Source organism: Peromyscus eremicus, chromosome 9 (genome assembly GCF_949786415.1).
Source record: "Peromyscus eremicus chromosome 9, PerEre_H2_v1, whole genome shotgun sequence".
NCBI classification, from domain to species: Eukaryota; Metazoa; Chordata; class Mammalia; order Rodentia; family Cricetidae; genus Peromyscus; species Peromyscus eremicus.
The window spans coordinates 12,032,837-12,104,925 of record NC_081425.1 but is presented as its reverse complement, the minus strand read 5'-3'; positions in this window follow the sequence as shown (position 1 = coordinate 12,104,925).

Here is a 72,089-nt window from a genome sequence, read left to right as displayed (position 1 = left end):
TCTACTTCTCCTGTTTCTTCTGCATGTTCTTTATCACTGAGCCATCTTCCCAGGCTGAGATCTACATACACAATAGAATTCCCTTTCTGAGTAAATGTTCTCTTTTCATTTTTTTCCACATTATGAAGGATCAGACAGAAACAAACAAACAAAAAAGATTATTTCTGCCTTTGATTTCTTCCTTATATTATAAAGAACTACTTAAATAGGTTATACTTGATACTTAAATACACAACCCTAGCAGCTACAGCTTTAGTAAATAATAAACCTTACTTGATAGATTTGGTTCTTAAACTTATCTTTCCACACACTGTAGGACACGCTATTGAATTGTATACTATGTACTCATATTCAAACAACAATTATCAAATTTTAATTATAATCACATTAAGTCTAATCACCAATTAAAAAGTGCTGGCATCTTTGAAGTATTGTTTTTTTTTTCCCTAGCATATGTATAGAATGTCTATTTGTCTAGACTTTTGTTCCTTTTTTCACTTAAGTGCTTAAAATCATTGATACACATTATAATTAAAAATTTAGTTTAATCAGAGAAAGGCATTTATGTGTATGAGTGTTTGTGTCTGTATGTCTGTGTGTGTATACCCACATGTAATTTGGTATGTGCCCAAGTGTGTGATTGTATGTGTATGATTGTATGTGTGTGTGTGTGTGTGTGTGTGTGTGTGTATGTGTGTGTGTGTGCAGATGAAAGAAAGAATACAGTAAATAAAAAATATCTGTAAGAAGAAAGAGCAATTAACTCATAATTGAAAGAACCTATGAAAGTCATGCATGTTTTAATAAAAATTGGTTGTAAAATGCACAGTCTTTCTTTTAATTGTGTCTTACTTTTTCTGCTTGTACTTGTGGATTAAAAAGTAGCACATAACTGTCAATAGAAAGCTGAGAGTGTTTTGAAGACAAAACTTACATATTTCCAAAGGATGTGATCAAATTCTCAAAAGAGATTTCCAGAAACTTGACAAGCTCAGACAAATGCAGTGAAGACCAAAAAGCAAGACTTAAAAAGGAGACAAATAAAAAACTGGGGGATAATTGCCTTAGTTTGTCCAGATATCTTGATATATGACACTATTAGTATGACATTATTAATTAATATTATATTTCCCTTGTTCAAGGATTAAAACAATGACAAGGAAAATAACTCCCAAGTGGTGTTCTACTTCCAAATCTTTAACATATTGCAGATAGAGCTAGCATTGAAAGTACCTGAGAAAATAATGGGCTATTTAAGAAAGAGTCTCACAATAATAAGTTTTCAGCAAGATACAAACAGAATGAATTTTGGTATTTTGGGTACAGCATTCACAAAAGATTACTTCAATGAGCTTTTGAAAATGTCAAGGTAAAATGATTTTAAAAAAATATGAAGATGAATATTAGGGATTCTGTAATACATGTCACAAAAATTTCCGTCATATAAAAATGAATATTTTTGATTTTATCTAAGACATTCAACATCAAAATTAAAGATGAAATTAAAATTAAAAGTGAAAGACAAACAACTAAATGCTGGGGTAAATTTCTTGGATGGATAATAGAACGTAACCCAAACCATGATAAGACTCCATTACTGTGACTGGGAAGTTCAGCAAGATCATGACCTAATGGCAATACCTGATCTTGTTTCTGCAATGTGTGCCTAAGTCAATCAACTCCAAGAACTAATGGATGATACATATACCCCCAAGCAACAGAAATGCAGTTTGCCCCTCCCTGGACCACCTGATTCTATTTTAATCTTCAACCTACCTCCTACATGCCTGGCTTTGTCACTCTTTTACCATGTGTACTACCATATGGTCTCTAATCCCCAAGGGTTGTGAAATACATGATAAACAAGTTTGATTTCCTCTGTCTAAAATATTCATGTAAATGTAGCGCTAACTGGTATCTGTGCTCCAAGAGATGAGGACATATTGCTTTAGCATAAGGTATAATACATATAGTAAAAGAAGAACATAAGAAATATTGTATAAAGCAACCATTTTATCAATCTGTGAAAAACTGAATGATAAAAAGTGTGAGGTAGTTGAGCAATGGAAGATCAAATTACACATGTATGTGGGTAACATGTATATGCATGTAGACAATAGAGAGGGAGGTGGAATCATAGACAGTAATAGACACACAGAAAGGGACAGAATGAAACACACACATACATACAAACACACACACTGACTACTTTAATATATAACAGAAGACAACTCTGGATTTATATACTTTAGTAGCAAAAATTTTATAATTAGTCCGTCTCATTGCAAATTGGTATTTACCCTTCCAGTTACTTTTATTTTCTAGCATTATGGCTTTTAGTACCTTTACATTAAATAATTACAACATAAGAATTATAGAAGATAGACGATGGATATTTAGTCATTGAGAAGAATCACATATGCAAAATGTCATAATATATGAATATAATTTTTCATATCACTGTAGCTGTGTTTTAGTTTTGATTGACTCATTAATATTTATTTGATTTTGGTTGTTTTGTGTTCTGATTTATTTATTTATTTTAATTTTTTTAATTTTTATTTTTATTTTGCAATATAATTCATTTCTACATATCAGCCATGGATTCTCTTGTTCTCCCCACTCCGGCCCTCCTCACCTTCCCCCCAGCCCACCCCCCATTCCCACCTCCTCCAGAGCAAAGCCTCCCCCAGGGACTGAGATCAACCTGGTAGACTCAGTCCAGGTAGGTCCAGTCTCCTCTTCCCAGGCCGAGCCAAGCGATCCTGCATAGGCCCCAGGTTTCAAAAAGATAACTCATGCAATAAGCACAGGACCCGGTCCCACTGCCTGGATGCCTCCCAAACAGATCAAGCCAATCAACTGTCTCACCCATTCAGAGGGCCTGATCCAGTTGGGGACCCCTCAGCCATTGGTTCATATTTCATGTGTTTCCATTCGTTTGGCTATTTGTCCCTGTGCTTTATCCGACCTTGGTCTCAACAATTCTTGCTCATATAAACCCTCCTCATTCTCGCTAATTGGACTCCCAGAGATCCACCAGGGGCCTAGCCATGGATCTCTGCATCCAGATCCCTCAGTAGTTGGATGGGGTTTCTAGCATGACAATTAGGGTGTTTGGCCATCCCATCACCAGTTCGGGCTGTCTCTCGACCATTGCCAGTGGTCTGTTGTGGGGGTATCTTTGTGGACTTCTGTGGGCCTCTCTAGCACTTTGCTTCTTCCTATTCTCATGTGGTCTTCATTTACCATGGTCTCCTATTCCTTGTTCTCCCTCTCTGTTGTTGATCCAGCTGGGATCTCCCGCTCCCCCAAGCTCTCTTTCCCTTGACCCTCGCCCTTCATTACCCCCACTCATGTCCAGGCTGTTCATGTAGATCTCTTCCATTTCTCCGTCATTGGGCGATCCATGTGTCTTTCTTGGGGTCCTGTTTTCCAGGTAGCCTCCCTGGTGATGTGACTAGCTTTTGTAGAGCAAAGGATACGGTCAACAAGGCAAAGCGACAGCCTACAGAGTGGGAAAAGGTCTTCACCAACCCCACATCTGACAGAGGACTGATATCCAGAATATATAAGTAACTCAAGAAATTAGACATCAAAATGTCCAACAGTCCAATTAAGAAATGGGCTATAGAACTAAACAGAGAATTCTCAACAGAGGAAACTCAAATGGCTGAAAGACATTTAAGGAATTGCTCAACATCCCTAATCATCAGGGAAGTGCAAATCAAAACAACTCTGAGATACCACCTTACACCTGGGTTCTGATTTATTAATTGAGAATTTCATACCATACTTTTTTGAACAGTAACATTTTATTATTCTCAGCAATAAAAGCAGAATAAAAATCTCCAAATGAAAACATCTTGATATTTTTCAGTTTTTATTTTATTTATTTATTTTACATCCTAACCACAATTTTCCCTTCCTCTCTTCTCATTCTCTATGCTCACCTTCCCTTTTCCCTCCCCTCCATCCATTCCTCCTCTGTTTCTGTTCAAAAAGGTGCATACTTCCCATGGGTATAAACAAAGCATGGCATATCAAGTTGTAGTAGTGCCTCCCATTGTATTAAGCCTGGACAAGGCAGTCCAGCATGAGGAATAGGTTCCCAAGGGCCAGCCAAAGCTTTAGAAACAGACCCTGTTCCCATTGTTAGGAGTCCCATAAGTAGACAAAGCTACACAACTGTCACATATATGTAGAGGGCTTGGTCAGTCCCATGCAGGCTCCCTGGTTGTTGGTTCAGACTCTGTGAGTTTCCATGAGACAAGTTAGTTATTTCTGTGGGTATTCTTGTAATATCTTTGACCCCTCTGCCTCCTACAATCCTTCCTTCCTCTCGTCAGCAGGATTCCCCAAAGCCTAATGTTTGACTGTGGATCTCTGTATCTGTATCCATCAGTCACTGAATGACAACTAGGGTAGTCAATAATCTGATCACAGGAGATTGTCAGCTCAGGCTATGCATGAACTGCTGCCAGGAATCTTAGCTGGGGCCATCCTTGTAGACTCTTGGAAATTTCCCTTATTTCATGTTTCTACACTACTCTGTAAAGGGCCCATTTCCAGTCATCTTTCTCAGCACTCTCCCCTCCAGACATTCCTCAACTGAATCCTTCAAGTTCCTACGCCCACCCACTCCCAGTCCACCCAGGAGATCCCCTCTGTTTCTCCTTCCAAGGGAGATCCATGTGACCCCTTCAGCCCTCCTTGTTACCTCACATCACTGGGTCTGTGGATTGTAACATGGTTATTCTTTAGAGTTAGTATCCGCTTATAAGCGAGTTTGATTTTCTGGGTTTGGGTTCCCTCACTCAGGATGATGTTATTCTTGTTCCATCTATTTGCCTTCACATTTCCCGATGTCTTTGTTTTTAACAGCTGAATAATATTTCACTGTGTAAATGAACCACATTTTCTTTATCCATTCTTCAGTTGAGGTGTATCTATTTTGTTTCCAGGTTTTAGCTATTATGAATACAGCTGCTATGAATACAGTTGAGGAACAACATTGTGGCATAATGAGCAGCCTTTGGATGTATACCCAAGAGTGCATACAGAACCTGGAAACAACCTAGATGCCCTTCAACTGAAGAACGGATAAATAAAATGTGGTACATATACACAATGGAATACTACTCAGCAGAGAAAAACAATGATATCATGAGGTTTGCATGCAAATGAATGGATCTAGAAAAAATCATCCTGAGTGAGGTAACCCAGACTCAGAAAGACAAACATGGTATGTACTCACTCATAGGAGGATACTAGATGTAAAACAAAGATGACTAGACTGCTACTCACAACTCCAGGGAGGCTACCTAGAAAACAGGACCCCAAGAAAGACACAGGGATCACCCAATAACAGAGAAATGGATGAGATCTACATGAACAACATGGACATGAGTGGGAGTAATGAAGGGCAAGGGTCGAAGGGAAAGAGAGCTTAGGGGAGCGGGAGATCCCAGCTGGATCAAGAACAGAGTGGGAGAACAAGGAATAAAAGACCATGAAAGATGCTTTATAGGCTACTAGAGGAAAAAAGATGGTTGTCAGTTTCACCCAGATACTAACTCTATGGGCTACAATAATACATGTATGCAAGATAAGCAAGTTTGTTTTATTTTGAAACAGGATCTTTTTGTGTAGCCCCAGGTAGTCCAGAATTCATGATCCCTCTGCTTCTACTTCTCTGATGCTGAGATTATGGCTGTAGATCACCATACTTGACTGTAATTACATTCTAGAAAGAGAAAATAATCTTTACACTATACAGGTTTAAAGTTGGATTTCATGAGTTCAAACTTCTTTATGGTTATGTGAAATATTTGAATAAGAATACTTTTTAATGATATGTGAACTTGTCTAGACATTTCTAAAATAAAGACATCCTTTTATATGTTTGTGACACTCTACATTCCCAAATGAAAACTGAAAACCAACATAAAGTCCTTCATTTAGGAAATAAGGTATGAGTTGTATCTAAGCTGTGTTCAGAAGCTGCAGAGATTTTTCAGAGATATATGTATTAATGAGAAAGCTCTGGTATATGAAGACATTAGAAATGCCACTGTCATTTTATTTAAAAAAAACATTCTTTAGTCCTTTTCATAAAGAAACTTGTATAGTTACTTTCTTTAAGATGCATTTCAAGTATTTTTGAGGGACTTTTTATGAGAATTTAAATTAAATTATTTTCATTTGAACCCCCTGATTGCAATATGCTTCCTTGAGAATCTACAGTCTATATAGCCCCAAGGCAGCTAATAGACTTCAAAGAAAGGCATTTATCCCACCAGCTAGTCAATGAAGACAGATCTGATTTATCTTTATGCAGATCCAAATGACTAACTGGCATTGGATGAAATGGTGCCATTGAGTTTTCCAGAATTACGCGTGTCTATTGAGAAGAGCATGGAGACACCTTTACAATTCTCCACCTTCAATGGATATATCTACAGAAATGTGTCTTAAAAGGGCAAAGCAGCTTAAACTGTTTTATTAACAGTGGCTTGAATTTTAATAGCATCATTAGGATATGGTGTGTAACTTAGTGTCACTCTAAAATGAGCATTATAAAAAAATCAGAAGCTAATAAACGTGTTCCTTGGGTGATAACTTCATCCACAGAAGGTCATATGTATGAGCATAGCAAATTGACTGGTTAATTGTTTTCATTAAGCATGCAGGTTACCTTAAAATTCTATTATTAGTATGACCTTCAAAGGAAGACTTCCCTGACCATCTGAACAGCAACACCCCCATTTCTTTCTATTGTCTCAGTCAAATATTCTTAGAATTAGAAAAATACAAATGGTCTGTTACAACAGGTGCAAAGTAATGTTCACCTAACCAAGAAATTTGTAAAACACATTAACAATGGCTTAAGTGGTGTATAACTGAAGGTACTAGAATAAACAATAATACCAAAGTTTATATATCAATAAAAACAAATGTCAAAGTGTTCACTTTTTATTGTTATAAAAACAGCAGCCTAAGAGTGCACCCAAAACCTGCTGCATGTGTTTAGTGGGATCAAAGTGCTGTACCGAAGTTGGATGTACATTACAAATGAAGTGTGTTATGTTCTACTACAGCGAACAGGAACTTTTGAAAGTGTAATGGCAGCCATAAAGACATATTTAAAAGTGTTTGAATGATGACCACTGGTTCTAAATTAGCTCCTACTTTCTCAAACAATTAATGTACAGTTTTCTCTTGAACTATTTCTGCTCTCTGTGTGCAGTTATCCTTGACACATGTATCACAGTCTGCCGTAATCAACTTTGTGGGATCTTAACTATGGGGATGCAGTATTACAAATGTATCTCTTAAAATCTAAGTGACCATAACTTTAGATGGTCCTCACAACCAGACCTAATGATTCATTATGAAGTCACTTTGAACTTAAGACTGCTCTCCTACAGTGTTCTCAGCCTGTTTGTTTAACCTACCGTAAGAGAACAATGTAAAGCCAACCTTACTAGCCTTAGAAATCCATGTAGTCAAATTTTACAAACAGAGTTAATGTATAGTCTTAAGTTATATACTCTTTCATGCCTCTGATCTAGAGTAATGCAACTCTATCATTCACTGAAAACAGGAAAAATAGAGGCTGAAAGCAAACCTACCAAATTAACACTCACCATAAATTCTGAATACAATAAACGGATATTGTTTGATAAACAATGATGTATATAATACTGTTTGCTATATGTGTCAGTGGGTATCAGTGCCTTAATCTTTTTTAAAGTTCTAATAAAGATTCTGTAAACTATCTCTTGTTCCTTCTTCATGTGGTGATTTCTGTGTTGTTCAATCAATATGGGGGAAAGACTTTTATTAGGAACAGACACCCACAGTTCCACAACAGCCAGATACAGACACAGTGGCAGATTCACAAAACAGCCTCCAAGTAGACACAGATCCTGACTCATACAAAAGGCAGACAGAGGAGAGAAAACAGAGGATGTCTGAAGCAGAGAGTTCAAAACTGGGTTCACTCTTGTTTAAATAGCAGAAAGTGGATGTGATTTCTCTTCCTCCTGTAAAAACACTGACACATTATTGGTGACTCAGAGGAAACTACTAATGTGTCTAATTCAGGAACTTCAGGAGAAGCCAGTCTTTGCCATCACTGTTTCTTGGGGCCTTCTCACAGAAAAGCTGAATCTGCTACATGAGGGAACAAAGAATGAATCTTTCATTTTTGCGTTTTTCATGCCTCCATTCATACGGATGGCATGGCCAAACTTGACTTCCTCCTTTAGATAGCCCATGTTATCCATGAACTACATTAGCAATCTCTTGGACATGCTTTCTCAGAGCAGAAACAAGCCCTTTTGGCTCTTTCCTATCACAAAATAGTGCTTTTAGCTGGTATGGTGGTTTAAAAATATATGGCCCTGACCAACTCATGTGTTTGAATGTTTGGCCTGTAGAGAGTGGCACCATTAAGATTTACAGCCCTGTCGGAGGAGGCGTGGCCTTGTTGGAGGAAGTATGTCACTTTGGAGCAGGCTTTGAGGTCTCATCACTTCATCCTTTTCCCAGTGTGGGGCACAGTTCATTTTCTGTTGTCTGAATCAAGATGTAGAACTTTCAGCTCCTTCTCCAGCACCGTGTCTGCCTGCCTACAAGCTGCCATGTTTCCTGCCATGACAATAATGGACTAAATCTGAACTGTAAGCCAGCCCCAATCAAATAAATGTTTTCCTTTATAAAAGCTGCAGTGCTCATGGTATCTCTTCACAGCTATAGAGTTTTGACTTGATGGTACCTTTTTTACATTTCCAATGCAGAGCAGGAAGCTTTCTTTTAACTGTGTTAATCACATTAACAATTACTGTACCTTTAATACTTTTTAACCAAAATATAATTACATCACCGACATCTTCATTCCTTCTTTTAACCTGTCCTATGCCCCCTCCCTCAATCCTTCCTGTGATTTCACACTTCCTCTCAACCAATTGATGGCCTCTTTCTGGGTGTGGATATAATGTGTAAATATTTTACACAAATATTTAAATACAACCTGAGTCCATTTTTTGTTGTTTGTATGTATATAATTTCAACACTGACAACCTAGGGATAACCAATTATAGGATTCAGTCCTGGGAGCATATTGGTGTAAATATTAAGGCCACTCCACGTAGTTAAAAGGAGATTTATTTAATGGCATAACTTACAAATTAAGGGATAGGTAGGTGGCAGGGTCTGGGGAAGGTGTATCACAGTCCAGTGGTGTTCTCTGGAGCTCTGCTTGATCCACCTCCACCATCCAGGGTCCCGGAATGGAGAGAGTGCCTGCCGATCCAGATCTCGGGTCCCCAGGTGCCTCCCTTGGCCCCGCCTTGTAGATGTGACAGTTGCCGAAGTCTCAATGGGGGTTGGAACTTCCAGATCAAAGCTGGAATGGCTACCCACTACATCTCTCCCTTTTTGTCTAAATAAGAAAGTTCTAACCTAATACAAGACTATATACAAAGGAATGGTTATCAAATATTGTCCAGGAATAATGAGAGATAATGACCTAGATAAGATGGAACTACAACCAATGCAAACAATATCAAGCAAGAAACACATACTAAAATCCAGAGAAGTATAGAGAATAGGTAAATGACATGTTACAAAAATCATTCCAAAAGTTGTCCTATCCTAAAGAACCTGAATCTAATACTTAATATGTTCTATCTACTAAGTTGTAACTATAACTGCTAGTCTTCAATCTCATCAAAGACCTGAGAAGGAATATAATGGTACCTGAGAAATGGTAGATGGATGCAAGCAACTTTTGGGAATTTTGCGAGAGTAGACCGAGACAGCTGGAAGCCTGCACAGTCACCTAATGTTTCTCAGCATTGTTGGTGCATTCAAATTGGCTATAGGCCTAAAGTATCTGACAGACCATTTTCAGAAGCAGGAATTCTGAAAGACCATCTTACCCTGTCTTGGCAGAGTATAGTGGTCGCTTTCCTTGTGTCCTGCTTGTCCAGAAAGGATAGCATTGCATTTGTACTGTCAGCCATCGAGGCAAGGGCAGTTCTTTGCCCAGTAGGCCATTTTGTGCCAAGAAGACAAACTTCCAAAACGAAATGTCTTAGAAGCCCAACATTCTCTCAGGATCAAATTGGTGCAGCCAGGAGCAATTGTGTCTCACATCAACAGAATTCTATGCTGTGGGATGGTCTGTATGTCAAGTGTGTTGCTGATTGGTCAGTAAATAAATCACTGATTGGCCATTGGCTAGGCAGGAAGTATAGGCGGGAGAAGGAGAAGAATTCTGGGAAGTGGAAGGCTGAGAGAGAGAGAGACTGCCAGCTGCCACCATGACAAGCCACATGTGAAGATCCCGGTAAGCCACGAACCATGTGGCAAGGTATAGATTTATGGAAATGGATTAATTTAAGCTGTAAGAACAGTTAACAAGAAGCCTGCCACGGCCATACAGTTTGTAACCAATATAAGTCTCTGTGTTTACTTGGTTGGGTCTAAGAGGCTGTGGGACTGGTGGGTGAGAGATTTGCCCTGACCGTGGGCCAGGCAGGAAAACTCTAGCTACAAATGGTGCCCAACGTGGGGCGTTGGAAAGGGAGACCGGTTGGAGCCACTGCCGAGACAAGGAAGATGTAAAGTACCTGTAAGCCACGAGCCACGTGGCAAAGTAAAGATTAATAGAAATGGGCTGAATATAAGAGTGAGAGCTAGACAATGATAGGCCTGAGCTAATGGCCAAACAGTTTAAATAATGTAAGAGTCTGTGTGTTTATTTTATAAGTGGGCTCCAGGACTGGCGGGACTTGGCAGTGGGAGCTAGAGAAAAATTCTCCAGCTACAATTCTAAGTTATTTAAATGCCATATTCTCTAGGTCTATGAAGTGTTTGAAGATTACCTGTCCATCTGACCTATGTATCTGTAAATCTGGATAACCTAACTAACGTAACTGTAGAGATGACAAGCATAGGTGACTATAAATCTATAAGTCTTATCTACTGAAATAACCTAAGGACTAAGGCTTCACATAAACAAGGTAAACAGTCTATAAGCAAATATATGGTAAAGAACGATGACTTCAAAATTGTGACAATACACAAGATATTTATAACAGAGGTAAGAATATATAGTGCAATATGCAATATGACAATAACCTTAAATATATATCAATATACCAAATATCGTAAACAGAAGTAGAACATACATAAAGTATGACAGATATAAATTTACATTTGTATCAATATACAAATATTTCAAATAAGAGTAGAAATATATGCATATTATTAACAAATATAGTTCTGTATTTGTATCAATATACAAATTATGTTAAACAGGAATATAAAAATAGTTTACATTTGTATCAACATATAAGAATCCATAACAGTGCAAATTACAGTACAAATTATCTAAGGCTGCTATTTTACTAAATTTGTATACTAGTATATACAATAATCTACCATGATATCTTATACCTATCCATTCCATTTCTTCTTTTCCCTTTTTTTTTTAGAATACTGAGTCTAATATTTTCTTCCACCCCCAACTTTATAACCATCATCCATAACCCTGAGAAGTATGAACCCTAAGGGAGAAGGGGCGTTGTTTTCTTAGAATTGCTTCCTGCTGTTTAGGGGGTGATGTTATCTCTGTTGGGTACTGTGAGAAAGCTCAGATAGTTAAATCTCAGTTAGACTAACTGTAGGTTCTGCAGCAAGTCTTAGAGTAATGGGTAAGATTGTCTGAAATTCTGGCAAGAAGTGTAGTAGGATGATGGTTACCATGGCATCATTCTGGATTGGGTAGAGTTGCTGTTGTTGGGGCCCCATCTTCCTTCTGGAGACTTCCAAGATTGCTATTGGAAAAAACTTATTTGTTATCAAAATGGAAGGTTTGGATTTAAAGAGGACATAGCATGTAAGAAAGGATTCTGAGAAATCAAGAGTAAGCATGGAGAGAATTAGAATCTAGAAGACAATGGTCCCTTTTTATTGGTTTCCTTCTGTCCCACACCAGAGGGCTCTTCTAATATGGGACTGAAGAATCTCTCAAACCTTTCTTTTAGCAATATGCTTGGGTTTAGAGAAGGAGTGAGCCAATTCCATCTCCAAAGCCAGCTTGGCTTATAATTGAATTGGAACCACCACTTTTCTAGATTGATAGAGAGATAGATGTTAGACAGAGAGATTTTACCGTGTGTAGATTGGTACCAATAGATTCTTTCTTTCTGCTGTAAACATACGGATATCTAAGGCCTTATGATTTTTGGAAGATGGGTATTTCCATTATCCTGGAAAGACAAAAACAGAACCCTACCCCAACCTTTGATTGTTAAATTTTTCTTACAACTTGTAGAGATGTCACATTGGTGGATGATCTTTTACTTCTCCTCATCAATGGGTTTTTCCTGTTCAAATCGAATTTTTATTAATTTTGTTGGTATCCATAGCTTTTCTTCTCCTGCAGAAACAAAGGCAAAACCCCTTCCCCAACGTAGAATATATCCAGGTTTCCATTCTGAGGTCAGCACATCCTTGAAATAAACCGGTTGGTTTAGCTCAGGAGTTTTGTCTGTCATCCAATGTCTCTCCGCAGCTGTTGTTCCTTTCTCATCAGCATTGAGAAAATTCAAGGTTAATAGAGCACTATGCAATCTATTTCTAGGAGTCATTGTTACCTGTTGCTGTTTATCTAGCATGTCCTTTAAAGTTCAATTGGACCTTTCTATGACTGCTTGGCCTGTGGGATTGTGTGGTATACCTGTAACATGCTTTATATTGTAATAAGCAAAGAATTGTCTCATTTTATTGGAGACATATGCTGGGGCATTGTCTGTCTTAATTTGTACAGGTATTCTCATGATGGCCATAACTTCTAATAGGTGTGTAATCACAGAATCAGCCTTTTCAGAACTCATAGGAGTTGCCCATTGAAATCCTGAAGAGGTGTCAATGGTATGATGTACATACTTTAATCTTCCAAATTCTGCAAAATGAAACACATCCATCTGCCAAATTTCATTTCTTTGTATACCTTTTGGATTGCTCCCTGCAGGTAATGGAAGTTGGTTATAGATGGAACAAGTAGGACATTTTTTCACAATATTCTTAGCCTGTTGCCAAGTGATGGAGAAATCCTTCTTCAAACCTTTGCTATTTACATGGTATTTCTTATGAAATTCTGAGGCTTCTAGCATATTACCTATTAGTAACTGATCAATCTCATCATTACCTTGTGCTAGAGGTCCTGGCAAACCTATATGGGATCTGATATGTGTTATATATATATAGGATGTTCCATTTTTCTGATGATTTCCTGCAATTGATGAATAATGATGTTAATTCTGTATTATCAGGAATAAATTCAGCAGTTTCAATATGTAAAACAACTCTCTCTGCATATTGAGAGTCAGTGACTATATTGAGGGGTTCTGTGAAGTCCATCAGTACCATAAGAATGGCATACAGTTCTGCCTTTTGTACAGAGCTGTATGGACTTTGTACCACTTTACTTAAGTCTCCTGATTTATATCCTGCTTTCCCTGATTTATTTGCATCAGTATAGAATGTGAGGACTCCAGAAATTGGCTTTTGTCGTACAATGTGAAGAAGGACCCATTCAGTCTTCTTTATGAATTCTATTCTCTTGCTTTTGGGGTAGTGGTTGTTAATCTCTCCCAAAAAGTTACTGCAGGCTCTCTGCCAGTATTCATTATCTTTCCATAGTGATGAAATTTCCTCATTAGTTAAAGGTACGACAATTTCTGCTGGGTCCATTCCTGTCAACTGGCGAAGTCTTAGTTTACCTTTTTGAATCAAATCAGAGATCTTTTCTATATAAGTCTTTAATTTCTTATTTGGTTTACGTGGTAGGAATATCCATTCCAATATAATATCTTCCCTCTGCATCAAAATACCTGTTGGGGAATGTCTGGAGGGGAATATGACAAAAATGCATTTAAGTTCTGAATCCACATGAACCACATGTGCTTCTCGAATTGTCTTTTCTACTAGAGCCAATTCCTTCTCAGCTTCGGCTGATAATTCTCTTGGACTATTTAATTCTTTGTCCCCTTCTAGAGTATTAGCCAAATTTTGTAGTCCATCTTTGGGTATTCCCATGATACCCAGTAAGTTGGAAATGCTTCCCAATAACTTTTGAAAATCATTAAGAGTCTTCAATCGATCTCTCCTTAGCTGTACCTTTTGGGGTCTAATTTTTTGTAGCTCTATCTTATATCCTAAGTAGTTAATAGAATCTCCTCTTGCTGTGGGATGTTCTGTATGGCAAATGTGTTGCTGATTAGTCAATAAATAAAGCACTGATTGGCCATTGGCTAGGCAGGAAGTGTAGGCGGGACAAGGAGAAGAATAAAGCTGGGAAGTGGAAGGCTGAATCAGAGAGACACTGCCAGGTTCCATCATGACAAACAGCATGGGAAGATGCCGGTAAGCCACGAGCCATGTGGCAATGTATAGATTAATGGAAATGGATTAATTTAAGCTGTAAGAACAGTTAGCAAGAAGCCTGCCATGGACATACAGTTTGTAACCAATATAAGTCTCTGTGTTTACTTGGTTGGGTCTGAGTGGCTGTGGGACTGGCAGGTGAAAGAGATTTGCCCTGACTGTGGGCCAGTCAGGAAAACTCTAGCTACATCCTCTTTGTATTTTTTCAGGAGCAATTTGCAGTCCCCAGTGAGGCAAAACTTTTTTTACTTCTTCAAACATGCTTTCTAATGTATCTAACTTTGGATCAGCTAATAGGATATCATCCATATAGTGATAAATTATGGATTGTGGAAACTTTACAAGAATTATCTCCAATGGTTTCTGCACAAAGTATTGGCACAAAGTAGGGCTGTTTAACATTCCCTGTGGGAGGACCTTCCATTGATATCTCTTGACTGGCTGAGAATTGTTATAATTAGGTACTGTGAAGGCAAATTTTTCTCTATCATTTTCTTGTAAGGGTATGGTAAAGAAACAGTCTTTTAAGTCAATAACTATTATAGGCCATTCTTTAAGTAGCAGAGAGGGCAAGGGCATCCCAGTCTGTAGGGAGCCCATTGGCTGAATTACTTTATTAATAGCTCTCAGATCTGTCAGCATTCTCCAATTACCAGACTTTTTTTTTTTAATAACAAATACAGGAGAATTCCAAGGGCTGGTAGATTCTTCAATGTGTTGAGCATTTAACTGCTCTTGAACCAGCTCTTCTAAAGCTTGTAGCTTGTCTTTTGTCAAAGGCCATTGTCCAACCCAGACAGGTTTATTAGTTAGCCATTTTAAAGGTAAGGCAGTTGGTACTTTTGAGAGTTCAACAGCAGTTGTGCTCTGTTTGTGAACAGCCTGAATGGTTGGTGCCCGATTTTTATAGCATGTGATGATATTATTCCTAGAAGCATGCATTGGTCTGTACTCTTTTTCTGAAAGTGTAGAAATTTTAATCTGGGTATTCCACTGTTGTAACAGATCTCAGCCCCAAAGATTTACTGCTTCAGGCTTCCTCTCTGTCCTTCTGGCCCTATGCATTCAACCCATCTCAAACTCTGTTTTATCTGAGATAGGGTGCCAATCCCTAAAAGTTGGACATCTACCTCTTGAAGAGGCCAATTTGGATGCCATGATTTTGGTGTAATTACAGTCACATCTGCACCTGTGTCTACCAGGCTCTCCATAACCAGGCCATTAATTCGAATTCTAAGCTTTGGTCTTTGATCATTTATGGAAGTCTGCCAAAATATTTGTTTTATAGTGTTCTTTGTAAACTGTGATCCACCCATCAGAGCTGTTTTATCATCCATTGCAGTATCGGTTTTTACATTAGGCATTGGTTTATTCAGTTGTCTTGGAGAGGAATTTCTTTCACAGTGGCTGGGAATGTTCGTACTACATTTGATTTGGGGGCCTGCAAGAGGCCCCCTGAGGCGTTTCCCGCCAGTAAAGGGTTACCTCGTATATCTATTTTTGATCTGCACTCAGTGATCCAATGTCGGCCTTTGCCACACCTTCTACATAATCCAGGAGGTGGTTGGGGTCTCCTGTTTAGGCTATTCCTAAAAGGAGTATTACTTCTAGGAGTACCCCATGTACAGTTTTACTTATATGACCTGGTGTACCACATTTAAAACATTTGGTAACACGGAGCCTTCTTTCACCTCTGGGATTTGTCTCTCCTATCCAAGCCTCATTACTGTAGTTACGAGACTCAACACCATTAGTATACTGAATCCATTCTTCCAAAGGAGCTGATCTGATCTTTAATGGTGTAAGTATTCTTCTGCATTCTGCATTAGCATTGTCGAACGCCAAGGACTCAGTTAATATTTTTCTTAATTCTTTATCTGATACAGCTCTTGTTATAGCTGTATTCAGTCTTTGTAAAAAATCAGTGAAGGGTTCGTGCAGTCCCTGAAATATCTTTGTGTATACTTCAGTTGGTTTTCCAGGTTCTGGAATTTTTTCCCAAGCATTTAGAGCTGCTGTACAGCATAGGGATATTGTATGCTCATCATAAATGGCTTGTACATTCCTGTCAGCGAAACATCCCTCACCAAGTATTTGATCTTGGAAGATCACAAAACCTCTGAGTTTACCTTCTTGTTCTATATTTTTTGCCTCTTCTCTCAACCAGCTTTTCCACTGTATCTGCTGACTATATTCTAGAACAGCTGAAATTAACTGATGCCAGTCGTCTGGGATGATTCTATGTGAGGTAGACCATGAATTTAACAATTGTTTTATGTATGTGGAGTGTATCCCGTACGTAACTACTGCTTCCTTTATATTTTTAAAGTCCCTTGTTGAAATTGGTTGTAATGTATATGTATTATATGGCTCGGGATGTGTGTCATCCGCTGGCTTCTCCTGGATGATAACAGGATAAGCCATTGTGTGAGAGCCATATGGAGATGTTACAACCTCTATGGTCTTGCCCTTCTGCTTATTAGATCCCTTGTCATGTTTACTGAGAGTTTCTTCTAAGGCCTGCAAATGAGCACCTAGGGTCTGTTCTATAGAGTGAACCTCCTCTCTGGCAAGGGACTCCAGATTTCTCATGGAATCATAGAAGTTTTTATGTTCCTCAGAAACACATGATTCCATAGACCTTATCTTATCAATTAATGATAATCTTTCTTCCTTATATAGTGTCTGGAGAGTTAGTGTTCCGTCCATTAAATATTCACATTTATTATCAATATGATCAATTTTTGGTACAAGCCTGTTTTGTAAATCATGATCAGCAGATTCCAGAGAAAGAATCTTTTTCTCTAAGGTCTCATTGCTATTCTTTAAAGCAGAGTCTAGAGATAGAATCTTTTTCTGTAAGCCTTCATTGCTCCTGCTTAAAGCCTGTATCAGTCCCAATAATGACTCATCTTTGTTCTTGTTATTAAACCTGTGTTTGAACACTGTGTGGATTATTACAATGAATGCCAAAATGGTACAGGCCAGATATGCCTTAGGAAGGTCGTATATTTCCAAGAAGATGTCATTCATCATAGAGTCAAAAAGGTTTTCAAATTCTTGTGAGGTAATGTTGTCAGCCATATTACAAGAATTACTCAAAATTTGTTAGTCAATTTTAAGGTGTAAAAATTATCAGGTACTTTTACTTACTTTTCGTGGTTTTGGGGGGTGTAGTAGCACTTTTCAGCCAGCAGGTGGCGTTGGTACAGCTCCAAAGCAGGGCCTGCTGGTGATCTTGGCTGACTGCAGCTTGCTGGAGTCAAGATGGTGGGAGCCTGAGCCAGCGCCAGCACTCAGGAAGCCAGGGAGTGCCTCTTTCGCCTGTCTGGGACTAAGCTAGGGAACTAAGACTGGACTAGCTGCTCCCTTTTTCAGGAACGGAACCGTGTAGGCGTTCCCTGGTTATATGGAACTTTGCAGGCGGGTTTAGGTACCCGCCAGCCGGGGAGGAGGCTGAGGGCAGCAGCCACCCAGACCTTTGGAATTTGCCCCACTTGAGCGCCAGATATTGGTGTAAATATTAAGGCCACTCCACGTAGTTAATAGGAGATTTATTTAATGGCATAACTTACAAATTAAGGGATAGGTAGGTGGCAGGGTCTGGGGAAGGTGTATCACAGTCCAGTGGTGTTCTCTGGAGCTCTGCTTGATCCACCTCCACCATCCAGGGTCCCGGAATAGAGAGAGTGCCCGCTGATCCAGATCTCGGGTCCCCAGTTGCCTCCCTTGGCCCCGCCTTGTAGGCGTGACAGTTGCCAAAGTCTCAATGGGGGTTGGAACTTCCAGATCAAAGCTGGAATGGCTACCCACTACAGGAGCAGCTCACTTTTCCTCTCTTAGCATTCATTATATCTGCAATTATTGCCTAGGCATGAGATAGCTTTAGAATTTTTCCCTTTTGCATTAGCACATCTATTGGTATTATCATTGTTCAGATCTTGTTACGGCAGCTATTCTAAAAGACATAGCCTCACAGAAAAACTCATGGTATTATGCTCTTAAAATATTTCTGCCCCTGATTCTGATGATGTTGCTGAATTTTTGATGCATATGCATTCATTGGGAAGAGGCCACTCAGGATTCATTGATCTCTGCTTCGTACCCAGTTTTGGTGTCCATTAGTTTTAGAGATATGATTCCTTGATGAGAGTTGACAGCTACAATTATCAGCAGGTATAGAATAGGTACTAGTGGGGAATTATGCTAGCTTAGTAAAATGTTGTTAGTAGGCTCTTCTCCAAGATACTTGACCTCACTGGGGTCCATGAATATTGGCTAGACTTCCAGTAGACAGCCAGCTACATACCATCAATATATGAGTACTATAGCAACCTTGAAAGCTATCTTGATTTTCTGGTCATTGTTGTGATACACAGCTGTCACAGCTGGATAAGGAGTGAATTTCTTTCCATTCTTGGGAGTTTTTGTAGTATCTTCTAGTGCTGTGGTAACAGAGCTGTGGGGATGTAGCTTTCTACTTCTTTTTTTCAGCATACACCTTCAAGGTAAGCTTTTTTCTTCTTCCAACTGCCTGTTTTTTATTTATATTTTTTGAACTTGTTGCCCCTTTTCATGGTATACTTGAATACACACATTGCATAATCACCACAGACTCAGTGTTATGATGTCTTGAAAAATGTTCTTTCATAAAAATTAAGCTATTATTTATTAATTATCTTAGAAAACTGTAGTACAGGTTCAGAATGTAGCTAACTATTCGCTAAACTATCACATCAATAGTCTCTCTATCCTCAGTGCTAACAGAGTCCTCACCGCACTCTGAAATCTCAGGAACTGGAACTCTAAGGTCTATAGAACTCTTAGCACTACTGTTATCCACATTCCTATTAGAATAGCTGATTAAGCTCTGCTTACAGCACAGACAAGTTTTCTGGTCCAAATTTCCAAAGTCGTCTTCATTTCTTCAAACAGAACATGTTTGGATTTTTTACAGCAATAACTCTACTTTCTTGGTGCCCATTTTGTATCAATTACTTTTCTTTTGCTGTGATTAAATATTCTGAAAAAACTGGTGGGGCAGAAAGGTCTTATTTTGACTTATGTTTCCAGAGAAAGAGAGTCCATCATGGCTTTGACACAGAAGGCATGGAAAGGCAGACAGGACAGTTTCTTCACATACCCACACATGAAGCAGAGAGAAGAGGAAATGGGTACAGTTCTAAATCCACACAGCCAGTCATCCAGTAAGGTGCTTCCTCCCCTAAGGCTCCGTCTCCTAGAGTTTCAACAGCCTTCCCAAACATGGACACCTGGGGAAGAGTATTCAGACAGATGAGATATCGTACCTTGCCCCATGCAGCTTGGATTGGAAAACTTGACTGAAGCAGCGAGGGGATGACAAAAGATATACACGAAATCACAAAGGTGTACACACCAATGCTGGGGAGAGGCAGGCTGTGCGACATCTTGTGATATGGTACCAAGTACTACAACAACCCAGAGCTTCAGTTCCTTTACTTTGTACAGATGAGGGCACAGTTAGCTAGGCTTAGTGGAAGGTATCTGTGGTCTAGCAGCTTCAGGATCCAAGTACTGAGAAGGGTAAGATGCAGTTACAAGTAAAACACACACTGGTCAATTATTTGTAAACACAAATAGTTGGACCTGAAAAAACCTTTGCCATCTTGAGACTCATTTTGAGGGGTTTTGTCAAATTTTCATGTGTTTCAGACATTGTCCTCAGCATGGCCAAGTTCATGTCAGCAATACACATTCACTTAAGACTTCATTTGCTCTTTACAGACTCACTAACAGCTTTCTCCACTTCCTGTACCCATAGGGGGCATTATTTATATATTATTATTATTCAAGCTGTCACAATTCATTTATTTTTAGTATTTAAACAGTGATGAAACTGTGCATTAACAATTGCCCAAGCAAAAGGAAAATTCTCTGTTAAGAGTTAGCTAAGCTAGTCTAAGGGTACAAATATGACTACACTAAGTATAAATTTTTAGGTGGCAGTTTGACCATATGTATTTGTCATAATATAAGTTGTGAGTTCATGTAAAGACCATGTGACATCATCAACCATTGGTCTTTGCCCATGTTTATAGTGTTAGGTATGTAGTTTTCCCCACAAAGCATGGCTGATATACATTCAGAATGCGGTTGATGACTCTCAAACAAATGTGTCCCTATTAACTAGTGGAAATATCCAGCACGGAATTCCAGTTCACAGAATAGGTAAGAGTTTTTTTTTTTGTTTGTTTGTTTTGTTTTGTTTTGTTTTGGTTTGGTTTGGTTTGGTTTGGTTTTTCGAGACAGGGTTTCTCTGTGTAGCGGCTCTGCCTCCCGAGTGCTGGGATTAAAGGAGTGCACCACCACCACCTGGCTTCTTTCTGTTTTTCTTTCTTTCTTTCTTTTTTTTTTCAGAACTGAGGACAGAACCCAAGGTCTTGTGCTTGCTAGGCAAGCTCTCTACCACTGAGCTAAATCCCCAACCTCCTTTCTCTTTTTTCAATTGCAACTTTTTTTTTTTTTTTATAAAATATGTCCTGCAGGCAGTGATGGTGCACGCCTTTAATCCCAGCACTTGAGAGGAAGAGGAAGGAGATCTCTGTGAGTTTGAGGCCAGCACAGAGTGAGTTTCAGGACAGCTGGGACTGTCACACAGAGAAACTCTGTCTCAAAACAAACAACAACAAAAACCAAAGAACCAAAAAAAAAAAAAAAAAAACAATAAAATATATTTTGTTCATGGTTTCCTCTCCCCCAACTCTTCCTAGATCCTCCCCACTTTACCACTAACATTATTTCTCTGTCTTTAGAAGCCAAATACAGATGCAAACAAAACAATTTTTTAAAAGAATTTTGTAAAAGAAAAGAAAATGTACAAGAAACACATACAGATATATGCACAAACAAAACCCATCAAAATACAGAATTGGAAATAATAGCATACTATCAAAAGAATAGTAAGATAAAAATTTCCCCAACAAAGCAATATCAGACAAGATATCTACAAAAATACTATTGAGTTCATTTTGTAATGGTACTGCTAGGTTTGGAATCCACATTTAAGTGTGGTTAATATACTCAGTAAGACTCCATTGGAGAAAAATAACTCTTCCTTTGCAAGCAGATATCATTTGGAGATAGCTTTTTGGTTACACAAGGGAACACGTTTCTACCTGTCCTTCTCTACACAAGGACGACATCTGGCTTGATGCTGTCCAAGCCAAATGCTTTCTGCAGTTTTTGTGAATTCATATATCCATCAATCCTATTGTGTTTAGAAGCCACTGTTCCTTAGTGTCATATACTTTCTCTGCTCTGATAATCTTTCCTAATCGCCTTCCACATCACTCCCTGAACCATGAAGGGAAGTATTTGGTGAAGACATTTCATTAAGGCCCGAGTGTTCCAAAGTCTCTCACTCTCTGCACATTGTGCATCTGTGGGTCTCTGTGTTAGTTCCTATCTACCATGAGAGAAAACATCTCTGATGAATGCTAAGTGAGCCACTGATTTCTGAGGATTTTGCTTTACCCTGCAGTGTACATGAAACATTTCACCGTTATGAATGGTAGCCAGCAGTATTGAGGCTTCCAGCATAGTTGTACTTGGCGTGATGTATCACAGTGCAATGCCATACATTTTTATCCATCCATCTGTTAGTTGATATCATATCTGACTCCATTACATGACTGTTGTGAATAACGCTGCAATACATATAGATACGCAGGTATCTCTAGGGTATGCTAATATGAGTTTTTAAAGTACATGCCCAGAAGTGGCATAGCTGGGACATATGTTGTCTCTATTTTTGCTTCTCTGAGGAATCTCCGTTCTGATTTCCATAGTGACCAGAGAAATTCACATTTCACACAGCAGTGTATAAGCCTGTCTCTTTCTCCCATCCTCATCATTTGCTCCCACCATCCCTGTGATGAGATGAAATCATACTCTACTTAAAAAGTAATAATTTTACTCAATTAAGGTCAGATCAAGAGTCTTTTTATTCAATGAATAGCAAACTATGGGTCAAAAAGGATCTGGGGGTGGTGGTGGTATAAAGCCAAAAGAAAAAGAAAAAAAAAAAAAAACAAGTATACTATACTTGGTATAGGCCAAGGGGCAGAAGCTGAGATAGTTTATGTTACCGGAGGTTTCAAGAACTTCCTTTGATGGAAACAATTTATTCTATGTTGTAAAAACAAAACAAAATAAAACAAAACAATACAAAAAAAGGACCTCTGAAAACTGTGGTGATATTGTCTTCCCCAAAATATTGTGCACCCTAATAAACTTATCTGGGGTCAGAGAACAGAACAGCCACTAGATACAGCGGCCAGAAAATGGTGGCACACACACCTTTAATCCTATCACTTGGGAGGCAGAGATCCATCCGGATCTCTGTGAGTTTAAAGCCATGCTGGAAACAGCCAGGCAAGGTGACTCACTCCTTTAATTCCAGGAAGTGAGCCTTTAATCCCAGAAAGTGATGGCAAAAAGCAGAAAGATATATAAGGAATGAGGAACAGGAACTAGAGCTGGTTAAGCTCTTAGGCTTTTGAGCAACAGTTCAGCTGAGATCTATTTGGATGAGGACACAGAGGCTTCCAGTCTGAGGAAATAAGATCAGCTGAGGAACCGGCGAGGTGAGGTGGCTGTGGCTTGTTCTGCTTCTCTGATCTTCCAGCATTCACCCCAATACCTGGCTCTAGGTTTGTTTTTATTAGTAAGATCCTTTAGGATTCATGCTACAGGAAACTGCAGACGTCATGCATGAGAATGCTCTGTCCAGGTCGCTTTGGTTAGCGAGGAGGGACTAGGAGCAGGAGGCTGAAGCTGGGGATGGTGCTTGCTAAAACAAGGACAAAATGCAGTTATTTTGTGCAGTTTATTGATACAATGTACCATGTACCGGACAAACTAAACTAAGAAAAGTTTGTATGCTGAACTACAGGTTCGGTAACACATGGTAAAACACTTTCTGTCATGCTTGATATTCTAGGTTCAATCTCATTCCCAAAATGAGAAAAAAAAATCTACTTTAAAGCAAAATTAAGAAAGATGAATCACAGAACACAAAGTAGGAGAAGATATTTTCCGTAAATAAATGGCACAACTTGTCTGTTGAACACCTTATCCACACAAGGAGAAAGGAAACAGAACTATTGATTCTATATGCAGAGTCTATGAATTCTGAATATTGGGTTCTATAAAGTTTTAAGTAAATTGACTTATACATAGAAAAGTTCTCAGAATTGATTAGTAGGAAATTCTAATTACAAAGCATCTTAAAGGCACTAAATTAAAACAAAAAATGGCTGAAAAAACATCTGTCAATATTAACATTCGAATAGGCTGGGGACTGACTGAAATTCTCAATTATGACACCGCCTATGAAAACTGAACATGTGTGATATCTGTTACTCCAAATTCTCATGTGAACTAGAGAGGTACATGAGACATTCTCAACAATGTTACTTGTAAATTTTACACACTTACAAGCAGAAAATTTCATCCCAATGAGATGCAGATCTAAATATCACAGCACAGGGAGAAACCTTTACAAGTCACAAAGGACAGAAGATATTTTCAAGCCAAGTATTAAAATCCATATAGCTCTTAGTACAATGTATTGTCTAAATTATACCCTTGCAGTGGAGCATTGCCATTTAATTAAATGTAGTATCGTATGTTTACTGATATTAGTATAGATTAATGCTACAAAATTAATTTTAGAGACAAGTCAGATATAAAGCCAGTGAGTCATGCTGAATAACTATATGTAACACCAACGCAGGCAATTCCTAATGACTGTGCTGCCAGCTAGGACGGCAGTTCTCGGTGGTGAACACGAAAGAGAGTGATGAGCAGGTCACAGAAGGAAACATCTGAGTGTCCCACGCTGGGGCAATTGTAGCATGAACTTGTGTGAGTAACCAATCAATTTTTGATTTGCAAATGGAAATACCTGTTTTCTAAAAGAGAGTCAATCAGAGAAAACAAACTCCTCTTAAAGGAGGCTCCATGTCCAGTAGTAGATGGCCAATAGTAAATAAACTCTGTGGCATCTTTGGAGATTCTTTGGCTCATAATGTTGTGTCAGGGCATGTTTTTTTCACCTGACAGAAACTTTGTGTGTGTATTATGGTTACCATTGTTATTTTTTAATGGTACTCCTGTAGAATCAAACATAAAATCCTCTATGTATCTGAGTCTATTATGTGTTTCTTTTGCTTTTCCTTTGATTTATTTCTTCTGGTAGGTTTTTCCTATTCTGATTGGTTTGTTTTTGTTTTATCTTATAATAATTTATGTTATTTTATTATTAGCCCTTAGGTAACTGTTTATTTTCTAACAATGGACAGAAAATGGGTAGATTTGGGTGAGAGGGGAGTTGGAGAAGAAATGGAAGGTGTCAGAGGAAAGGGAAATCATAATTAGGGCATGTTGAATGAAAACAATTTTCAATAAAATAAAAATAAAAGATTCAATGCAATCACCATCCAAATTCTAATGCAATTATTTATAGACATATGAAGAAAAGCAATGTAAATATTTACATTGGGGACCAAAAGTCCAAGGATATTGAAAGCAATGCTAAAGGAAATGCTGAACATTATCATATCTAATTTCAAATTATACTAATAGACCACAATCAAAGCAGAATGTCACTGGAAAATCCAGAGAAACAGATCAAAGGAATATAATTGTGGACCCAGACATGGGCCATGCAACAACAGCTACCTTATTTGTTTTCACAAAGATGCTAATGAGTTTGGTCTGTGTCTTGAACACAAGTGCTAGGAAAATTGGATTGCCACACGCAGAAAAAGGAAGCTCTGTCTTCATTACTTATTGGGCACAAAAATTTAACCTCAAGTAGATCAAAATTTCAACATAAGACCTGATAATCTGAAAGAGCTAGAGGGAAAAAGTAGGGAGCACATTTCAGACTACAAGTAGAGGTCAGAACTTGTCCTTTCCACAGGACACTGGTTGCAGAGGAAATGAGAATGACATCAATGAATGGGATCTCACAAAATTAAAATCTGTACAACAGAGAAAATGGGGAAGAAATGAGAAGGCAAACCACAAAAGAGGACAAAAGCTTTGCTATTCACCTGAGAAAGGATTAGGATCTAGAATACACAAAGGGGGAAAAAAGAGAAAAGAAAAGATAAAAATGAAACAAAAAAACAAAAACAAAAAAAATGAACATTAAGAAAATAAAACTCTCAATTCAAAAAGTGGGCTATGAAACTGACTAGAAATGACCCCCTCCATTTTATCTATCTATCTATCTATCTATCTATCTATCTATCTATCTATCTATTTATTTATTTTTGGCTATTCAGGACAAGGTTTCTCTGTGTAGCTCTGACTGTCCTGGACCTTGCTCTATAAATGATGTTAGCCTTAAACTCAGAGATCTGACTGCCTCTGCCTCTCTAGTGCTGGAATTAAAGGCATATGCCACTACCACCATCCAGAAAATCCTCAACAGAAGAAATGTAACTTATTAAGAAATACTTCTAGGTGCAACTCACTCACTCACTTAGCCGTCAGTAAAATGCAATTCAGAGCTATTTAAGATTGCACCTCATCCCAAAAGAATGGCTATTGTCATAAGTGCTGACTAGCATATGGCTGTTGGCCGGGGGGGGGGGGAAGGGGGGGTATTACATGCTGTTTGTTTGAGTGCTAGTTACTCCAGACACTTTGAAAAATAGCCTCGAAGCTTTTTAAAACATGGAATTAAAATTCAATTAAACATTGATGTACTTTTCCTGGTTATGTACTCACCAGACTTTGAGTCTCCTACAGTGACACTTGCACATCCTTGTTCATTGCTACTTTAGTCATTATAGCAAGGAAACTGAAGATAGTTCCTCTTATAGTCTTGATGACTCCTCTTCTATGAATGTCTATGAGCCTTTTCATAAGATATTTACAATTGATACATTCTGAGAAATGGAAAATTGGTTTTTCCTTATAGAGTTCAGCTGTTTATACCATCTGCATTTCAGGGAGTCCCCATAGTTAGGAGTAGTTGGCCAACACAAAATGGACTCTATGTTCTATTTATTTACTTATTTATTTTAGGGTGTGTGTGTGTCTATCTGTCTGTCTATATTAATGTGTGTGAAACCGAAAGAGATGAGAGAGAGAGTGAGAGAGAGAGTTTTGATACTAAGTGCATTTTAATTTGATATGTGGCCTGCTCCATAAGAGGAAGTTTATTGACTGGTACTATAATTCTGGTCAACATTTGATAGCTGAGGAGGTCATAGACCATAGGGTAGAACCTGCTATTGTTACTTGTTTAGATGTTTATAGTGTCAAATTTTGTTTTAATTAGTTATATTTATACCCATATGCCTAGGCTGCTCTTGTTTTTGGCCTGAGAAGCTTCTTTTTGCACTGAACTGAAATGCATAACTCGCCTAATGCTTATAGTTACAGAATGAGCATTCAGCTGTAAGCAGATTATCTATATCATGCCACTCTTACACATGCACACACACACACACACACACACACACACACACACACACACACTCACACACTCACACACTCAAAATCAGTGCTCAGGGCATTTCACAGAAGTGACCCCAGAAAGAATGTGAGAGACAAAAGAGGGGAGAAGTGCTGAAACACTGTCCTCTGGACAAGGCTTGACCATTGCAGTCATGAACCTTCCAGTGGCTGCATTTGCCTACAAAAGACCCATCAAGATCAGCAAATCACAATCAGGGCACAAATGGGAGAGAAGGCACTTGTGAGCTAATGGCTGTAGATAATCCGTGGGAAGTGAAACCCATTCTTGTTTGGATGATGTGTCCGCTGGTAAGATCCTCATGCTTTAGTGAAAGGCCCCACCCACATCCATGCATATATGAAAAGACTAACTTGAGTTAATGGGAATAAAAAATACATGCAAGTTATAGGTATATGTTGTAGGGATAGAGGAAAAGATGGGAGAAATGGGTAGTGGAATTGAGAATGTTTCATTTCAGATGTGTGAAATACTTAAAACAAAATAAAAGTATGAACAAAAAAGGTACTAAAAATTAAATAAACAAAGTTGACCTCTAATGTTTGATGTCTAGTCTAAAAATTGAAAATTAGGTTTGAAAACAATAGCTTAAATATTATATATTAAAAGTGCAACAATAAAACCTGTTAAATTCTCTATATCAACTGAAAATCCCCAAGAATTTGTTTTGTTTTTGTTTTGGTAATGGATATTTTCCAAAGTAATCTCACTTTATTATGTAGTCCATGGTGCCTCCACTCCTAGACTTGATATAATCTGGCATTAGGACCATAGATGCTAAGGTTATTCATAAACAACTTTAATGTGAAATATATAAAAATGCTTTAGCCTATCATAAAGAAATCATTTTAAATGCTTCTGCTTAGCTACTCAAATTAATTACAATATAATAATCCATTTTTTTCAGTAGTGTAGTTATTTTAGTGGTAAAATTTACTATCTTGATTTTTTTGTGTGTGTGAGAATAATGATCACACAATTGTTACAGCCATGAAAATCAATTTTGTTTTACCTTTAGGCAAGCAGGTTTTCAAGTGATATAGTCTACTATTAGGAAAATATCAAGTTAAAGTTGTTTTATTAATTTCAAAGAATTTCCATAAAACTTACTCTAAAAAAATCAGACCCTCTGTTTTCTCAATATTCAAATTTATAGCACTTGAATTGTCATGTATTCTCAAACATAATTCTGGATGTAATATTATTCTATAAATTAAGAAGTTATGGAGGGAGAAAATCATTAAATCATAGTTGACTTTCACTGACAACATGAAGCAGCCTCAGAGAAAGAAATGCGCATTGAGGGATTTTCTTGATTAGATTGGCCCAAAAGAATGTCTTTGAGGGATGGTCTTGATTGTTATTTCTTATATTTGGGCTCAACCTACTATTGGCTATATTATCCCTCCTCAGGTGGTAATGAACCATACAGGAAAACCAGCTAAGCAGAAGCTGGCCCATGAGCAGCCATTATGTTTCCTTGTCTTCTTTTTTTTTTTTTTTTTTTTTTTTTTTTGGTTTTTCGAGACAGGGTTTCTCTGTGTAGCTTTGCGCCTTTCCTGGGACTCACTTGGTAGTCCAGGCTGGCCTCGAACTCACAGAGATCCGCCTGGCTCTGCCTCCCGAGTGCTGGGATTAAAGGCGTGCGCCACCACCGCCCGGCCCTTGTCTTCTTACTGAAGTTCTGGTCTTAGTCCCTCAGTGACTGGTTGTTACCTGTAAGCTATAAGACTTCTTTCCCTAAGTTGTCTTTAGTCAGAGTATTTTGTAGCATCAGCAAAGATGACGTCAGAATATACAACAAGCACAGAACATTCATTTCTTGATTATAAAATATTTGTGAGTGGACCAACTAGTACAACACATTCAAATGCTAAATCCATAATTCTACAGCATATTCATGGAGTCTATTGAACTTGGGAGAATCTAAATTCACTTATGAATAGAGACATAGTGTATGGAATCTCTGACATTTAAAGATGTACTCAATAGTACATTCCTCTTTTAATTTTTTCCACAACAGTTTAAAAAAAAGGCAAAGGTGAAATAACATAATTATAATTATAAGAAACATTCAAGACATGTTTATGTGCTAGATACCTATCAAGCAAATACTCACAGGAAAAGCCTGTGCCATTTCTGAAACAACATTTGGAAATCTTATGCTCCATTTCTCAATTACTTCAATTCTGCCATCAAATGAAGACTTTACCTGGATGCAAACTGCTATATAAAGTAACTAATTGACTTGATGCAAGATCATGGAATATGAAGCTGTGACTTTGTTTCTCATTCAGATACTTACTTATTGACCATAAAAATATAATAATTTTTGTGAGTTAAAGAGTTTGACTATTGCCAGGCCGTGGTGGTGCACACCTTTAATGCCAGCATTCAGCAGGAAAGTTTGAGGCCAGCCTGGTCTACAAAGTGAGTTCCAGGATAGGCTCCAAAGCTACACAGAGAAACCCTGTCTCAAAAACACCAAAGTTTGACCACTACTCACATTGGTTAAAAATATGATCTGAAAAAAAGCTATGAATGTATAATAATAGAATACTCATTTCACTTTTACTAACCATCACTCAAGTCAGCAGAGGTCAAGGACAAGAGAAAATATCTCATTACATTTTTTTTGTTTGTTTGTTTGTTTGTTTCTTTAAAAGAAACTAAGAGCAAAGAAATGACTTAGCTATCTTGTTCTTTTGTGATTCTACCTATAAGCCCAACTTTTGTCTTCTCACCCAGAAAGTCAATAGAATTGTTGTAACTGTATCAAGTGGGCATCTAGGAGCTTGGAAATGGAATGGTTGTTTATAGAAACTGTCATATATTTCTCAACAGTACTTCCTACTCCTTGGTAACTGAGCAATGATTCTACCAAAAAGCTTGTTAAAAATCTCGTAGAAATCTCTTCTATTCCCCCTTGTTACCTAATATCTCTGGGGCTGGGGATTGTAGCATGGTTATCTTTTACAGCTAATATCCACTTATGAATGAGTACATACCATGTTCATCCTTCTGGATCTGGGTTACCTCACTCAGGATGACTTTTTTTCTAGTTCTATCCATTTGTCTTCAAATTTCCTGATGTCATTGTTTTTAATAGGCAAGTAATACATCATTGTGTAATTGTACTACATTTTCTTTATCCATTCTTTGGCTGAGGGGTATCTAGGTTACTTCCAGGTCCTAACTACTGCAAATGAAGCTGCTATGAACATAGTTGAGCAGGTGTCCTTGTGGTAAGATTGAGCATTTCTTGGGTGCATGCCCAAGAGTGGTATCATTGGGTCTTGAGGGAGATTGATTCCCAATTTTCTGAGAAACTGCCATACTGATTTCCAAAGTGGCTGTACAAGTTTGCACTCCCACCAACCATGGAGGAGTGTTCTCCTTGCTCTACATCCTCTCCAACATAAGCTGTCATTAGTGATATTGATCTTAGCCATTCTAACATGTGCAAAATATGGAATCTCAGAGTCATTTTGATTTGCATTTCTCTGATGGCTAAGGAAGTTGAACATTTCCTTAAGTGTTTCTTGGCCATTTGTGATTCTTCTGTTGAGAATTCTCTCTTTAGATCTGTACCCTGTTTTTTAATTGGATTATTGTAAAGGGTGTTGATCCTCTGATTTTTTTTCTCAGCCCCTTCATCATTTATATGTAGTAAGGCTACTGTTTTGTTTTGTTTTAGTTTGTGCTTTTAGAGTTGATCTTGTATCCAACCACTTAACTAAAAAGGTGTTTGTCAAATGTAGTTCCCTGGTAGAATTTTGGGGATCAATTATGTATAATATCATATCATCTGGACTGAGGGCAGGTGGTGATGGGAACAAGAACTATCAGGTTGGTGAGGTGGTGGTGGAGGGGTAGCATGTTGAAATAGACTACTGGAAAAGGGGCATTTCAGTGTCAGATAAAAATCTGTCATGAGGGAATCTCTCAGAAATCTACAAGGGTGACTCCTGTTGATAGCATACATGTAGCCTGAACTGGCCATCTCTTGTAATCACATTGGTGCCTAACCCAGTTGTTATCAAAGAGGATTCATCCAGCAACTGATGGAGAGCAGACTTGTGGTGATAGATTGTGTATCAAATAAAGCTTGCCTGAGGATCAGAGTGTAAACGAATTTCTAAATGGCCTTATTAAATAAAAAACCCAGAGCCAAATATAGGGGTGAAAGCCTTAGAGAGATCAGGGAAATAGGGAGAGCCACCAGCCAACTTTACCTCACCAACTCTACAGCTTCCAAATGCGAGCTACTTCCTGTCTACCCATGCCTTTATATGCATTGCTTTTCTGCTCTCTCATTGGCTCTTAGCCCAGCTACCTCACTTCCTTATCACCGCCTGTCTGTACAGACCTCCAGGTCTCTATGGTTGGTACTGGGGTTAAAGGCATGTGTCAACACGCTTGGCTCTGTTCCCTAGTATGGCCTTGAACCCACAGAGACCCTGCCTGATAAATGATCAGATTAAGGGCGTGTGCTACCTGACTTTGATTACTTAAAATGGCTGGCCTTTCCCCCCTGATCTTCAGGCAAACTTTATTTATCAAACACAAATGAAATATCACCACATCAGAGGACAGAACTAGCCACTATATTAAATGTAGAGGCCGGGCAGTGGTGGCACACACTTTTAATCCTAACACTCTGGAGACAGAGATCCATCTAGATCTCTGTGAGTTCAAAGCTACCCTGTACTACATGAGATTGATTCAGTCTTGGAGAAAAACAGAGCCAGGCAGTCACGGCACACACTTTTAATCTCAGCACTTGAGATCTCATGCCTTTGCTACCAGTATTTGGGACGCACACTCACCTTAATCCCAGCACTAGGAAGGAAGTGAAATGGCTAGGCAGAGAAAAGCATCTAAGGCATGAGGAAGGAAGTGAAATGGCTAGGCAGAGAAAAGCATCTAAGGCATGAGGAGACAGGAACTAGAGCCTTTTGGCTTAGGACTCAGAGGCTTTCAGTCAGAGGATTTGTGGAGATAGGATTTTTGCCTTCTATTTGGCCTGAGGATTTGGTAGTGGTGAGAAATTTCTCTAGTGGCTTGCACCTTTGTCTCTCTGGTCTTTTCAGCATTTACCCCAATATCTGGCTCTGGGTTTTTTATTAGAAGACTATTTGAAATTCGAGCAACTCAGATCCACAGCCAAACATTAGGTGGAGTTTGGTGAATCCTGTAGAAGAGAAGGAGAGAAAGGGAGCCAGAGGGTCAGAAACAACACAAGAGGATTCACAGAATCAAATAACCTGTGCACATAGGGGCTCACAGAGACTGGACCAACAGCCAGAGAGCCTGTGTGGGAGTGGCCTAGGCCCTCTACATATATATTACAGTTTTATGCCTTGGTCATCTTGTAGGACTCCTAAAAGGGGGAACAAAGGCTGTCTTTGACTCTTTTGCAGGCTTTTGGGGACTACGTCTTATGCTGGGTTGCCCTGATCAGCCTTAATAAATGGGGAAGCGCTTAATCTTACTGCAGCTTGATAAGCCATATTCTGTTGATACTCATGGCAGACATGCCCTTTCCTAAACAGAAAGAAAGGAGGAGTGGATAGGCATGGGGACAGAGCATGGATTGGGGAAACGACTGGGATGAGAGGAGGGAGGAGAAATTGCGGCTGGGTTGGAAAATAAATGAGTACATAAACTTATTAAAAATAAATTTAAAAATTCTCAGGGAAATATTCACCAATATCATTCTGCCAAATCAATGCATAACTTCATTACTCACTATGCTTCTGAAAAATAATACTCTCCACACACTGTGTACATAGTTTAAATTTGTACTTTAATATTTGATGACAAGCTAAGAGGGTTTCATCATAAACATCCGTGAATGGCAAGCAAGATCATGCCATTATAGTGGTGAGTTTTGTAATCTCATCACCTATTTCTTCTAAGATGGTCCATGTGTGAGTTATAGGTTTGATACCTATTATCTGAAGATTCAGTCAAGGTCACATTTCAACATGGAGAACAGAATATGCATTTGGTGGTTATTTAATAATAGAATATGTCACAGTTCTCTAAATTTGATTAACCTCCAAATTGAGTAGTATCTGCTGTACTGGCCAGTTCTAGGCAACAGCTTCTGAACTACTAAAGTTATTTGAATATATGTAACACTTATTCCAGATCAATGCATGTTGAGTACTAGGGAGTTTGTTGCATCATCATTCAGAGATTTTGCCATCATTCTCTATTATTTCCTCATACACCCAAAAGTAAATCGAAAATTGAAAAAGGAACAACATACAGAGTCACTCTCACATGTCTTTCTGACAATTTTCTGCCTTTCAATGGCATCTGAATTTAATTCAGGAATATTGTTTTAATGTCATACCCAACATTTAATGTCATATTCAACATTTTGTACAATGAAAGAAATCCAGTGTGTAAAACACATAAGGAAACTTGACTTTACAATGTGTGTTGCTCAAAAATGAGATAAGTAGTGAAGGAAGGTAAAGGGATTTTAAAACAATTCATATAAACTAAAACTTGAAATATTTGAGAACGTTTTTCAATATGTATTGGGAAACTGCACATGGTATGTAAATAACATGAATTTAGATAAAAACACAACTGAACTTTGCTCCACGCAAGCATATTATTAACTTTAATACCTATTTTAGTTTTAATTTAGTAAATATATAAATTTTGTCCATTTTTCAGGAATGTCTCCAAGTGCGTAAAGTTCTGGAAAAATAGATCCACAGTGTTTTGTTAATGACAACAGTACCTTTACACAGACCCAAGTGGGTCTCTTTTTCGTTAATTACTCAAATTTAAATTATCAATTGGTAAAATATCCTGTAAAATTACTGATTGTAAATAAATAAGTTTCCAGAACATATTGGCATTATTGCATATATATATATATATGTATATATATACATATATATATGCAGTGATTGGTGAACATAATTTAGTTGTTTGACTGAAATAGTTTTATGGCTTTCAGTTCTATGTAGATTATAAATTGATACATTATTTTACTTAACCAGAAAAGATTTATTTCATTGTGATAGCTTAAATCACTAAGATGAATCAGAGTTCCCCACATCTACCAACTACTGGATTAACAAATGTCCACACTGAGAGCTTTGGTCTGATGACTTCATTTCTCTCATTGAGAAGGAAAGATAACTAATAGTTAATTTTCAGCACTAATAAAATCAAGTTGTTTTGTATCTAGCACATGTTCCAGATTATAAGTAATTCCATATTATTTTTGGTTTCCAAAATTTAGTAAGATATAATTATAGTTAGAAGAATATCACCATTGTGAACAAAGTGAAATGATTTAACTTTAGTTTTCAGTCTGTTTGCTGGAATAGGGCTTAATTGGAATAAAAAATAGCTTTAATTTTCAGTTATTTTCATTCTATATTTCTATCCCATTAATATTCTATTCAATTTTATAGGCATAATCTTAGTTCCCAATATATTGACTTTGAAGAATATGTTTCCTGCTGATATGAGCCACCATAATCAATCTCCAATTATCCAAACTGACAGGTTTACTAAAGCTGTGTGTTTCCTCTTAGAAGGGAATCCGTATAGATTTAAGGGATGAAAATGAAACAACTTAATTATAAAGTGATTGTCTTTCAAACATCTGAACTTAATTCAGTCCCTAGAACTCATGCAAAAAGATCTCACCATACTGGCAAGATTTCAGGGCAGGTGGATCTCTGGGGCTCACTGGCCAGTGTGCCTAGTCTACTAGATATGTCCCAGGCAGTGAAAAAGGAGGATGAATACTGAGGAGGAAATCGTGTGATTGTGCTCTGATCTACACACACACACACACACACACACACACACACACACGCACACGCACACGCACACACACACACATGCACACACACGCGTACACACACACACACACGCGCACACACACACACACACACACACGCACACACACACAGACACACTGTGGTGGCAAGAGACAGTCTCTGATATGAATTCATATTCTGATCCCTCCTTTGCCTAACAAAATTAACTATCACTTGTTGCCAAGCTTATTTCTCTATCTGATTTTGAATTACTAAATTGTAGTATAAGTAAAGGAAAGATTTCCTTAAGAATGGGTTGTAGTGGGTAGCTGTTCCAGCTTTGACCTAGAAGTACCACCCCCATTGAGGCTTCTGGTAACTGTCACGCCTATGAGGCAGGGCCAAGAGGGAGCCCTTAAGACCTGAGATCCAAATGTGCCCGTTCTCTTGGTTCCTGGATCCTGAATGCTGGAGGTAGACTGAGCAGAGTTCTCCAGAGAACACCACTGGACTGCACTACACCTTTCCCAGGCCCTGTAACCTATCCCTTTACTTATAAGTTACCCCACAAAATAAAACTCCCTTTTAACTATATGGAGTTGTCTTAATACTTCCACCAATAGCTGGTGTTTCTGAAGAGAGCTAAATTAGGAAAAAAATAGAAATATAAAAACAAAAAGAAAACACAAACAAAACAGAGACATAATCCACATAAGGTTTTCAAAGATATCTTTAAACTTTTGTTCTAATTTAGAGTCAAAAATTAAAAATCAGTCTAAATTAAGTTTTGTTCAGTAAAAATAATGTCAATCTATAAAAATATCATAAATAAAATGGATATTATATAGAAGATAACTACATATAATATTTTATGAACATATTTAACTGTTTTTTTAACCATTCATGGGTCAACAATCAAATCTTATTTAATTCCACTAAAAGAAATTTAAAATAATATACATTATAGAAATTATTGCATATTCTACCAAATATCTTTTTGTTTCAATTTTTTAGATTATAGGTTTATATTGTTACACATTATCATTTAATTGCCAAACATTTAAGCTTTAATGTTTATCACAACTATCTATTTAAAATGAAACTATAAGCCAGGCGGTGGTGGTGCACGCCTTTAATCCCAGCACTTGGGAGGCAGAGCCAGGCAGATCTCTGTGAGTTCGAGGCCAGCCTGGGCTACCAAGTGAGTCCCAGGAAAGGTGCAAAGCTACACAGAGAAACCCTGTCTCGAAAAACCAAAAAAAAAAAAAAATGAAACTATAAGAAATTCTATGCTCATTTACAGTCACTACCAAGTTCCTACTTCTCAAAGCTCCTGAAAATCACTATTCAAGTGTCTTTCTCTAGATTTGATAACACTGATATCTGATATACAGAGAATAGTAACTGTTGTTGTCTTTTGTACATGTAATGTTTTCATGTTTAGTCCATCACTATTTCTTTCCATTCCTATATAACATTCTATCATACGAATACCCTGTATCATATATATCTACTCATTAATGATAGATACTTATGTTGAATCTCTGTTTTGGCTTTCACCAATAACACTACTCTGAACCCTTAAATACAAGTACATATGTGGACATATGTTTTCTCTTTTCCTGTGGTGTAGCATGAATTTTCCTGGAGATATATGAACAAGCATTTACTGTTTCAGACACAGCATGGATAATAGAAAAAAATAAACTATTCCTCCAACACTCAGGTAAATGAACAAGTCTAAAAGGGTTACTTACAGAAATATGGATATGAGCAAAGCACACTCTACCATTGTTGATGGCTCAGAAAAGCTTTACTATGAGATCAACGTGCCTGACTTTGTGGCAGCTCTATACAACATTCTTCTCCAGTAACAGTTACTCCTTACATAATCTCAAGAAGGGGCTTATTAGTCTTGTAGCTTCTATGAACTTCTGAAACCTTGCAATGAAAGTACATAAAATAACTGTATTGCTGTGCTTTATGACAAAACTATGCTTAACCTTCAAGGAAATGAAGAATTGTTAGACATAGCAATTGTCTAATAAACCATGACAAGTACTACAGAGGGTACCAATTGTTTACCTTCTCTGCAATACAAGGTAACATCTACTTTTTTTTTGGTTATAGCCATTCTGCTGTATATGAAATTATACATACCATTTCTAACAATTCACAACCATGCTTATTTGTAATAGCTTATGCTTCCCTATAATATTCCCTTAATAATGTTGACCATTTTTACATGTGTTTATGACCATAGACATATATGCTCTGAAAGAATATCTTACAAATTTCAAGTCTCTTTTAAATCAGTTTATATATAATTTTGATTGTAGTTATATGGATTTATTAATTATTTACTATTATCATTTATACATATGTGTATATGTATATAGGAAGTACAATTTTTTTCTCATTCTGTGACTTTTCTGAGACATGTATGGATTACATGGAGATCTCCATGAGACAAGGATTTACTCTGTATTGAGGTTGGCCTGAAACTCACTGAGCACCCCATGCTGGCTTCAACCTTAGATTTATATCAATATTTACAAAGATATTGTAATACAATTATATATAATTTATAAATTAATTTTGTATATCATATGATACAAGTTTCTAATTCAATTTTATTAGTGTTAGTAACATGGATTTTATGATTGTACTTCCATAGATACATATAACCTGCTTCGCCCTGTCTATGAATGCAGCTCTTGCATATATCAGAATTCAAAATTTAAAGTACATTTTCTACAAAATGATTATCACTTTCCTATTTTTATGAAGTTACAGAGTGTAAAACATCACAAATATGAGAGCTACACAATGACATCATAGAATGAGTTGAGGCATATCCCCATTCTCATTGATATAGTTCTTTAAATATGCTCAGAATTCACCAGTAAAGCATCTAATTTTGTATGTTCATGCATTGTTTATTCATATTAATTTCAATTGGTTTTATGTGCTATGTGTCCATTCATATTTTATGTTCTTCTTTAATAAAAATCAACTGTTTGTATCTTTTAGAGATTTTTCATTATATCTACAGTATCTGTTTTGTTTTGGTATTTATTTAGGCTAATATATATTTCACTGTCTTTTGATGCATGCATAAGTCACTTCAATTTTATTTACTTTTACTTATCTCCTGTTTCCCTTCCTGTTAATATTTTTGTTATTCCATTGTTGGATAACAGCTCCTCTTCTTGAATTATAATCTACATTTTGTCTCTTCACATTATTCACTCAATCCTGTTTTTTATAATTTTAAATTTTATATTCTCATGTTCTATTGCACAGTAGGCTGACTCTGTTTAGCAATGATGCAATATATTTTCATTCAAGTTTTTGAGATTATGAATGTGCTGATTATGTTGACCTGACTATTATAGCAAAGATACATGAATCAAAATATTTCCCTGTATTTCTGTTGATTGGGTAGTAATTTTTTTCATTCTTTATTCCTAATTTTGTATTTAAGTATCACTATTTTCCAGCACAGTTGATTCAGCCATTGTTCAATATCATTACCATCCTCGTCTTTAATGGCATTATTGAGATTTGTACTCTTTTTTCATACAAGCATTTAGAGTGACAAGCTTTCCTAAATTACATGCCCTTGTTGTTATATCATATGAAAATAATAAAGAATTTACATTCCTTTATCAAGATAAATATTATTTATCTTCCAAAAGCTCAGAAGTAGTCATAAACATTCTAAGCAAGACTATTCATACTGATGCTGTCCCTGTAAAATCTAAGCACTTTTAAACCATGAAAAGCACTAAAGATAATGTGCCCTTTGTAAAACATACCTTGTGTGATAAAGGGAGGCTCTACTTGAGTCAGAGTCAAAAGTTAAGTCCTTATCTCTTCTGTCTAGCATAAACACTAAGGATTAGAAATACTTAAAGAAACCTTAGCCATTAGGAAAATTCAAATAAAAACTAATTCAACATTTCATCTTGTGCCCTTCAGAATGGCTAAGATCAATAAAACAAATGGTGGCTCATGTAGGTAATGAGGTGTATTAAGGGAAACACTCATCAATTGCTAGTAGGTGTGAAAACGTATACAGCCGCCATGGAAATCAGTGTGGCAGTTCTTCAGGAAGATGGGAATTGGTCTACCACAAGACAGCTCTATCTCTCTTGGGCACGTACTGAAAGTGTGCTTCATCTTACCACTGAGATGCTTGCTCACCATGTTTATTGTTGCACCATTCACATTAGCCAGAAACTGGAAACAACTTAGACATCTGTCAACAAGTGAACTGATAGAGAAAATGTGGTACATTTACACAGTGGAATATTACTCACTTCTTAAAAATGAAATTATAGCTACTGCTCTTAAGAGCCAGTCCCTACAGTCTCATCCTTAGCTTAGTAAAAGGAAACTCTCTGCCTTCTCCCTTTCCTATATAACTCCATTATAAATGAATCACAAAGATCTTCCCCAAACTTTCCTTCCCTCAACTCATCCCATTATCTCAGACTCCAACATTAGTAGGCATTCAATGGGAATACATCAGATAGCAAGAATGGAAAAGGTTATCTACCTGAAGACCCTCATCATTCCCTTCTGCCTTCCAAATACAACCTTCCAGCCTTATCTCCAGTGCTTCAACAGAATGCCAGCTGCAGCCTTCCATACCCCTGCCAAAACTCCTATGGATCTCACAATTCATCCACTCTCAACATCCCTCCATGCACTCTGTTGCTTTATCCCAGTCCCCAACTCCAGCAGTCACTCTCTGCTAACCCACAGACCATGCCTGGCAGAAAAGCAGGTGGGATGCCTTCAAACCTCCTTGTCTCTCTTGTTTCCCCAGACACAATCCCCTAGTCTAATACCTACAGCTGCAACAGAACAGCAGCTGCTGTCTCCCCTCACTACTTCCCACCTCTTCCTTGATCCCCAAAACTCATCCCTCCTAACCTGCCTGCCCACACTTGCTGATGTTTCCCAGACAGATCCCAATTCCAACAGACCCCCTTGCTAACCCAAGGGTGCTCCTCTTATGCTAACAAGTAGGCTAAAGGCTGACTCACACATCTCCTACTGCTCTTGAGATCTACTCCTCACAATCTCATGTCAAGCTCTATAGCTGGAAAACTTCTGTGGTCTCCCTTTCCTTTCTAACTCCATCCCCAGAGGATCACAAAGACCTTCACCTCCAACCTTTCGTCCCAGTTGCCCAGCCTCCAGCAACAGCAGATATTCCCTGTGAACACACTGCTGAACAGGCCATTAAAGCAGGCAGCACATAGTCATCACACTCTCTGAAAATACAGAGGAAATAGAAGACAAATCCAGAAATCAGCACCTAGACCTTTAATCATCTCAGACACAGATGCCAAGACGACAAAGTAAAAATGCAATCAACAATATCCAGAGCAATATATCTCCACTAGAGCCCAGATCTCTTACCACAGTGGGTTCAGACTATTCCTACAGAGCTGAAGCACAAGAAAACGACTTCAAAACCAACTATATAAAGATGGTAGAGTTCATTAAAGAGGAAATGAATACATCCCTTAAAGAAATCGAGGAAAACGTGTAGTGGGTAGCTGTTCCAGCTTTGACCTGGAAGTACTACCCCAGTAAGGCTTCTGGTAACTGCCACAGCTACCTATTACCTGTTCCTGGGGTGGGTCAATGATGGGAGCCCTTAAGAATCAAGATCCAGACGTGCTCACTCTCTGGTTCCTTGTGACCCTGGATGCTGGATGGTAGACAGAATAGAGTTCTCCACAGAACACTGCTGGATTGCAATTCACAGCTCCTGGATTCTGAAACCAACTTCTTTACTGGCTGTAAATTACCCCAGAATAATCCTCCTTCTTAACTATGTGGAGTTGCCTTAATAAATCTCCACAATATCTGGTGCCCAATGTGGGGCACAAACCCACAACCCTGGGATTAAGAGTCTTGTTCTCTACCAACTGAGCTAGCCTGGCTAGTTGAAGCACAAGAAAACAACTTCAAAATCAACTATATAAAGATGATAGAAGTCCTTAAAGAGGAAATGAATAAATCCCTTAAAGAAATCCAGGAAAACACAAACAAATAATTAAAGGAAATGAAAAAAAATCCCTAAAGAAAACCTAGGAAAACACAAATAATTGGAGGAAATTAATAAATTTCTTATATAAAGCCAGGAAAACACAAACAAACAGTTGAAAGAAACTAATAAAAATGTTCAAGATCTGAAAGAGGAGCTAGAAACAATAAAGAAAATATGAACTAATGGAATTCTGGAAATGAAAAAATTAGGAATTTGAACAGGAGCTAGAGAGGCAAGCTTCACCAACAGAATGCAAGAGATGAAAGTGAGAATCTCAGGCACTGAAGATAACATAGAAGAAATGGATATATTGGTCAAAGAAAATATTAAAATCTAAAAAAAAAAATTCCTGACATGAAACATCCAGAAAATCTACCACACCATCAAAAGATGAAATATAAGAGTAACATGAATAGAGGAAAGAGAAGAATAGAATCCCAGCTCAAAGCCAAGAAAATATTTTCCGCAAAATCATAGAAGAAAATTTCCCTAAATTAAAGAAGGAAATGCCTTTAATGGTACAAGAAGCATACAGTACACCAAAAATTGAACCAGAAAAGAAAGTCTTTTGTCACATAATAGTCAAAACTTTAAACATACAGTACAAAGAAAAAATATTAAAAATTGCAAGGGCAAAAGAAAAGTAACACATGAAGGTAGACATATTAAAATTATACCAGGCATCTCAATGCAAACTCTAAAAACTAGAATGGTCAGGATTGTGCTGTAGACTCTAAGAGACCACAGATGCCAGCCCAGACTATTGTACTCAACAAAACATTCAAACATCATAGAATAAGAAAATAAAATATTCCATATTAAAACAAAATTTAAACATTATCTATCTACAAATGCAGTGTTACAGAAGGAGCTAGAAGGAAATTCCAACCAAAGGCAATTATGTATACCCAGAGGAAATAATAATCTCAAGACAACAAAATTAAAAGAAAATAAACACAGACACATGAATACATATGCCCATACAGTCACACTCATGTGCGCATAGACACACAAATACACACACCAACACCACCAACAAAATAACAGAAATCAACAACCATTGGTCATTGATATCTCTCTGTATCAAGAGTTTCAATTCTTCAATAAGAAGGCACAAACTAACAAAATGGATGTGAAAACAGGACCATCCTTCAAATATAACCAAGAAAAACACTTAGTCATCAGGGATAGACATTATCTCAGAGCAAAAGGTGGAGAAAAGCTATTCCAAGCAAACAGATCTAAGACGCAAGCTGATGTAGGCATTTTATATCTACCAAAATAGAATGAAAACCAAAATAATCAAAAGAGATAGTGAAGGATCATTCACTACACATGATTCACCACACTCAAGTTTGCAAAAGAAACACATCTACAGCTTAAATCCCATACTGACCCTTGTATACTGATAGATAGAGACTTCAGTACCCCACGTTCAATAAAAGACAGGTCATCCAGATAAAGAAAAACCTAAACAGAGAAATAGTGGAGCCAACAGATATTATAAACCAAATAGAGTTAACAAATATTTACAGAATATTAAACACAACATAAAAAAATACTTTCTTCTCAGTACCTCATGGAACTTTGTACAAACTTGACCACATATTCAGATACATAGTATGTTTCAAAAGATATAAGAACTAAGAAAACATGTCTGTGGCCAGTTTTCAAAAGTACAATGCTTTCCATATCAACTTATATCTAGTTTCCTCCTTCTTACTTTGATACAATATGTAGAAATGGTACCAGAATTTGCTGAGAATACTATATCTAGCATGTGTTGATAATGTGATCATGTGGTATTAAGGCAGTTTCACATGAAACATTTAACTTATGAACAGAAAGGTCTGTATAGTTTACAGTTGAGAGATTTAGGTGCAAGTTCATTTATCCTACCGGTTTATTCTCAAAAGCAGCAAACTATTGCAGGGCACATAATGGAGCAACTGCTCTTATTGTGAGCTATGACATATAGAAGAACTGAGCAAAGAGAGCATGGTCTCATGGCTCATTTTAATGACCATTTCCTATATATAGAAATATGATAGAAGGTGAAATAGAAGACATATTTATGAAGATGAATAGCTGTCAGATGAAAATAGATAGATGATAGATAGATAGATAGATAGATAGATAGATAGATAGATAGATAGATAGATAGATGATAGATAGAAGACAGAACATACATTATTACCTAAATATCTGTTAAAGGCCATTTAAGCTTGTTCATATGTTGTCTAGTATGAATAGCATAACAAAAAAAGAATGCAAACTTCTCTGTGGCTTGTTGACTTTGATTTATTTTGGTATCATGTGGTTGGATCACATGGGAATTCTATTTTGGTTCTTTGAGGAAACCTACTGTTAATTTCCACAGTGGCTATACCAGCTTTCATTCCCACTAGCATTGATTAATGATTCCTCTTTCTCCTGGCCTCAGTACCATTTGTTAATTATTTTCTTGGTGATAGCTAGTCTTCCTGGGGTGAGGCAGAATCTCAAAGCAGTTTTCATTCATAATAGTCTAGTGGCTAGAGATAATGGGCATCTTTCTTTAAAATATTTATTGACTGTTTCTACCTCTTCATTAGAAAACTGCCCAATTCATTTGAGAGTTTATTCAGTGAAAGATTAGGTTTAATTAGTTGTCTAAGATTTAACTTCCTTATACATTGTACATATTAATCTATTACTTGATTTATAGTTTCCAATATTTTATCAAGTTCAAATGGTAATGACATGCAATGGTGGACTTCTCTCCCCTTGTTGGTGAGAAAATTCTCATAATTACTCAGTCTATAGGACAGTGATATTTAACTTTTGTCTGTGTATTTCCCTTGTATTTAAGTGAATAATTTTCCTTGGTTTCTAATATATCATGTGTGTATGTGTATATGTACATATGTATTCACTTATATATTCATTTGTATTTTCTGTAAGTATTTATATATTTACATATGCCCAGATATTTGCATATAAACATTAATGTATATATTATATTTTTACATTATTACATTATATATATACAATATCTACACAATATATATTACAGATTTTTGAAGGAATATTTATTAGATACAAAGTAGGTAAAAATAGACACAAATTCATATAGATGATGAATTAAAGAATTTCTTCATTGCATTAAATGGATAATTGGGCACCATACTTTCTTTTATTTTTGGTTATAACTATGTAATAGCAATTCCTCCATTATTTCTTTTTTCCAAATATTTTCCATTTTTAAACATCTATATGTATTTGTTCTCAGGTTCTAAAAATAAACTGATTAAATTATTGAAAAAAGTCAACCCTCTTTCTCTAAAGAAAAATATTAATTCATTGTTAAATATAATATGTATGTCATTAAGATCTAGAGATGAATCCTAACAAACTAAGTTCAATACTTGTGAGCTTCAACACAGATAAACAAATAAAAGGCTAATCCAAAATTACTTTGACTTACATGCAAACTTCCTTTGATTTACTTGTAACATTGTGAAAGAATCTGTTTCCTAGAGACATTTTTTTGTAGTCAATGACCTAAACCTCCTCATCTTTCAGTATATGTCTAATTGGGTGCAAATTCAGGGAAAATATTTTCTTTAACACAGACATTTTGTTATTGTTGTTAGTGTTTTGTTTTGTTTGGTTTTTAATCAAATCATTGCCTACGTAGGTAGTTTTCCAGGGCCTGGGAGGTCATTAATTAATGTTATGGTATGGCTGTATGGCTCTGTTAGGGGGATGGCTGGATGGCTGCATTCATAATAGATAGATGATGGCTATATCAGAAGTAATGGAAAGTCATTCAATATACTTGAATGTATCCATATTTCGCTACAACCATGAATCCATTTCCCTAATTCTCATTTCATTTTCAGTCTCTCCATATCTGCTTTCCTATATTTTTATGTGATTAACTTTAATTAACACTGTTTTCAGTTCCTGCTTGTCCTCATTTATTGTCTTTATGAGGGAAAAATAATAATTTATGTTTGTGTAATTATGATGAATAAAAATATAGATTAGACAGTTACTAGAGAGATATGCCAATACTACAGGTACAGAAAATATCTTGAAAATAGATATATCACAAACAAAATTCCTACAGTGTTTTACCAGAATAGATGACAGGTGATGAGGATGAACATCAACATCCTATTTTGCTAGTTCTCTCTCATCTTTTAATGGATTGTAAATTAACATCAGGTGAAACAAGTGAGTTTCATTCATTTTTTTTAATGAAATGGTTGGTTTTTTTTTTTTTATCAGTTCCCCTCCCTCTACTCCTCCAGTTCCTCCCCACCTCTTACCCATTCAGATATACCTCCTTTCTGTCTCTCATTGTAAAACAAATAAGCTTTTTTATTTAAAAAATTATTTATTTTACCTACCAACCACAGATCCTGCTTTCATCCCTCCTCCCATTCCCCCACCCCTGCCTAATCTCTCCTGACCCACCCCTCCTTCACTCCTCCAAAAGGGTAAGTTCTTCCATAGGGGGACAGCAAAGCCTGGTACATTCAGTTGAGGCAGCACCCAGCCCCTCCTCACTGCCTCAAGGGTGAGCAAGGTGTCCGACCATAGGCAATGGGATCCAGGAAGCCAGCTCATGCACCGGGTATAGATCCTGATCTTTAAGACCAGATAAACAAACAAGCTTTTAAGGGATAGTATAAAATGAAATAATATGAAAATATAATAAGAAAAACAAAAAAAACCCAACAGAATAGGACCATATAAGCATGCAGAAGGAAAAGAGACAGAGCAAAGGCACAAGAAACGATATAGATGTTAAGAACCACCAGTCTGAACATGAAGAAATATAAAAACAAAAAATAGAAGTCATAATATATATGCAAATAAACTTATGGTAAAACATATATATGAATATGAAATATATATATACATATGTATATATATATAAAAAGATAAAACCAAAATAAAATTAAACAAACAAACAAAACCTAACACAACATTATGAGACAAGTTTGGTCCTGAAGATCTGAAGCTAACCTACCTGCTTTGATGACCTACTTATTTCTTTGCAGAAATTAGCTGGTGGGATGTACCAATGGCAGTTGGGATTGGGTGCTGGGATAACAGGATGAGTGGGAAGGAAGGTTAGAGAAAATCTGAGTGACTCCCTGTATGATGGCACAGAGAAAGGGGAAGCCATAGTAATTCATTTGCTATAAATTTAGGGGTTAGACTTTGAGTACAGAAACGGCACGCAGAAAAGTTAAATCTTTATTAGGGTACCTGGTGCCTCGGCTGTAGTGGCCCATGGATTGTCTGCTGGAGTTGGGGACTGGGATAAAGTGATGTGTGGGAAGAAGGTAGGCTGGAGTGGAAGACCTTTGTGATCTACTGGAGAAGGAGGCAAGGAGGGAAGGGAGGCCACAGCAGATGGCTAGCTACAGAGCTGAGGGGAAGACTTGGTGATCAGGTTTAGAAAAGAGAAGTGAGAGCAGATCTGCAGTTAGCCTACTTGCTTCCCCAGCCAGAATGATGTTTACATACATCCTGATTCTTTAAGATCAAGTCTAAAATTGTCTCTAAAAGGCAGAATTGTGATGCACATTGATTTATCATTTATAAGCAGAAGTACTTAATAACTATCATCTACAAGAAAATATATAAAGGGATGGTTCTACATGAACGTATTGCACTAATGTTCATTCATGAAGTGTATCACTTCATTGATTAGATCTATGCTTTTAAATATAATGCTGAATAGAAAGACATTGAAGAAAAGTACACTTTATTTGATTCTCAAAAGCAAATATCTAGATTTTGTTTTGTTTTGTTTTCGGTTTTTAAGACAGGGTTTCTCTGTGTAATAGACTTGGCTATCCCAGAACTCACTTTGTAGACAAAGCTGGCCTCAGACACGAATAAATCCACCTGCCTCTGCCTCCCAAGTGCTGGGATTTAAAATGTGTCCTACCATGGCCAGCTTAGATTTTTTAATTAAAAACAAAACAAACAAACAAAAATTATCTTATCCCTATATTTCTATATCTTCATTAGCTTATCATGGAATCAGATACTGTGAAGACACTGCAAAGCCATATTTGAGTTTTTATTTATGAATAGATTGTCTCTAACTAGAGTAAATTATTGCTGGGCTAGCTTCTGTTCTACTTTTTTTAATGCCCTTCTGTGCTATGAAAAAATTACTAATTACCTGCTTCAGGTTTATATTCTATGTGAGCAACTCTGTTATTTATTTAATACCTCATTATTTGTAAGTGATGAATGGAATATCTAAAATAACTGGCTTATATGACCTCCTGGCCTCCAATTGAGAAAAGTCATTTTCTATTCTGTAAATGTATTTTCACCATTAAAATTTTGTTTGACAATTAGAAGCTATCAATACTTTAGTTGTTTTATCTGTATATTAGAAGATGTTTATTATTAAGTGTGTTTTTCAATGGTATTTGTTCATTAATTTACCTTAAAAATCCAAGCTCAATAATACATCTTTTAATTGCAATAAAAACCACAATTGACTAGAGCATGCATAGGCAGCCACTCTGATGTTATAAAATTATGCCTTTGCAATTTCCAATATCTTCACAATAGAAATATTGTGATGACATAAGAGAAACACATATTTTATTTTGAGTGATATTCATTTTGATGTATTAGTACAATGTTAAAGAGTAAAAATAGTAATATGAAAACCATGGACACTGAGATCTTAACAGATATATAATACTTAAAAATTAAATTGTTTTTATACATTGGAATAGAGGCAGAACACAGAAGAATAATGAGAATTAAATTAATATCAGACAAAATACTCTAGAAGTCAAAATTTAGAGAATGTGGACCAGTATACAAAAAATTAATTAAAAAACAAACATTTTATCTTGAGGATCAATAATTTAATAAGACTCTATCTTGGTAAATGTTTAACTGTCTACTTCACTTTGCTCATGTAAGAAGAACCTAGGAACAGGTCTTTTCATCTGAGTGAGGAGATTTGAACTTGATGAAGGAGAAGGGATGGGTTACTATATGATAAATTGCCTTTTCAAGTATAATTATCTATTCAAGACATAAATCCAATACATTTCTCTTTGGCTTGCTTCTCTATAACACTTTTTCTTTATTGTTTTGTTCACCACATGGAATCTATTTACTTGTATAAAAATCATCTTCTTTTCAATTTCTGTAGATGTTTGAATTGAATACTAAAAGATTTTTTCCCCAATGTCCAATGGAAAGCCAACCCTGTTCTTAGGTAATCCTGTTTTTAGAACATAAATCTTTGTAGCAAGGTAAAAAATGTATTGGAGTGACTATATACATATTTTAGGACTAATATTTTAATGTGACATTAATATTTATTTTAATATCTGCTTTAATAGTGGATACATGCAAACCTTTGGTTGAGGCAGGGATGTTGTGAGTTCAAGTTTTGCCAGGGCTTCACTGTGAATTCAATGGTTGCCTTGGACAATTTAATGAAATATGGTTTCAAAAAAAATACTTGGAGTTTGGATATATACCATATAGGTCCAGAGTTTATCCAGCATGTATAAGAACCTCCGTTTAATTTCAGGTACAATATGCAACATTTTAAAACTACTTTTAGATTATGGAAAATTCCTATCTCTTTATCCAGTTACAAGTAAAGAAATACACCCACTCTCATACAAAAGAAGTCTCAGGGTAATCTAGACTCATTGTGAACATGAGACATAGGCATACAATAAAATCGTCTGACTCTAGTAAACTTAATTCTGAGTAGAACGATACTACAAATATCAGTACACTATAGAAAACCCAAAAGCTATTAACAACATTTTTGATGGCTATTGTTGGTTGTATACTTGACTATACCTGCAATTAACTAAAATCTAAGGAGATAGGTATAACTGTGAGGGAATAGTTTCTGAATCAAATTATTTGGAATGGGAAGACTCATTTTGATCTAGATCTTTTGAGGTAGAAAGATATACTTTTAATCTGGACAAAACCCTCTGGTGGCCAACCACATAAATTTCTCAGAAAAAGAATGCTTCCCCTTTTTGCCTGCTTGTTCTCACTCTCACTAGAAAGTCCATGCCTTCCCTGGCATTAGAATTTACTTCTTTGGCATTCTGGTGTATACTGAAAATCAGCTGAGACATCCAGCCTTGTGGGCTCAGCAGTTACTGGATTCATGGACATTCTGTTGGTAAACAGCCATTGTATTAGCTGGACCACAATTGGTAAGCCATTCTAATAAATCTCCTTTCTGTATATATGTTTATTCTATAAATTCTGTTCCTCTCGAGAACCCTATCTAATACACAGTTGCTTATTACTGTTAACAATTATGATATACTGGACATCATTTGATTTGCTAAATGTTTATTTGATTGTGGACACAGTGATTTTGCTTATGGCAGCATCAACACAAACATATAAGACAAGATTGATATTGTGTCAGTAAAATCTTTTCCACTTCTGTTATAATCATATAAATATTCATGGTTTATTAATCATTGACAAAACATCATGGGATTGTGTATGCTGAAATTCACTCTGAGAAATAACAACTTTGTATTTTCTGTAAATATTGACGTTTAAATTAGAGTACCTTTGAATACCAACAGTGACCCAGGTCTAGGGTTATATCTATGTAAGTAATGCAAGATTCCTTGTGACACTGACATTTCAATGAGGAAAAGGTTCACTTTTCTATGAAGATCAGAGCCATGAGCACAGTTACAGGAGCCATCAATCATGCCTTCGTGTTTACCTTTGAGCTGCCAAATTGGCAGAATATTAGAAAGATGTATTAAGAACATGCCAGAAGCAGGAATTTAAAGAGGGCATACTGTGGATTTAGGAGGCTATTCTTCAAGTGTCAGGTGGGCTAGGTAAAAACACCTGATTTTGTAATTTTGTGCCAATAAATTAATGAACACAGGGGTTGAAATAAATTTGTGTCTAGTGAATTTCTACAGTTCCTTATTTTAACTGTAGTGTAGCTCCAGATCCTGGGGAAAGCAACTTTGAGACTCAGATGTAAAATGTTTGTGAAAGATCATTTTTAGATATTAAGTAGATAGATTGCCATTAGCAAGGAGCAAAGATTGGAAATAGTTATTTAATCTTGATTATTATGACCCATTTTCAGTGTCAGATGCTTAATGCGTGTAGGAAGTTTTAAGTTTTAATATACAGGCAACTCACTTGTCATTTCTTCATGTTCTTGAACACAAACATGATTTAATTATGGACACTTTGTTCAAAGGATACCTAGGGCTCAGAGAGGCAGTACTGAAGGTTATAGGAGAGAAATAATGCTGAAAAAGGTGTTGGTCCTGTCTGAAGTGCAGTGCAAGTGGGTGACAGCAGCAGACTTTTCAGACTCAAAATTGCAGAGATTTGCTCTGCCCAGGATTAAAATATTTTATGGTTATTCCAAACTTTCTAATAAAATTAGCAACAGACACTTTGGCTCTTCAAAGTAAATGTCCTTTTATTAATTATGGCTAGTCTTAATTCTAACTTATCAAAGCAGACATTTAAAGAGGAGTTATGAGTCTACAAGCAAATGCATTGGACATAAGTGTTATTTTCTCTGTATTCTAATGATATTTTATCAGTTTTGGACATGTTATTTAAAAATGGTATTTTGTCATAAAATCATGAGGAATTGACTTAACTGTCCTGGAGATCACCTACTCTGCAAATATAGAGGTACCTGGAACATTCTGGAACCATAGCATTTCTTGAGGGACAGCCAAGCAGGAATGTTTGATTGGATTATGACCACGAGTTGGGCTCCACTTCAGAATAACTGGTCAGTGCATGTGAGTTTGCAGGTTATAATATCACAGACTAACTTGCTTCTCCTCTCTTTCGATACTCACTTTCCTGAACTAAATTGGTCTTTCCAAAACTATCAGAGTGTGCTCATCTCTGTGTCAGCTTTAGAGCTGACACCACAAATATTGTATAATATACATTTTATTAAAATCAAATCATTAAAAAAACAACGCTCTGAAATCTTTCTAGGCAGTAAACTTTACAATAAAGTGCAATCAGCAAAAATTTAGTAAGATAAAGTAAAAAAAAATATGTGTAACAAATGCTACAAAATGCTTTCACAAGTTGTTTTCCACCAGTTTACCGTTTCTCATATTTTATATAAATGATGACAAATAATTACTAGTCACACTAGTTTGCCACACTACTCCATGACAAACCCCTTGGATTTATCGATGGTTTCTTATGAGGTAACCACAGAGGAAATATTAATTTTGGATAGTGCTAATGAAATTAGCTGTGTGTAATTGAGGCATATGGCTCTTGACACATTTTTGAGCAAATATTCAAGATACAATTGTCTGTGGACCAAGGGATAAGCATTCCCACACTTCTTACAAAAAAACTCACTGTAATTTTAATATACACACTGATGAATAGAAAAGTTTGAAATGACCCTCTTAAGAAGTTTAAATTACCGCCACATTATAATTGAAGTGGTTCATTGTTACCTTTTTTTCTACTATATTTTATCATATGAATTTTACTTATGATTAATTCATGCCATAAGCTGTTTTTACTACAAGGCATCTGAGAAGAGGTTTGCAGGGTTTTAAGACTCTGTAAATCATCACTGGATCAGTATGAAGACGAACATTTCAAGCACTCTGGGTATTTCACACCACTTTCTAGACTGTATCTCTGCTGCCAATGGCCCTTGAGAATGTCTATATGCTTCTGCCAGCAGAGTTTGCTCACTTTTGTTAAGTAAATGGAGTCACATGGCACAGAGTCTTTCCTGGCTGGTTTCTACCTTTTGACATTATTTTGATTTTCATCCATGCTATGTGATACAACAAATCACCCTTGTTACTGACAAAAACCTCTAAACACATTGTCCAGTTTCTCACCCCCAAATACTGTATATGATTGTATTAGAATATCAAAATCATCATGTGTTTGTTTCTATTGTGTATTCACTATTACTTTACAAGGATTTATATAAAGTGTGTGTGTGTGTGTGTGTGTGTGTGTGTGTGTGTGTGTGAACATTTTGTCCCATATAGGGATTTATAAATCTAGGAACAAGATAGTGAATTATTCAATCACAAATTGCTCATGCTATATCTTTGTGGCATTACTTTGCCCAACCATTTAGCTCTTATCCTTGGAAAGATTTTTTTCTCCTTTTTACTAACTTCATTTTTCATTTTAAGAATACTATATGAATACAATCACATAACATATAATCTTTTGAGATTGCCTCTTTTTCATTGAATTTAATGTCTTTCAAATAGATGCAAGTATTTTATGCATCATCGACTGACCATTCCTTTCACAGTGGAATTATATCCCATTAAATTTGTAAATTTTGTCATAATGACTAAAATTATTATGAATATTTCTGTGCAAGTATTTGTTTAGGATATGATTCCTTCATTTCACTTTGTTAAAAAAACTGGGAATGGAATTTCATATTTTGAGCTATAAATACTACATTTATAACAAACTTAAAAATTTACAAATTTTATTCCAATTTTAAGTCCCCCAACATTGATGTGTTAGATTTCTCATCATTGCATTCTCTAGTGAGTTACAGTAATTCTCTTTATTTGGTTTGTCTGTTCATTGCGGTGATACATTGTGTACCTTAATAAAGCTTGCCTTGAGGATCAGAGGACAGAGCCTGACACTAGATTAGACATACAGGCCAGAAAGTGGTGGCACACACCCTTATCCTATCATTTGGGAGGCAGAGATCTCTGTGAGTTCAAGGCCACCCTGGAAACAGGGCCAGGTAGTGGTGGCACACACCTTTAATCTCAATACTGGGAAGCACACATGCCTTTAATTCCAGGAAGTAATGTCTAGCTAGAGAAAGGTATATAAGACATGAGTAAACAGGAAGTATGTCTCTTGAAGCTGAGAATTTTGTAGACGTAACATAGTGGCTGACTTGTTCTGTTTCTTTGATCTTTCAGCCTTCACCCCAATATCTGGCTCCATTTTTTAAGAAATAAGACCTTTTAAGATTCATGTTACAATTCATTTTGTTAAGGTGACATTTAGTGAGTAACATTTTTAGTTTTGATAAACTGACCTCTTCCTTTCCCTTAACTTTGTAATTTGGTGGTTTTGGATATGATTTAAACTTTCAAATATCAAACATTTCTTATTTCTTCTAGATAATTTTATCTTTAATGTAAATGGTTATATTTAAGTTAAAATAAATATTTTGCTTTAATATAAGTTGGCTGCTGATATTGTATTTTCAAAAGGTTTTTTTTTTTTTTTTGGCAAGTTGCTATGTGATAAATTTGTCAGAAAGCAGTTGAGACTGTCAGTCCACTTCTGAAATTCAACTTCCATTGGTCGATACATCTACTTTACTAATTTTACAGTGGTCATTTTTTTTATTTTGTTTTGTGTCTTGAATTTGATAAAGTTTTTAATATTTGTTTATATGCTTTAGTTTTTATGTGTTGATGTGCTCATGTACAAGTTCCAGAAGGAAACTGACAAATGCATAGATACATCAATGAAGCTATAGAATTAACAAAAATCTACTGACCAATATTTGACATTGAAATAAAGTGATATTACAAATTGTGCATATTCTGTGTATCATGAAATGTTTGAAAATCTCAGATTCTAGAGCTAACAGTTTGTGAATGTAATTTATGTATACACCTGCATATATAGAAAAGCATGTTTAATGTATATATTCCTCATTTTTGATATTGTTTGGGAAATGTAAACCAAATTATCAAATTTTCAACTTAATTTCACCTGAAATATTTTAATAAATGATTGCCTATTAATTTTGCTATAATGTCAAATAAATTATTCAGTGAAGATAAATTTTTAATTAATATACTTTCACTGAAAGAAAAGTAATATTAAAAAGAACAGAGATAATGATCATTATGTGCATTTATTTGTCATTAAGAAACTGTGTGGGGATGGAAAGATGGCTTAATATTTAAGACAACTTATTGGTCTTTCAGAGGACTCAAATTTGATTCCAAGCATTCATATGGAGGCTTATCACTACCCATAATCCCAGTTCTAGGAGATCCAGCAGGCATTCATGCGGTGCAGAGATATAAATGTAGGTAAAAATAGTCATATACTAAAAATAAAAATATCTAAACATTTGTCTTAATATAATTTATTTATTAATATTCCCTTATATTAAGTTGGTTTATGAGTCATCATTCATGTCTAATTTAGACTTTAACGCTTTTCAATATAATAGAAGTAAGAAATTCTGAAAGATTTTTGTATTTTATGTATTCTTAGATCAAGCAATTTATGACTGGCATTCTTAACTTATTTCAACCAATTTAATCTTTTGTGTTTGGAAGTGATAAAGGCTGTATAACTTTGCGATGCTATATGATAAACTGTTTATAAAATAATGATATTAAATAACCTTAGGAATGTTCTTTGTAGGAGCATATACAACTCACCACTTAAATTTTTGTGTTCTTCAAACCCTCCCAAATCTCCCCATCTCTCTTTCATGTTCATGGAATCTTTTTTGCTAATTGTAATTGCATTCATATAAGTATATGTATATACGTACATATTCCCAAATAAACCTGTTCAGTCTGTATGATTCTACTTGTATATATGATTTCAGGGCTGACCATTTGAACACTCACAGTCAATTGGTATGGTATTCCCTTGGGGAGAGCATGTCTACAGCTCCTAGCTTTCCTCTTTTTAATATAAAAAATAGATACCTTCAGCTGAAGTTCAGAAATTTTATTTTCTGAGGTATATCCTCTTGTGTCTTCGATGTTCTGTTAAACTTTTATGTCATTATATGTTTGTATAGCATGCTATATTAATATGTGTTCCATATTAGAAAACTCAGGATTATTTTCTTCTTTTTGTTATCATCAAATACGTAGAGTACTACAATCTTAGTGATTATTGAAATAAAAATAGATAAGTAGATAAAATCGTTAATTTTAAGAAAATAGGTATTACATTTCCTATATCTTACCTGCAATATCTTTTACAGTATCTAACTTGGATGAACAATTTTTCAATACAGCTTGTCACAAACATCAATGTGAGAAATCAAGGCAATAGCATATTAAGTATCTATCAAATCATTAAGTTTTTAAATGGAAAGGGAATTTCATCAATGATGTAACTTACTTAGCTATGAATTCTATCTAGATATGTATTTAAAATTAAATGAAGTTATTATTATAACTTAGGAGTTGTTGCTTTGTTCTTTTATTTTTTTTAAAACACTTATTTATTTTACACAACCACCTCATTTTCCCCTCTGCTCTTGCCTCCTAGTCCTTCCCCACCACCTCCCCTCTGAACCACCCCCCATCCACTCTTCCTCCCTTTCTATTAGAAAAGTGCCTGCCTCCGATGTATGCCAACAACACATGGCATATCAAGTTTCAGTAAGGCTAAGTACCTCCCCTTGAGTTAAGGCTGGGCAAAGCAACCCAATATGAGGAACAGGGTCTCAAAAGCCACCAAAATAGTCAAAGACAGCCCTTATTCCACTGTTCACACTGTTTGGGTCCCACAAGAAGTCCAAACTACACAATTGTCACGTATGTGCATAAGTCCTAGGTCATTCCCATGCAGGATCCAGCATTTTTGGTTTAGTCTCTGTGAGCTGCTACGAGCCCAGGTTTGTAAGATGAATTGCTAAATGGTCTTATTAAACTCCCCTCCCAAACAAACAAACAAACAAACAAACAAAATCAGGAGCCAAATACCAGGTTAAAACCTGAGAGATCAGAGAAATAGGAAAAGCCACAAGCCAACCTCACTTCACCAACTCCACAGCTTCCAAAGAGACCTACTTCCTGTATACCCACTCCTATATTCCTTTCTGTTCTGCTATCTCATTTTCTCTCTCTGACCAGCTATGTCATTTCCTTTTCGTGCCAGCTTTGTCACTTTCTGTCTGTCTGTACAGACCTCCAGACCTTTATGGTTAACTAGTGTTAGAATTTAAGGCATGTGCCACTGCGCCTGGCTGTGTTCTTAGTGTGGCCTTGAACTCACAGAGATCCAAACAGATCCCTGCATCCCAAGTGATAGGATTAAAGGCATGTGCTACCATTTCCTGACTTCTATGTCTAATATAGTGGCTTGATTTTTCCTCTGATCCTCAGATAAACTTTACTGGGGGACATATATAAAATATCACCACACAGGTTAGTTGGTTCTATGAGTTTTATTGTGATGTCCTTGATCCCTCTGGCTCCTACAATTCTTCCTCTCTCTTCAGCAAGATTCCGTAAACTTGGCCTAAAGTTTGGCTGTGGATCTCTGCATCTATTTCTATCAGTTGCTGAATGGAGCCTCTCTGATGACTATTGGGCTAGGCAACAATATATATGTATAGCAGACTATCATTAGGCATCATTAATTTGCTGTGTTTTTTTGTTTGTTTGTTTGTTTTTTTCTCTAATCTGTTAGGCTCTATCCTAGGTCTCTGGGCCATCCAGCCTATGGGTTCTGGTGCTCCAGGAAGTGTCAGGGTGGACTTGCTCTAGTGACATGGGTCTCAGGCTGGATCAATCATTGGTGGCCCACTCTCACACACTCTGTGCCACCCTTCACCAAGCACATCCCATAGGAGGGATGGACTAGAAGTCAAAAGTTTTGTGGCTGGGATGGTATCGTAATCCCTCTCCAGGCACTGTTGTTCTGATTCTTCAAAATAAACTGAAGTGGAAAATTAAAGCATGAAAACTAAAATTTCTAAAAGCAAGATTTCATTAGAATTCTTCACAAACCAAAAGAAAACAGAAAGTGTGAAATATGACTTCTAAATGCTAAAGAAAGATAATTGGAAGCATAGAATTCTACTTCTAATGAAAGTAACATTATAAGGTGAGGTTAAATTAAAGACACTGTATGAAAAAAATAAAAAATACAGTAGAATACAGGAAATTTGTCTCTAATGTATCTGAATTAAAGAAGATAATGAAAATTCTCAGTTTGTGGGAACAGAGATTTAAAACAACAAAAAGTATGTAACTAGAAGCATCTACCTTTGAACACATGGAACTGTTCTAATATCTTTGTATATCCGTAATATGTTTGTCAGTTCATATCGCTATAAAATGGGAAACTGGATGACATTAAAAAAAAGTATCTTTCACACATTCGGATGTGAGGAGGCACCAGACATCTACAAGTATGCTTGACATCAAGGAACAGTTCTCTTCTGGTATGTGGGGTGTCATTCCACTTAAATGCCAACATGTGAGAGCAAAGACCAGAACCCTGTCCTAGTCATGATTACAAAGAATAAGAGTTTCCAGAAGTGACCCCAAAAATTCTACCAGGAAACTCCTACAGCTGATAACACCTTTAGTCAAGTGGCTGGGTGCAAGATTAACTAAAAGAAGATCAAAATCAATAGTCCTCCTATATACAAACCATGAACAGGCTGAGAAAGAAATCAGGGAAACAACACTGTTACAGTAGCTACAAATAATACAAAATATCTTTGTGTAACTCTAACCAAGCAAGTGAAAGACCTGTGTGATAATAACTTCAACTATTTGAAGAAAGAAATTGGAGAGAATATCAGAAGATGGAAAGATCTCCCATGCTCCTGGGAAACACTTAAAGAAATGTTGAACACATTTAGCCATCAGAGAAACGCAAATCAAAATGACTCTGACATTCAAACTTAACCTCTGTCAAAAATGACTAAAATCAAAAATACAAAACTCATTAGGGAGAGGATACGCAACAAAGAGAACACTTCTCCAATGCTGGTGGGAGAACTTGTACAGCAACTTTGGAAAACAATATAGCTGTTTCTCAGAAAATTGGGAATCCATGTCCCTCAGAAACTAGCTATAACAATCTTGTTCATATAACCAAAGGATACTAAGTCATACCCCAAGGACACTTACTCAACTTTGTTCATAGTAGTGTTATTCATAATAGCTGAACCTGGATACAACCTAGATGTCCCTCAACTGAAGAATGGATAAAGAAAATATGGTACAATTACTTAATGGAATATTACTCAGCTGCTAAAAACAAAGACATCAGGAAATTTGAAGGCAAATAGATGAAACTAGAAAAATCATCCTGATTCAGGTAACCCAGACCCAGAAAGAAAATCACATTATGTACTCACTCACAAGTGGATATTAGCCATAAAGTAAAGGGTAACTATGCAATAATCCACAGATCCAGAGAGGCTAAGTTACAAGGAATGCTCAAGGGGGACACTCTGATCTCCCTGGGAAGGGTAAATAGAGGAGATTTCACGGATAGACTGGGTGGGATTGGGAACATGAGGGATCAGGTGGAGTGTTGGGAGTGTACAGAAAGAGATAAACCGAAAGAGGGTCATGTAGAAAACTGGTGTAAAGAAAACTCTCAGGAGTCTACAAAAATGACCCCAGCTGAGTACTAGCAAAAACAGATACATAACCTGAAATGGCCCCCTCCTGTGTCCAGGCAAGACTACCAGTGGAGGGATTGGGACATCAACCCAGCAACATAACCTTCGCCCTACAATCTACCCTGCCTATGAGAAGTGCGGGGTAAGAGTGACGCAGAGATTGTGATAATGGCCAGCCAATGACTGGTCTAGCCTGAGATTCATACCCCAAGGGGGAGCCCACCCCTGACACTGCCTGGAACACCAGGATCTAGAAGCTAAATGGCCCAGAGACCTAGGATAGAGCCAAACAGAATTGGAGGGGAAAAAAAAAACAGTCAATTTAATGATGCCTACGGATATTCTACTGTACTCACAGATTTGTACCTTGCCCAATAGTCCTCAGAGAGGCTCCATCCAACAAATCACAGAAACAGTTGCATAAATCCCCAGTCAAACATTAGACTAAGTTTAGGAAATCCTGCTGAAGAGAGGAAGGAAGGATTGTAGGAGCCAGAGAGGTCAAGGACATCACAAGAAAACCCACACAATCAACTAAATTGGAATCATAGGAGCTCACAGAGGCTGAGCTGACAACCAGGGAGCCTGCATGGGGCTGACCCAGGCCTTCTGCATATATGTGGAAATTGTGTACCTAGCTTTGTCTTCCTGTGGGACTCCTAACAGTCAGAGAAGGGACTATCTCTGACATTTTTGCTGGCTTTTGGGACCCTATTCCTCATATTGAGAGGCCTTGCTGAATCTTAATACAAGGGAAGATGCTTAGTCTTACTACAACTTGCTTTGCTGTGTTTTCTTGACATCCATGGGAGCCCTGACCTTTTCTGAATAGAAATGGAGGAGGAGTGGATAGAAGGAGGAGGCAGACGGGAGATGGGGAGAGAGCTGGGAGAAGAGAAGGAGAAAGTACAGTCGGGATGTAAAATTAGTAAATCAATCAATCAATAAATAAATAACATTACAACCCAATTACCTTTACCTAATGTCATCACAAATGGGTTGCAGTTTTAACACATGAATTTTCAGTGAAATCAAAACATTCACCCCATAAAACTTCATATAAACATTCTTAGCAAATGAATTGAAAATGCCCACAATGTATCATGAATACAGTAGTATTTGTATGTTTTATTCAAATATGGTTGTATTAACCTCTAAGACAATGCTGCTCACTTATTTTTGTAGTGAAAGTATCTTAATCATAGGTGTTGTACAAGAGCATAGACATGGGTAATTGACGGTCTTCAAAACTCATGTATGACCAGGAAATTGTAAACTTCAATTTACTTACGTTTTTATTATTTATTAACTGTTGAGTTTATGTAGAAGTTTTAGATTTATGGAATGTTTACAAATACAGAACAGTGATAGCCCATATCAAATACACAATTCAATCTATCATTAAATTCTAACATTTGTAGGAGGTATTTGTTGCAATTAATTAATTATTATTAATACAAAAACTGTGGCTAAATTGCATCGTCTGTTCAGCCTTGCGACAAATTCACATAGAGTAGCCATACTCTCTTCCCTCTTCTAGGCTCAGGCAAGTTTTCCAATTTCTGTCTTTTCAGAAATGAGTCAATTTGAGGATCACTGATCAGATATTTGTAGAATGTCACTAGTTAGGATTTGACTAATCTTCCTGTCATGAAGTGAGCATTTCAGGTGTTACATAAACTAACAAAGCAAAATTGACATAAAAATGGTAATAAGTAAACAGATATTCAATTCTTCACTGATGAATATCACACAGTATAAATTAAAAGAATATGGTAGGAAAAGACAAATTCTACTAAATTTTATGAGAGAAAAAGTAGGTAACCCAGCACAGATATATCTATGATAGGTAATGAATTTTATGTTAACATTCTTCCATAAATCACATGACAGTCCCTTATAACTGCTCCTGAATTTCACAATATACTTAAACAAAAATATACAAATTGTATGCATATTTATTAACATGAAAGGAAAATGAGAATTTTTCTACTCATTCAAAAGCCCATCATTTGCTGATGTCAACATTACAAAAAGCAAAATTGTTACCCTTCATCATGAATTCAGATGTAAATATTCTTAGAATAATGTTATCAGCTCATATTCTTAGTATAGTGTTATCATCTTAGTATAGCTTTACAAAATAGTTTTTTTCTAGAATTAAAATGCTTAATTAAGAGTAAAAACAAATAATTTACTATCAAGCAACTATCAAAAGCAGGCAATACAACTCCATAGATACATAAAAATAATTTAACAAAATATCTACTTCTGATCTCACCCTCAGATATATTCTCCCTAGTATAAAGGATGTCCAACAATTCTTCCGTTTTCATTTTCAGTCATGTTGCACAATACTTACTTTTCCAGTTTCTATCCTACTCATACCACCCATCTTCTCATCCTGGAGGTCCTTCATTCAGTGTTTGCTAATATATGGTAGCAAATAAATCCTCCAGCAGCCCATTTCAATGTATGAGAAATAATCACATTGTTTGGTGCTGCTCAGCATTTATTAATAAATATCTGGAGCTTTATTCTATTTTAAATGTTTATTGAAACAGCCAGGTGCATACCATTTTCTGCAATAAAGTCTGAATTTTCTGTGAATAGGCTTATTCAAATGTAGATTTTTCCTAGCCACTATTGGGCAATTAATACATGCCAAGCAATTTACCAGGAGTTCTCACACAATTTCTAGATGGAACATGATGCCTAATACTTTGCATTGTCAGAGGAGGTATTTTTTTTGCCATTCAATCATCCTTTCTTAAAAATTCCAGCCATACTCTGCAAAAGGAAAAGTTCAGCACATAGATGTGCTTTGCTAGTCATTTACAGCTATAAAAAATAAGTACATCTGACAGTCTTAATCTAAGAATAACATTATTTTAAGTAACAAGCCACAATGCTTGCCAATGTGTTGATAATAAACCAAACTATTCTCATATTAGGATTCTTAAAATTAAGAAGCAGTCTAGGAAACATTTGATTAAGAAAATATTGCTGTTATATTTTGCCATGGTTATATATATTCTTTTTCTTTTAAGTACCTTACTTATAACTATATTTATATGACAACAGTTGACAGGGTAGAGGCTGGTGTTGAAGAACATACAAACATAAACAATCATTGCCTCACAGGAATTCCTATAGTAAATCGATTCTCGTATTTTAGGAAAAATGGAAAAAGTGACTCAACTCATGAGATATTTTCTAATTTGTTAATCAAGAAGTACATTTCTGCTTTTCTCATCTTCAGCTATATATTCACTTATAAAAAGTATAATGAAGTGTTCTTTTATATACTATACTCTGGAGATGAAGCATATTCAAGAAAGTTTGAAGCAACAACTGAACATCATCTGAGACACGCATCTCCAGCTCCCATGCCTACTCTATCAGTTTTGGACCATTGATTTTGGTCACCATTTACACAAGAAGTGTTTCAAAGTCTTTAAACTTGGTAATATACACAAATGAACAGCTTGAAATCCTTCTACTTTTCTCAGAAATGTTAATGTGAATTGTGGAGGGAGACTTCATGTCCATAGAGCATTGAGTGACTACACAAAGTACATCTTAGACAGAACACAGAGACAGTTTGAATCATTTAAATTCAGCTCTTTCCTTTAATATTTTTCAACTCTTACTACCAAAAGTTACATTCTACACATTTTGTCTATTTTTCTCTAATTAATTTCAAATACAAATTTAGAATATTTTTCTAAATTTTAAAATGTATATTACTAAATGAATCTAATTATGATTTTTTATTGAATCTTCTTCACACACATATATAGCTCTATAATACTATATATGTTACATATAACACACATATATATGTTATATATAAAACATATAGTATAATATAAAGATATATATAGTATATAATAAAGTTAATTTACTAATGAAATCACTTCACATCAGATTTCTGAAGCTTTATTTTTCAAATAAAAACTAATATTTTATACTGCTTAAACCTATGAGGTGTGTCCTGTTTGCTACCGAATATATTCAGAACCATTCCTCCATCATCTACCAAAATGATTCCAATTCCAAATTAACACATTGTAGGCAACGTCTCCCATGGGAAGTCAGCAGAGCCTGGTACATTCAGTAGAGGCAGGTACAAGCCCCTCCCTCTTCATCAAGGCTTTACAAGGTGTCCCACCATAGGTAGTGGGCTCTAAAAAGCCAGCTTATGTACCAAGGATGGATCCTGATCCTACTGCCTGGGGGGCCCTTAAGAAGATCAAGCTACACAACTGTCTTGCTTATGCAGAAGGCCTAGTCTGGTCCCATGGAGGCTCCACAGCTGTTGGTCTGAAGTTCATGAGTTCCCACTAGTTTGGTTTAGTTGTCTCTGTAGGTTTTCCCCGTCATGATCTTGATGCCCCTTGGTCATAGAATCCCTCTTCTCTCTCTTTGACTGGACTCCTGGAGCTTGCCCTGGTGCTTGGCTGTGGATCTCTTCATTGTCAATTACTGGATGAAGGCTCCATGATGACAATTAGGGTACTCACTGATTTGATTACTGGGGTAAGCATGTTCAGGCACTCTTTTCACTATTGCTAGTAGTCTAAGCTGGGGTCATCCTTGTGGATTCCTAGGAATCTCCCCAGAACCTTATAGATTTTAAGAATAAGCTGTCCCCACATTTAATTTTATTCTGTGTATTGTATTAAATTCTTTTTTATATTAATAACTGCAGAATTTTTAAAGTATAAACTAACATTTTTCTTTTTCTTTTTTTTTTTTTTTTTTTTTTTGGTTTTTCGAGACAGGGTTTCTCCGTGTAGCTTTACGCCTTTCCTGGAACTCACTTGGTAGTCCAGGCTGGCCTCGAACTTACAGAGATCCACCTGGCTCTGCCTCCTGAGTGCTGGGATTAAAGGTGTGCGCCACCACCGCCCAGCATAACCTAACATTTTACATGCTAAAATGTATGAAATTTTAGATCCTGTGTCCATTTAGAAAATCAAGAATGTTCCAAAAAAATAAATAAAATATTTCTGTTCTCATAATTAGCTACACATGGAAAAGCACAATTCACTTTACTTAAGCATGTTAAGCATAGTACAGACAATTAACATGAAATATGAAATTGTAGGATTGAGAAAATAGCTCATTTAGTAATGTATTTGGCTACTAAGCAGGAGATTAAAAAATTGGACAACTGAACCTTATTAAAAAAGAAAAACAAGCAGGCATGACTGTGTGTTTTTTGTAATCACATGGTAAAGACTAAGGATGACCGACATTCAATGTCTGCTTAGCTTAGTTTACTTATATATAGACTTCACACTAGTGAGATGAGCTGTTCTATAAGACAGATGGACTACACACTGAGAAATAACACACAAGGTTGTCACCTGGCCTCAATATGTACACATAAGATGAGCATCCATACACAACCTTGTATGTGAATGTGTTGATGTGTTTAGGTGTTCTCTCTCTTACTCTCTCTTATGTGTGTGTGTATATGTGTGTATGTGTAGCAGGTGCACAAAAAGGAATGAGATGTCTTAAAATGTAATAAGTAAAATACAAATTTATACACTTTTTTTTAATGTGACTTCTTATACATCATTTTTTTGGGGGTAGGAGTTTAGGAAAAATCAGAATAACTTTAGTCCAGTAACATTTACAGACACCTGGTACCACAAATTTAACGTCTGTGGACAACCTCTATAATTCAATTACAGCCTTGCCTGAGATCAGTGAACTCACTCTCGCTACTGCAAGTAGGATTCTGTGCACATCATGATCTCAGGATTGCTCTATTAAAAGTGTGTAACAACTCCGCGACTACCACTGAGAGAGGTTGTCTTTCATTACTAGTTTGTGAGGAACTTTTGACAGGATGTGACCTGGGGTGCTGAAGCATCTCATTGATCCTGTTACAGGCTATTTCTGGCTGTTCTGCTGCAACTAGGAAGTGGCTGCCTTTGCACACCTTCTAATAATCAATATAGAGAATTGTGAGAACATGTCTGATTTAAATCTGATACATAATGTCAATATGCTATAAATGACAGTGGAATTTTATTAATTCAGTACTCTAATAAATATCATTGTTTGATGTATTGTTTTGTTTCTGTAAACACAAGAGGTTACTAAAACTCTATAAAACGTAGTTTTATCCCTTGAAGTATATGTATGTAGGTACATGTGTAGTCCATTTTTGAATTAAACTATTGTCTAGATTTATATGAAATGAAAAACTAAAATAAGTTTTTTAGGATATTTTATTTTAATACAATTTATTACATTGAACAATTATTGACTAGAATAGGTCTTGTAGATTAATAGTCAAATTGAAAGTGGTATCTCAAAATCTGGCTTTGTCAGATCTTAACAAAAGTCTTTAATATCATTAGGTCCTAGTGGCATACACTACTATGTTCATGGCTGCTAGCCATCTACAATTTGTCATCAGAGAGATTTGTACATTCCTGTACAGATTTAAAAATATTGCCGGGCGGTGGTGGCGCACGCCTTTAATCCCAGCACTCGGGAGGCAGAGGCAGGCGGATCTCTGTGAGTTCGAGGCCAGCCTGGGCTACCAAGTGAGTTCCAGGAAAGGTGCAAAGCTACACAGAGAAACCCTGTCTCGAAAAACCAAAAAAAAAAAAAAATATATATATATATACTTGTGCTTAGGCATTATGTGTACTAAACTACGACATGAAAAAAATCACTTTACAATAATAGGATTTTTATTCATGTGATTTTTTTTGAATAGATATTTTCCACACCTTAAATTCTAACACACACACACACACACACACACACACACACACACACACCCCTCCTGAATTTTATTGCACATGTAGAGCTAAGCATCACCAGAAGGGAAAGAACAATGAAAGCAGAAATACTATATTTGTGTCATCTACATACTTCTGTCTGTCAGCAACCTGTAAAACAAGACTGGCTTAATTGTTGCATTATCAGAGGAGAAGTAAAGAGGATAGCCCCACAGAAATTTATGATTCTGTGTTATAATGTTATATTGACATGTTTAAAAGTTCATAGAACTAACAGAAAGGGTTTAAAATTTCAGTGAGCTGGTAGCCAGAAATTAAAGCATGAAAAAGTATTATCTAAGTAATAGTAGGTTTTAAACTTAGTCATCCAACTATGCTGAAGAATAATCTGCTATACCCTAAGATTCTGTAGGTACTAAAAAACCAGACTAATACTCTAATGTAATTACACTGTTAAATTTGTCTTTATCCCCCCACAAAATTTCACATTATCAAATAACTTTACAGGCTTAGAATTATAATAAAATAGTAAATTGAAGCCAAACAAAAATAAATTTTCAAAAGAAAAATGTCTTTTAGGAAAGCTTAAAAATATTTTCCTATTTTGACACTGAAGAGGTATTTTGTAGTCATTTTTGAGTTAGAAAAATGACTAATATATTTAAATTATACTCATCAAATCTTTGCTCTACGTCAAGTATGAAAATACATTTCTAAGCACAGGTTGGCAGTATACAAAAGAAGAGATAAGAGCTTCACCAATATATAACTACACTATACATGCTGTAATTTTACATTCTCAAAATCTATTTGTCATGCACAAGAGAAGACAGAGCTACAGACTTTTCTTTAGAGATTTCGGATGCATTTTATGTACAGGAAATTTTGATGACATTCGTAAAAGAGAAAGACTCACATCAAAGAGAGAAGAGAGTCTGTACAGTATTAAAAAACTCTGAGTGAACAGTCTAATTTATAGTGGGACATATTACAACTGGCATATTTCACACAGCTTAGAATGCCCAGAGCTTTTTTCTTGATATCAGCATTAAACTAAACATGTAGACAAGTATAGAATTCCAGAAAACATAAAGACATTTCAGAGAAAGTAATGACTGTACAAAATGGCAAGAAAAGCAATTAAAACAAGGCACAACAGCATCACATTTGTGTTTAGGAAAGTGATTGACAGAAACAAGGATAAATGACAGGGCAGTGAACAGACTGGAGGGCTTAAGAACAACAATATGTCTGTTCTGTAATTTGCATTAGACACGGAACAAGCGTGAGTTATTCCCAGCTGACATGATGGGAGGCAGACATAGTACACTCATAATGGGAATGAGAATGCAAAAATACATAACAATGTCCAATGAACATCCTTGCTTAGTGATCAGGATACACAACATACTAAAAATAGTATGTTCAAGTAAGAAAACGATGACTTATGTTTGGGGAAAGGTGAACAAAGGATGCCTATGTGGTGCAATTCTGAAAATTCCTAGTGGGCCTTGGAAATGTGGGAATGGAAGCTAGGAAACATAGTTCTGTCATAGGTAGATCAGGAGACTACTCTTATGTTAAATAATCTCAGTGATACAATAAAATAAAGGTGAAAAAGACATGCAAATCAGAAAGTGTAACTGTGTTTTACACATACTTTCCAAGAGGATGGAAGTAGTGGACACCAACATAAAAATTAAAAAATGCAGATAGAAAGCGGAATATTTAAAAAGCACTTACCAAGACTCTTTTTATATTAAGTGAAGGACAATAGACTGCAATCACAACCACACTATAAGTATACTCCCCCATTATCGATTATTCAGGCACTGGCAAATATTTCATAGGCATTTCAGTACAATTGATAGTATATACATATCCTAGTATACAGTTCAGAGTATACAGTATTGTGTTGCATAATTACAACCATATTATTGATTCACAATTAGTTGATGTAGGACACAAAACTGGATCTATCAACAGACCATATGTAAATTAAGCACAGAGAGAGAGAGAGAGAGAGAGAGAGAGAGAGAGAGAGAGAGAGAGAGAGAGAGAGAGATTAAGGATGAAGTTTAGAGATTTAACATACACAAAACAGAGAAATTATTGTTATCTACTAATTTAAGAAAACTGGGAGAAAACATCTCAACTACGTAGGAATTGTGGTTACATATTGAAAAGATCAGTCATTCCTGAGGAGATTTTGAAAGAACGCAATGATCATAAAAACTAATATTGATTGTGTAAATGTTTAAATTGTGTTTTTAATTCATCTTCAAATCGAAACATCTGCTCAAAATGATGTGGATGTCACAGCAAATAATATAGGATAAATAGTATTTTAATGGCTCTGAAAGTAGCATAACTTGATTTCTTTATTCTATCATATTCTCATAGCTGTAAAATCACCTCAGAACTAAAGTAAAGTATGTTTCTAATACAGATAAGGCCTACATTAATCAATGTCAAGGATGTTCAAAGTAACAGTTCCTTAGTGACACTATTTCTACAATAGATTTCGGTTTCAGTTCTTAATCAAAATGATACCATTTGTAAAAGAAAATAATTTGGTAGACTTGCTTAAATTCTTACAACATACTTATTTCAAAATAAAAATTTCCCTTTCTCTATACAGACATTAGTAGGCAAGAGAGTTTCTCCATTCTCAGAAGAGCATAAGATGAAGCGGTAACACCTAAACAGAATTCTTAAGCTATTAATGAATAAAAAGTAAGAACAGAAAAGACAAGAATTAACCTCAGTATTGATTATTTTGACAAAAAACACTGAATCCTTAACAGAAGAAAATCTCTAAGGCAGAGCCAAAAGGAAAGAATTGACTATGATAACTGTAAATCATATATTATCTGACAAATGCATAATTTAAGTTTTTATAATTACACAATTCACAGTATAATTAAAATTATGTATAATTACAACTACATGTGCATAATTGCAATTATGCAGAATTACTTAATTATAATAACGCTATTTCTGAGACATGCATCAATGAAACTACATCAAGTGCTATTTCCTTTCATGGGAAAGGAAATAGATAAAAAATTTAACAAAATAAATTTAAATTCTTTACATTATATTTGCTGAGTGAGTAATAAAAAGTAAAATTGTGTGTTTGGATAGGTGTTTTTTGCAGTGGAAAATCAGCAAACTACCTTCATTATCAATATTAAAATGAAATATTTTCTTTATTATACCCTTATATTAACCCTAGAAGATTTCCTGAAAATGCATTTGTTTTAACATTTTTCTGTATATTAACAGGGAAATATTAAAGTACAAATATTCATTATAGATGCTTTTTTTACAGTTGGTCAATGATATATTTGTAAGGACTGCATACTATATTTTTCTTTCCTTTTCAGTTTCATAAATCTTATTCAAATAACTGCTAAACATTATGGCTCAAGTTTGTTCTTAGGGATTGAAAATAATTCAAATTTCTCAATTAGTAAGAAGTAATCATTAAAAAATTAGACAACATATGTAGATTTATTGCCAATGCTTTATTACAAAAGCCTAAACTGTTAACACAACGTGACTCATCATCATATGTATGGATATTTAAATTTGGGGTTGTGGTTATGCAATTTTAGAAAGTAATTGTGTTAAAAGGTCTGATTATGTTTCTGAAATATTTCTACCTCCCCAAATTGTGTTCACATGTCTCAGAAAAAAAATACATATTTATGGTTCATGTAATTTTAAGATATAAAAATAGAGAGTAGTTTTAAAAGAAAAGAATTTTAGGAATAAGATTTATTTTCTTCAGTTTGGTGTAAGGTGTCTAGAATGACACATCTAACTAAATAAAACATATATATTAGATCCATTGCCAATAGATATGAAAAGCTTCTACATTTGATTCTGTAAAAGAAATTAGAAAGCATCATCCGTTATTCAAATTAAACTCATAAAAAAGTACATGGATCTGAGGGATTGGACATACCATACTTTGGAATATTTGTGTCCCTTTCAAAAATACAATAAGATCATCTGTTTGATCTAAATACTACTAGGCAATATTTAGGAAAAATAAAAAAGAACTTGGATTATTAGACTCATAAATGAAGCATATGTAATTTACCTGGAAGTTTCTAAGTATGTTGTAGTAGAGATCTTTATCACTCATAACTGTGCTGAGAATGCAGAAATTTAATGTCAGAATCTTATTTGGAAATTAGCTGGATTATAGAAAAGTGGAATTCCAATCCTAACAAAATTTCTATTGCAAAAGAGAATATACTGGAAAGAATGGTACTCAAAAGGTATTGAGAACATATAGGTAACTTAGGCAAGCTGGGCACAGTAGACATGTAAATTCTGATAGAATGTTGTGATGATATTTTATTTGTGTACCCCAATAAAGCTTATCTGAAGATCAGAGGAAAAAGCCAGCCACTATATTAAACATATAAGTCAGGCAATGTTAGCACACAGTTCTAATCCTAGCATTCGGAAGGCAGAGATCCATCCAGATCTCTGTGAGTTCAAAGCCACACTGGGAACAGAGCCAGGCATGGTGGCACATGCCTTTAATCATAGCACTAAACATGGAAGTCTGAAGGTCTGTACAGACAAACAGGAAGTGACAGAGCTGGGCAGAAAGGAAGTGATATAGCTGAGCAGAGAGAGGAAGTAAGATGGCAGGGATAGAGAGGAATAGAGGCGTGGGTATACAGGAAGTAGGTCTCTTCTGGCTGAGGATTTCTAACAGGAAGAACGTGGCTGGTTTCTTTCTGCTTCCCTGATACCTCAGTTTTTACCCCAATATCTGGCTCCAGATTTTTTATTAATAAGACCGTTTAGCGATTTGTCTTACAGAATGTCATTGATAAAACAAACAAAACAACATCCACAAAAAGTCTCCATCTCTATGTGAGTTTGATAAATAAAACTTCACTTGTTTCTATTGACATACTTATCACACACAGTAATGTTCTTTGTTTGTTGTTTGAGCCTGCGTATATACTTCTTTTGACCTTTCAATTTTTCATGACACTCTATTTATACCTAATGCCCATGAATAAAATGCAATGTGTGATTGATGAGGAGGTATGATGCTAAGCTCCAAAAGAATGTTTGAATGAGGTGTCCTTCACAAATCCTGAGCTTTTGAATACATAGACCATAGTTTTGGCTATCTGTGGAGGGTCAGGAATTGGTGCATTGCTGCAGAAACATTATCTCTGGATGCTGACTTTTAGGGTTCAAAAGACTCATTCCTTTTTGAGTGTGCTCTCTGTTTCCTGTTCGTGGTTTGAGACATGTTCTCAGCTGTTGCTCTAGCTGCCTGCCTGCAACCTGCTACCACTTTGCCAAGATCACAGACTTGAGCCCTCTGGAGCTGTAAGCTCTAAACAAACATTCTCTCCTAGTAGCTGCCTTGGTCATAATGTTTAGTCACTGTAGCTGAAGTTTTCTTGTGTCCCGCCTGGCTTGCAGTCATGACAAATCTCTCTCAGCTGCCAGTCCTGCAGCCACTGGGACCCAAATAAACACACACACTTGTATTATTTATAACTACATGGCCATGACTCAAGTTTTTTTGCTAGCTAGCTCCCACATCCTAAATCAGCCCATAACTATTAATCTATGTATTGCCACATGTTCTATAGCTTTGCCTGTGTGCCATTACATGCTGCTCCCTGGACAGCAGGCTGGTGTCTCCTGACTCAGCCTTCCTCTTCTCAGAATTCTCCTTCTCTGTTTATTCTGCCTATACTTCCTGCCTGGTTACTGGTCAATCAGCGTTTTATTTATTAACCAAACAGAGCTACACATTCACAGCATACAGAACATCCCACAGCCAATCACAGTAATAGAAAAGTAACTAATACATAGAAAAAAAAAACAGAGACACTAAGACTGTGAGAAACAGAAGAAGAAACATAGCATAATACAAGTCAAAACATCAATATAGGATCATTAAGTAAAGAAATCATTTTTAGTATTTTGTTTTCTACCAATATGAGAAAAACATTTATGAGAAGACCAACATGCATCCTTGAGTCTTTCTTCATATGTTAGACCTAACAGTAGATACTGGAACAAAAAAACTCAGAAACTTCAATATGGTGTGAGTTATTACATGCTGCAGCAAAAATAATTTTATACCAATACCCAGTCACCAAACATGGGTATGGTTATAGACAGAAAACAGAAGAATTCAAGTGAAAAAATCAGAATCTGTGACCTAAGTAGATTTATACTGTTGCCTGTTTCTTCATTTAATTTCTAAACATGACAGAGTTTATTTTCTTATAGGGGACCATCCCCTACATTTATTTTTACCCCAGGGACTCTTGAGGAATGAGGGATAAGAGACTTAGTTAGAAATAGAGGGGAGAGAAACAGAGAGAAACGCAGGATAGACTCGGGTGGGCCTGGATCCTTATCCACCGGCCCAGAACTTTATTCCAAAGGTCTGTTTATAATAATGCCAAGGGATGGAGTAAAAGATCTCCCCCTTGCTGTTACAGTCAAGTGTAGACCTTTACAAACACCTAGGCCCGTGGTTTAATCATCCTCTTATGCAGTCCTGCTGGGTACAGCCACTAGGAAACCTAGTGGGCTACAACAAATTCGTGTTCTTCAACGACATCAGAAACTTTTATAGATGCAATGGACCAAGAAGCCTTACCTACATATTAAAGGCAGAGACAGAGATCATGCATCAATTTCTTACTCCATTTATTGTCAGACCCAGAGCAAACCACTTGAAGCAACTTGATACTTGAATAACCTAGGACATTGTCAAAGATCAAAAATTATAATCCTATGATAATTCCAGAGGTATCTAGGGCCTTTTTCCAGAGGAATTACAAATCAAGTGATGAAAAATAAGTAAGTAGACTTTCCACGATTACTGAGAGTACTTGATGTTGGCTCTCACATCCATGTTATATCAATTCCTTGGTCCTTCAGCTATCTTTTAGAATAAAGACATCAAGAGTTCAACACTCAAATACAGAGCTCATGGAAGCCAGCTTGT